The sequence below is a fragment of the Notolepis coatsorum genome (genome assembly GCF_963971535.1).
Source record: "Notolepis coatsorum genome assembly, chromosome: 16".
In the NCBI taxonomy this organism is placed as follows: Eukaryota; Metazoa; Chordata; class Actinopteri; order Aulopiformes; family Paralepididae; genus Notolepis; species Notolepis coatsorum.
The window spans coordinates 94,923,653-94,995,741 of NC_140180.1; positions in this window are offsets into that span (position 1 = coordinate 94,923,653).

Sequence of the window (72,089 nt, forward strand, 5' to 3'; positions counted from 1 at the left end):
GCCTATTACAAAAAAAATATATAGTAATAATAACTATAATTATCAATGAACAAGTCAGAGTCCTCATCTGCACCTTCCGAGTCCGAATGCAGTCAATGCCCGAGTCCAAGTCTGAGTCTGAGTCATCGGTGCTCAAGTACTACAACACTGGCCGAGGGAAGGAGAAGAAGAACAGGTTCATCATTTAACTTGTTCTCTAGGGTTTAATTTCCTCTTTAACATTTCCGACCCCCCGCTAGCAGGTCACCTCGCCCCCCAGCCGCTCCCACGACAGCACTGCACTAACGGGACGCTGTGCTGCGCGGAGCACCGCTGTGTCAGACATATGGTGCGCACAGTGTTTACTGTGAGCCGCGGCCCGCTCGGCACTTCCATTCCCCTAGGGATTAATACATTACATCTCGTTTAATCTAATCCAACAGTTTAATCAGAATATTTCACCATGCTGCTCTTTTCCTTGTAACATAATGAGGTGATTGGCTCCAGCTGTGAGAGGAACAGCCCCTTTTTTATGGAGAGTTAGAGGAGGGATACACATATACACACAGACACACACACACACACATACATACACACACGAACACACACACATACACATTTACACACACAAACTCACACACACACACACACACACACACACACACACACACACACACACACACACACACTCACTCACTCACTCACTCACTCACAAACACACACAAACACAAACACACAAAAGACATTCACACACACACGCATTGTGTTTTTGTATGACAAAGACTCACAAACAAACACACAAAATACATTCACACACATTGACACGTGTTTTTTTATGACGAACACACACACACTCACAAACACACACACACACACACTCACAAACACACACACACACACACACACACACTCACAAACACACACACCCACACTCTTCACAGCTCATTAGATGTAATGAGTGAGATATGACAGTTGAACGTTATTAGATTAGAGACAGAGAGAGAGAAAAAGAGTCAGGGGGGAGACATTTTGAGAGATGGAGAGCAAGAGATAGACACGAGGGGAATGAGAGAGAGAGACAGAGAGGAAAGAGAGAGAGAGAGTAGGGAAACGGGGAGGGAGAGCAGGGAGGAAAGAGTCTGTGTGGAAGAAATAAAAACGTGTTAGTGTGTATGTGGGAGAGAGAGAGTTGTGTATTGCTGTGGTGTCACACATGGCATTCATTCATCTGAAATAGATTCAGGGATTAGGAGAGAGAGAGAGAGAGAGAGAGAGAGAGAGAGAGAGAGAGAGAGAGAGAGAGAGAGAGACAGAGAGACAGAGAGACAGAGAGAGACAGAGAGACAGAGAGACAGAGAGAGAGAGAGAGAGAGAGAGGCAGTGAAGTGCTATGGTGTGAAGGGATAATGATTCAGACGACTGGTTCTGACAGCTGTCTGTCACTCACACACACACACACACACACATCCATAAATACACACACACACACACACACAAAAGCACCAACGTGCACGGGAGCACACACACACACACAACTCAAACAGATAACGCACACCCCAAGGACACACTTCAGTGTCTGTAAGCGGTCCAGCGCAGAAGCGTGATGACAGATCTGTCCTGCAGACGGACGGACGGCCAGCGAGGCTGACGGCACAGAGAGCTGAGACTGCCGGCCCCCTCTGTCTCCTGGCAGGCAGCGGGCCACGCCTCGGGCCAGCGCTCCTGATCCTGATCCGTTTAGACACCAGTCTCGGTGACGACTGTGGACGACTTGTCTCTATACTGTGTATATAAAACCTTTGTGCACTCTTAAAAAACGATGTGTTGAAATAACGCAGCTTGCGTCGCTCATGATTAATGACTCAACCACACCCTTAACAAGTCAGAGTCCTCGTCTCTTGCACCTTCCGAGTCCGAATGCAGTCAAGTCCAAGTCGAGTCACGAGTCCTGAAAATCAGTCCTGGACTGACAACACTGGTCCACACAGAACCGTTTAGACCACCAGAGCGGCGGGGCTAGACCAGGCAGAGTAGTTACTTCTATTACCCTCATTTTAGCTATTTAGCATTTAGGCAACCCTTCTCTCTGGACTACTTTTATCTTGTGCTCCGGCACCGTCACGCCCAGGTGAGTTATCGCCTGGTGCTGTATGAGGTTTGTGCGCCCTGGTAGATGTTGTAGCATGGCCACGTCTATTCTTTCTAAGACGGCAAGAGCTATCAAAAAGGAGCGAGGCGGGATTGATGTAATTTTACACCTCTGGCCCCAACTCATCTCTCTCTCTCTCTTGTATTACCATCACCAGAGAACCCCATTCTGCCTCTCTCCATGCTTTCAGGAGATTGAGGTGATAAACCTGTGTCACCGCTCCCCTCCTCAGAGCGCATCACCTCGTAAATCAACATCACTCACTGGTAACCAGAAAGAGACCTTGCCACAGAAGTAGGGAGCAATACAAGTACTTTAATCTAGCCCCTCTGTTCTACAAGCGCTGTTGATGTTCCTCAGCCTTGAGAAAATTCTCCTGTGACAACTGCCCCAGCGTGTGGATTTTGCTGTAAGGTCCGTACTGAAACAGCCGCTCAAAGGGAGAAGATTCCGTGGAGGACTGGGGAACCTCTCGCAATGCAAACCACAGAGGGTCTAGCCACCTGTCCCAATTCCATGCGTCGTCGTGAATTAATTTACAGATCACTCCACGGGCCATATGGGGTGACAGTGGCTCAGGAGGTAGAGCAGTCGTCTGGTAATCCACAGGTTCCCGGTTCGATTCCTGCTCCTCCCGGGCAGCGTGTTGAAGTGTCATTGAGCAAGACACCTAACCCCTAATTGCTCCTGATGAGCAGGTTGGCAACTTGCATGGGTGCCGTCGGTGTGTGAATGTGTGAGTGAATGGGTAAAATGTGAGGAACAAATTGTAAAGTGCTTTGGATAAAAGCGCTATATAAATGCACCATTTACAATTTCTTTACCATGGGTTTGTGGCTGGTGTACATAGTGTTATACATAGAGTTCAACACATAAAATCAGTGCCCTGGTCCATTAAAATTTATTTTGGGATTCCAACTCGGGAGCAGGGACGCGGCAGGTGGGGTGCGGCGGGGGCTGCAGCACCCCCTGCTGGCGGGGAGTGTAACTGCAACTGCAAGGTTGTTTTGGCTTTTATTCCATTGTAACCGAGGCTACTCAATGTCACAGAGCGGAGCGGCACTGCAGATTTACCCTACTCTTGGAATTCATTGCCAGATCCTCATAGGGGCAGGGGCGCTGTCTCGATAATGCAGTGTTATTAACAGCGTGTAGCCGACGCATGAGCCGGTTGGGATTCGAATAGACGCGGCCTGGAAGCGTCAACGCGGAACTGGAAATCCGTTGGTAAAGCGGGAACGAATTGCAGAGAGGGAGGACTGACTGAACTTCAGTGGAGAGTGTGTTTACTTGTGTCTCTCAGAAAAGAAATGTCTCAAAAACGAATATCTGATTTCTTTAATAATAATATCCTGGACTTGCTGCATATGCATCAGGATATTCTGGACATTCTGTCATGAAGGGACATGTTGTCATGAAGGAGTTTATTTCCACCACTCCTGAACGCAAGACCATTCGGTGTTCTACCGTCTTCGGAATAGGTAATGTGTGTTTATTATCGCTCCTGCAGGGATTGTTGTTGTGACAGTGACACACAGACACAGACACAGACACAGACACAGACACAGACACACACACACACACACACACACACACACACACACACACACACACACACACACACACACACACACACACACACACACACACACACACACACACACACACACACACACACACAGATCCTGTGCGGTGTGCGAAACAAAAGTCCAAACGCTATATTGTTGCCGCTAGCATCTAAATCGACAATAAATCGTCTTCTGATTAGAGAAAAAACTGCTGCTTTCGTGTGTGAACTGTCCACATGTTGGTGTTCAAGTTTGTCTTTTGTAGTGTAAAATATTGATCTTTCAAATGAATGGAAAATCACGAATGATGCGCTTCGCGCATGCATTTAATATGACGTTGTTATTATTATTATTTATCTCCCGCACCCCCAAGACTGACCCACTTCCCGCGTGCCTGCTCGGGAGATGAAATGGTACTTGAGCAACACTCTTTGTCGATAGAGGCACTGCCTTGGAATATCATGTCACATAATTCACCAAAATGATAACCATAAGGTTTTGGAGTGGCCGGTGGATTAACTAATTGGCATTACGAGCAAGGCCAATCAAATTGAGCCATTAACCATTCCAGTGTTTTTTCATACCCCATGTGACCAGCAATTGGGGTGTAATGAGCCACCTGGATAACTATTTCGACTGTGCATTGGTACAACCAGGTCTGCTAAGCCCATTGTGTGTTTGGCTCTAATGCTGTGGCTCGCCGAGGCAATCATGTCTTTGGTTCTGTGTTTTGGTCCATGGAGGCCGCCACATGTGTTTTGGAGTCGTCTCTGATTTAGTTTTTAAACACACGTAAACACACACATCTATCTCCCTGTCTCAATAACTCTTCTCTATCTCATAGCGTATTTGGTTTGGCTTCCTATTCTGGCCTGCTAACAGCCTCTCCCTGAACGTCAGCAAAACAAAGGAGATGATTGTGGACTTCAGAAGGTCGGGGGTCAAGGACTACAGCCCCCTCAGCATCGACGGGGCACCGGTTGAGAGAGTGAACAGCTTTAAGTACCTCGGAGCCCACATATCCGAGGACTTGACATGGACCACACACATTGACAGTGTTGTGAAGAAGGCACGACAACGCCTCTGCTTCCTCAAGGAAGTTCCAAGTCAGTCAGAAGATCCTTAAGAACTTCTACTCATGTACAATAGAGAGCATCCTGACTGGCAACATCACCTCCTGGTTTGGGAATAGCACTGCACAAGACCGAAGCAGACTACAAAGAGTGACGCGTTCAGCCGAATGCACAATTGGAGGGGGGCTCCCCACCCTCCAGAACATTTACAACAAGCGGTGCAGGGGCAAGGCTAAGAGAATCATTAAGGACTCCAGTCACCCGAACAACTGCCTCTTTGAACTGCTGCGGTCAGGCAAGCGATACCGGAGTCTCAAGGCGAGCACAGAAAGACTCAGAAGAAGCTTCTATCCCCAGGCCATCAGGCTGCTCAACGAACAATGAACACTACACAACAACCATCAAACGCACATAGCACACACATCCACACGCACACACTCACTTTAAACAAACACACTGTAGCACCCACTCCCCACACTTTATAGCACACACTCACTTTAAACAAACACACTGTAGCACCCACTCCCCACACTTTATATTTATTGATAAAGGATTGCACTACAACTCGTACACCTTACTGTAAATTGTACCTAAATTGTACCTCATCCCATTTCTGCTTTGCACTATAGTATTGTATATTAGTACACTGCATAGTATTGTATATTATATGGTAACTCAGTTACGTCTATTCTGCATCGAACATTGTACATATGTCTATACTGAACACTGTGACCTCATTTTCTACTTCTAATTTACATGCTATACTATGTTATTGATACTTATCTTGTCTAGCACAGTCTCTGGAGCGTAACAGTAAGAAGCATTTTGTATAAAAGTATTCTGTACTTCTGTATGACAACTATTAAAGAAACTTGAAACTTGAAACCTTCTGTGTTTTGGTTCATGACTGCCATGTTCATGTTCTGGTGCAAAAAGGGCCGTCTTGTTTGCTTGGATTTAGATATGTATATCTGTCCTGCTGTCTGCCACCATGTTTGTTTGTTTGTTTGTTTGTTTGTTTGTTTGTAGTGTGTGTGTGTGCATACAGTATCCTGTCTACAATACAAAGACTTCTCTCACCCCCCTTTCCTCTGTCTTCACTTCCTTCCTTCCTTTTCCTCTCTCTCCTCCTTCATTCAGAGCTCCCTCTCCTCTTCTCCTTCCTCTCCTAGTCTCTCATCTCTCTCTCTCTCTCTCTCTCTCTCTCTCTATCCCTATCTCTCTCTGTCTCTCTCTCTCTCTCTATCTCTCTCTCTCTCTCTCTCTCTCTCTCTCTCTCTCTCTCTCTCTCTCTCTCTCTCTCTCTCTCTCTCTGTCTTTACATTTATATTCCGTCCAACCTAAGGCTTTCTGCCTTTGGTTCTATGTTTCATGACAAAACCACCAGGTACCTCAGATAACACTCTGGTGGGCGGCAGAAATAAACAAAGGATCAAAGATGAACTTATTTAAATAATACAATATAAAACATCCAACATGGAACAGCAAAACAGTAGCTGTCTAACAGGAGACAATGGGACATAAGACAATGGTACAGAAGACAATGGGACAGCAAACAGTAGACATCTAACAGGAGACAATGGGACAGAAGACAATAGGACATAATACAATTGGACAGCAAACAGGAGACAATGGGACAGAAGACAATGGGACAGCAAACAGGAGACATGTAACAGGAGACAATGGGACAGACAACAATGGGACCGATTACAATGAGACAGGAGACAATGAGACATATAACAGGAGACAATGGGACAGAAGACAATGGGACAGAATACAATAAGACAGCAAACAGGAGACAATAGGACAGCAGACGACACAGGAGAGAGCAAACAGATACAAAGGGGTAAAAAAAAAACTGAGAAACACCGGGGCTGATTCCATACACACCTGGGAGGGAGACAGACTAACAAAGAACTACAGGAAGTAGCAGGGGACTACAACTAAGACAGGTAACATAATACAAAGAACCAGAGCTACACAATGAGACAAGATACAAGGACACAACTATAGACTAGGCAGGGGAACATGACCGGTGAAAGAAAGAGAGAGAGAGCAATGTGAGAGAGCAGACAGAGAAGGGACAACGAGAGAGAAGAGGGGGATGAATGTCCATGACCAGGGCAGGGGATACAAGGAGATGGGGTCACCCATGGCCCTGCAGGAGAGGAGGAATGTTCCATCCCGCAAAGCGCATGATCTGGTGCATTCTACCGCTTTTACTGGCAATAAACCTCAAATTGTTCTAAGGTACAGTAGTATACTTAAAATGGCTGCTAAACAGTTGATGGAATGAACTCACGCGCCCGGGCCAAAGTCTCCCCAGCCGAGGGGAGATTGATAGCGGCTATAAGCAGCTGTCAACTTAACGGGCCAATCAGCATTGAGCCCTGTCAGCTCCCGTCCACCGGTCCCAGCTGAGACAACCGGATGCAACCTGGCACCTTGTCAGACACTGTCCTCCTGCCGTCCAGGACCACCGGATGGTGATGGAGGAGGTGTGTGTGTGTGTGTGTGTGTGTGTGTGTGTGTGTGTGTGTGTGTGTGTGTGTGTGTGTGTGTGTGTGTGTGTGTGTGTGTGTGTGTGAGAGTGAGTGTTTCATTTCTGTGCATCCCTGTTTGGCCCCTGGCCTCCTTCTGTGTGTGTGTGCTTGGGTGAATAAGCATATGTGCTTGCTCATATGTGTGCGTGTGCGTGTACGTGTGTGTGTGTGTGTGTGTGCGTGTGCGTGTGTGTGTGTGTGTGTGTGTGGAGAGAGACCGTTGTGTGTATGTGTGCATGCATGTGCTTGCTGGCCCGTGTGTGTGTGTCACATGCGTGGCGGGCAGCAGACTGTGTGGGCACAGATGAATGGGAAATGGAGAGTGTGTTTTGCTCTGGTGCGTGTGTGTATGTGTGTGTGTGTGTGTGTGTGTGTGTGTGCGTGTGTGTATGTGTGTGTGTGTGTGTGTGTGTGTGTGTGTGTGTGTGTGTGTGTGTGTGTGTGTGTGTGTGTGTGTGTGTGTGTGTGTGTGTGTGTGTGTGTGTGTGTGTGTGTGTGTGTGTGTGTCTTGCTCTGGTGGGAATCTCTCTGCTTGGCATGACATCCCCGCTCTTCATCTCTCCCCCTCAGAAGCTGGTGAATGTGCAGTAGATTGCTTTGGAAAGAAACCAATATGTTTTTTTCACACACATGTCTCAGAGTGTCCCCTAGTGAGAGGACCGGTGGCCCACCAGGTTTGTATTTTTCATTAGTTTGTATTTTTTATTTAGTTTTAAAGTTTTAGAGTGGGTGTAGATTTAGTTTTGTTTTCATGGTTTGAAAATGTAACATTTTTAATTAGTCGTGCAGACATCCCAGTCTCAATAAATAATTGTGCAAAACAAGATTTGACCAAATTGAAAAAAACTAAAACTACAAACATTTTCTGTACATCTGTCTCTGTATGTATATACTTTAAATTTTGTTTTCATGTTAACTATAATAACCTTGGTGCTCTGGGGGTCTGAGTGGCGCAGTGGGCAAGGCGCTCGCCACTAACGCAGGAGATGCTGGTATCGAGCCCAGCTCTCGGCGTTGCTACCGGTTTGGCCGGTCGTTCATACTAACACAATTGGCAGTGTTAGGGGTGGGGATTGGACGTTGTGGACTCCTACAGGTCGGTTGGTGCGCCTGTACAGCAGAATCAGGAAGTATCGGGGGCAGCGTGAGCCTTCCACACGTTACTCCTCGCCACTGAGAGATCGCGCTGTGCAGGTGAAAAGATGCGACAGCTGCCTCTTCGTGTACCGGAGGGGACACGTGATGCAAGGCTTGGTCCTCACTGCAGCCGACCAGTGGGAGGCATAGTCTAGCAACGTTCGAGACAGGGGAGGGGAGAATTGAAGGGAGAATTGGCGAGGCGAAATTGGGATGGGAGAAAAATAGAAAATAAGGAGGCAGGGGAAAAAAGTGGATAAAAAAAATAACCTTGGTGCTCTCACCCTATTGGAGGTGAACCGTCTGTAGTGTGGTAGTGAAAGGGTTAACCGTCTGTATTGTCGCAGTGAAAGGGTTAACCCTTTGGTAGTGTGGTAGTGAAAGGGCTAAAGGGATAGTTCAGATTTGTGGAACTCTAGTCCTATTTCTTCCTTACCAATAGTGTTGTTGACGGGTAGTTATAATAATAACTTTATTTGTATAGCACTTTTCATACAGAGGTTGCAGTTCAAAGTGCTTCACAACAGTAAAAAATACAGGCATAAGCGAGCATAAAAAAGAAAGATAGACAGGTAGCAAGGTATGGTAAATCACAGTGTTTCACATTAGGATCTAGCATCCTAGCATCTAGCATCTCTGTTTACAGTTTCATTCAGTAATACAAATAATAAAAATAGTTTTAAATGATTCAGTTTAAAAATAGTCAAAAAATTATAAAATAGAACGGTATTTAACATACAACAGAGCAGTGCATCAGTAAGAAGTAAAAAGTGTGATAAAATAGTTCTCTTAAAATTACAGTGCATACAGTAGGAGGTAGTGAGATAAAATTAGCATAGAACCGACACATGAATTTGATATAGGCAGTGTATAAAAGTAGGCAGGGTAAGAATAGTGCAGGTAAGTACAATTTGTGTCAGGATATCCCTGATGTTTCATTGAAATGCCTGAGCAAAGAGATAGGTTTTAAGCTGTCTTTTGAAGATGTCTAGCGAGTTGGCTTCCCTGATGTTTTGGGGTAGTTTGTTCCACAGTTTTGGGGCATAGTTGATAAAGGCTGCATTACCGATCCTCTTTTGACTGTTTCTGGGAGCCTCTAGTAGTCCAGCAGCTGATGATCGCAGTGTTCTTGCTGGCGTGTAATTTATTAGAGTGATGGCGATGTAGCTAGGTCCCTGTCCATTTAGAGCTTTGTATGTAAGGAGAAGGACCTTAAAGTAAATTCTAAATGTTACAGGAAGCCAGTGTAAAGCAGCTAAGACTGGACTAATGTGCTCTCTCCTTTTGGTTCTAGGTAGCAGTCGGGCTGCAGAGTTTTGGATTAGCTGAAGCCTCTCTGTGGTTTTCTTAGGGAGACCTGTGAAAAAATCCATTTATTTATTGCCAGTAAGCAGTCTGTAATGGAGCTAATCGCTGTATCATTTGGTTCAGCAGATATGTACAGTTGTGTATCATCGGCATAGCTATGGAAATCTACATTATCTTCTCTGATGATATCACCCAGCGGTAACATTATTTCTCAATCCACGCTGTAGCTCTGGATCGTTAGCCACAAACTAATGCAAAGTCAATGGGGTCGATCTGTAGGAGCTTCTGTCTGAAGCTCACTGACATCTACTTTGTTTAGAAGCTTGTTGTAGTCTGTGCCGTTTAGGTGGGAGTCAGACACGCTCAGCTACTAGCAGTTCTCGAGTCTTTACAGGGGAGTAACACTGGGGCGTCCCTTCTTGGGCACCGGGACAATGCAGGAGGACAAGAACAGTTCCTCCGGTCCCTGCAGCAAGAGCGGGACGCGCCCCCAAAGAAGCGTCACCGGACGCCGACCCAGGGGAGACGTGCCCGCTGCCCCGCGTGGACTGCCCCGCCGGAGCGAGGATGGGAGACGGATCTGTTACTCCTGCCAGCAGCCGGGACATATCAGTAGGGAATGTCCACTCCAAGCCGGCGGACCACGCCCAGCACCTTCCCCCGTGCCCGAAGCTCCGGGCCCGTCGGGATACCGATCTGGAACGCGAGGGGCGATCGACGCCGTTGCGACAGGAGCCGTCGACTCAGTCGCTGAGGGCCCAGGGGCTCAAGATGTATACGGGGGCTGCTACACCCTAGACGTGCAGATAGACGGCGTCAAGACTTGCTGCCTCTTCGACACCAGATCCGAGGTTACCACCATGACCGAAACCCATTTCAAGCGGCACTTCCCGAAGACGAGGCTGTCCTCCGCCAACTGGATCACCCTCACGGCCGCCAACGGCTTAGAAATCCTAGTGGTGGGGTGCCTCTATGCGGAGGTGAAGTGCCTAGAGATGACGTTCCCCGGAAAATGCGCGTTCATAGTAAAACACAACCCCCTCCCCAGACCCGCGGGACATGCCGTCCCGGGCCTCCTAGGGATGAACATACTCGGCGGGGTCTACGACCTCTTCAAGGGCATCAAGGGGATACGCCCCTCAGGTCATCGTCGCTCCGACGCCGGGAGTGCCTCCCTGCTCCGAGTCTTTGCTGCCGTTGCTCACGAGGAACAGGGGTGCACCGCCCTGGGGAGAAGGGGGTGCGTGAAAGTGGCCGGCCGAGACCCGGTAGTCATCCCCCCACGCAGGGAAAGGATCGGTCAGGGCCGCTGCGAGATGTCGGCAAAGACACAACGCCCCGTACTGCTCGAGAGTACTCAGACTGCCAACATACCGCCCGGCCTACTGGTGGCCAATGTAGTGGCCCACGCCCTAAATGGGATGGTGCCCATGCGGCTATTAAACCCGACCGATGCGGCCATCGTGCTCCGGCCCCGGTCCCGACTGGCGGAACTTCACTGCCCCCGTCAAGTATTGCCCAAGGAGAGGGTGACCGTAGAAGAAGTTGCTGGGGGATTGAGAGTGACGGCGGTTGAAGCCGGAGACAACTCGACCCCTGCGGTCACCGGCGAGAAGACCCGACGACTAGCCGTGCCCGTACAAGCGAACCTCCAAGACCTTACCCGGGCACAGGTGGACCGACTGAACCAGGTATTTGAGAAACACAAGGCGGTGTTCTCGATCGACGACGGAGACTACGGATACACGACCACGATCACTCACTACATACCCACCGGAGACGCACATCCCATCAAACAACGGCACCGCCGGATACCGCCGCACATCTTTCAGGAAGTGAAACGACACGTGCAAGACCTGGTCGGCCAGGGCGTCCTAGTGGAGAGCTGTAGTCCATGGGCGTCGCCCACAGTGATAGTGATCAAGAAAGACGGCTCTGTGCAATTATGTTGCGACTACCGTCGACTAAACAATGTGACGCGCCGAGATGCGTATCCTCTACCCCTTATAGAGGAGTCTCTAGACGCCCTCGGGCAGGCCAAAATCTTCTCATACCTCGACCTCACGGCTGGCTACTTTCAGGTGGCGGTGAAGGAAGAGGATCAAGAAAAGACGGCCGTCACGACGCCCTTCGGCCTCTACCAGTGGACCTGTATGCCCTTCGGGCTGTGCAACGCGCCGGCAACGTTCCAGAGGTTGATGACCGCGGTGTTAGGAGATATGTCCTTCGACGTCCTGTTGGTCTACCTAGACGACGTGTTGGTGTTCGCCAGCGATTTCGAGAGTCACTGCCAGAAGCTGGACCTGGTGTTCGGACAGCTCGGTGAGCATGGCCTCAAACTCAAGCCCCGGAAGTGTTTCCTCCTCAAGACAGAGGTAAAATTCCTGGGACACATTGTATCTGCGGCCGGGGTCCAAGTCGACACCGACAAAGTAAAGGCCCTAGATGACTGGCCGGCACCAAGCTCGGCGAAAGAAGTGCAACAAGTGATCGGATTCATGTCGTACTACCGGCGATTCGTGCCCCACTTCGCCCAAGTGGCGCAACCTCTGCATGCCCTCATGGGAAAGGAGAAGAAAGGGTTCGTTAAAGGACGGACGAGGCCTTCCAATGGACTCCAAAGTGTCCGGAGGCCTTCGACCACCTGCGAGGGTGCCTAATGACGTGCTGAGTCAGAAGCAAGAGGGCGTAGAGCGCGTCATCGCCTTCGCGAGCAGGGGCCTACGAGGGTCTGAAAGAAACGACCGGAACTACAGTGCGTTCAAGCTGGAGCTCCTCGCCCTGAAGTGGGCGATCAACGAGAAGTTCCGAGACCTCCTGCTCTACTCCCAATTCACTGTGGTCACCGACCACAACCCCCTACGGTACCTGGATACGGCCAATTTGGGGGCGGTGGAGCAGCGCTGGGTCGTCCAGCTGGCCGAATACGACTTTGTGGTGCATTACAAGCCCGGCCGACTCAACCAAAATGCTGACGCCTTGTCACGCATCTCGATGAGGCAAGAACCCGAAGAACTGCGGAAGGCGTTCGTAATCGGCTAGGCCCTGAGGAACGGACTGAGCCGCCGGAAGTCCCAGCAATCGACCGGAGACAACCGGGCCAGGTGCCCCCGGCGGAAGGAGTCCGTGCTTGACTGAGCCCCGAGGCGCGGGCCCCCACTCTAGCCGCAAGGCCAGCCGGCGAAGGCTTCGTCGTGATCCCGGTGGAAGAAGTCCGGGCTCGCCTAGGCCCCGAGGACCGGACCGACCCGTCGGGGGTCCCGGCAGTCGTCGCAAAACAAATGGTGGCGCAGAAGGGGAACAGCGGGTACAGCTGGGACGAACTACGGCAATTGGGAATTGGGACTGGTATGGCAGGCGGTGACCCGTGGGACCCCACCCACTAAAGCCCTGTTGCAGGATGTGGACCCAGGTCTCCGCAAGTTATACGGGCAATGGGAGCGGTTCCGTCTACACAAGCAAGTACTGTTTTGACGCATCAGCGACCCCCGCGACGGGGAAGGGGTCCTGCAACTGGTGGTGCCGACGGCCCTGCTGCGACATATCTATGAGACCCAGCATGACGACGGGGGACACTTCGGTAGGCGGGGGACTATAGACCTGATGAGGCAAAGTTACTTCTGGATAGGAATGGCAGCGGAGGTGAATGGCTGGGTACAACAGTGCAAGCGGTGTGCACTGGCCCGGGACGTATTCCCTAAGTCCCAGGCCCCGATGACCTGCACCAACGTGACTGCGCCCATGGAAGTCCTAGCCATGGACTTTACCATGTTGGAGATGTCGACGGGCGGCTACGAGAACGTCCTGTTGTTGACCGATATGTTTACCCGATTCACCATCGCAATCCTGACCAAAGATCAGACCGCCAAGACCACCGCCGCCGCGCTCATCCGACATTGGTTTGTGTACTACGGCTGCCCCGCTCGACTCCATGCCGACCAAGGTCGAAATTTCGAATTTAGCATCATCAAAGAACTCTGTAGACTCTACGGGATCTCGAAAAGCCGTACTACGCCCTACCACCCCCAGGGGAATGGCCAATGTGAAAGGTTCAACCGGACCATGCATGATATGCTGCATAGCTTGCCCGCGGACAAGAAGCAAGACTGGAAAGAACACCTGCCAGAGCTGGTACTTACGTACAACTGCCACGTGCACTCTTCCACGGGGTACGCCCCCTTCTATTTGCTCTTCGGGAGGGACGCAAGGATGTCCAGGGACGTACTGGGTGGCAAAGATGCCGTGGACGGCGATGCGGAGAACTTGGACAAATGGGTCCAGGGGCACCACGAGCGATTGAAGGCTGCCGCGGAGGCCGCGGGAGCCACAGCGGAGCATGCGTCTCATAGATATATGACCGCAAGTCCAGAGGCGCGCTCGTGAGGGCCGGAGACCGGGTCCTGTTGCGAAATCACCAACCGAGGGGTCGTAATAAAATACAGGAAAATGGGAACCTACGCCCTATCTGGTGGTGGCACAGATCCACGAAGGGACGCCTGTGTTCACTGTGCGGCCTGAAGAAGGGGGCCCAGAGAGGACTGTCCATCGGGACCAGCTCAAGCCCTGTACCTTTCCAACGTCTGATCGGGAAGGGCGTGCGTGGGTCCCCCGGAGGGCTCCTACGCGCTCGCGGAGCTCGTCTGAGACAGACGTGGAACCCGCCATCTATTGTCCTCGGGAACCGCGTCCCAGGGCGTGTAACCCACCCAGGTCAGAAATGGGAAGAGTCGGACCAATCCGGCCACAGAGGAGCACCAGAGGTCGGCTACCCGCCCGGTATCGCCAAGACTACGTGCTAAAAAGTGTATTTGTTGAACAGTGTTTGCAAATCCTGAATGTTTGTGTGAAACTGTTGGTCTAAGGAACATTTACATGTGTGTGTTCCACTTGTGTAACTTGCAGAGGACTTTGCAAGTTGAAAGTAGGGGGAAATGTAGACACCCGAAAATGTATGACTATTATTCAAGGTGTCTAACTCTAATCTTTTGCATTCCCTGTGTTCATGAGGACGTTGTGTAACCGGCTGACCGCTCTTGATTATCCCTACCCCGACACTGACACTTAACTTGCTGTGCTCTTTGATTCTCCTTATCCTAACATTGACGCTTCATAGTGGGACAGGATACAGGGGCGCTGGTGGTCACGATGGGCAGGGAGGCACAGGTGAAGAAGTCCGGGCTCAGAGCGCGGTGTCGAGGGAGGGGCTTCCTCTTCAGCGTTTTCCACAGAGGGAGAAGGACACGGAATGGGAGCTCTGGAGATTCAGCAAGCGAGAGATCAACTCAGTTACAAAACAGGTTATCCTAGAAGCAGGGCCGCCTGGGAGAAATGCGAGGCCCTGTGCGAGATTGAAACGCGAGGCCCCCCCCCCCTCAACATATTCTTAAATAATAGCGCTGCCCGAGGCTGGGCATGATACAGTCAACATATAGCAAGAGAGAGAGAGAGAGAGAGAGAGCTCCCGTTCTACAGTCAATATACAGTGTTATCGCTTTGTAACACTGTACAAATTTCTCCACAACACACATGTACAAGTGGCAGTAATGCAGAAAATCCAGCAAGGGAAGAAGCAGTGTAGAAAACAGGTGGAGTGTTTGCCTAGCAATGGGAATGCTTTGGCTGTACTGTGTAGATAGAAGTACACACTCTAGTGTTGATGTCTTTGTTTACAAGGCTTCAGGTATGGTTGCTCTGCGACAAACACAGTAGAGCAGCTGTGTGCACATCCAACCTGTTTTAGGCCAGGTGCAGGATACAACTAAATGTGACTGAAGGAAAAATTGCAATGAACTGACCGACACAATTGACAACTATAAGCAATGCAATGCAATGCTCAGAGAGAGAGAGAGAGAGAGAGAGAGAGAGAGAGAGAGAGAGAGAGAGAGAGAGAGAGAGATATGTTATTGTTTGTATGTTGGACTTGCTTTGGCAATAAGTATGTTGATATTTCATGCCAATAAAGCCTATTTGAATTGAATTGAATTGAGAGAGAGAGAGAGAGAGAGAGAGAGAGAGAGAGATAGAGAGAGTCTGTGATGATCCAGACAGAGAGAGTCTGTGGTCCAGAGAGAGAGAGATGAGTCTGTGGTCCAGACAGAGAGAGAGAGAGATGAGTCTGTGGTCCAGACAGAGAGAGAGAGAGATGAGTCTGTGGTCCAGACAGAGAGAGAGAGAGAGATAAGCAAGACAGCTAAGATGAGCCGCTAAAGGATATTCAACTTTTAATGGAAGAACAAAACAGAAGGAAAAGATAACTTCAATGGCAACATGAATATACATAGATCCAAAAGGACAAAGATCAACACTTAAATCCAAAGAGAAGAGGATCTATACCAGAGAAAACAAAGTAGCAAGGAGCCAACGGCCGACATCAGCTAAGGAGGCTAACTGCAAATAGAGTAGCCAGGTACTGACACCAGGTACACACCGTTAGCTACGACAGCTAGCCGGCCCGTTTGGCTCAATATAACGTTAGCTACGTTAGCTAGCCGGCCCGCTTTGGCTCAATATAACGTTAGCTACGTTAGCTAGCCGGCCCGCTTTGGCTCAATATAACGTTAGCTACGTTAGCTAGCCGGCCCGCTTTGGCTCAATATAACATTAGCTACGACAGCTAGCCGGCCCGCTTGGCTCAATATAACGTTAGCTACGTTAGCTAGCCGGCCCGCTTGGCTCATTATAACGTTAGCTACGTTAGCTAGCCGGCCCGCTTGGCTCAACATAACTTCTACGACAGCTAGCCGGCCCGCTAGCTCAACATAACGCTGGCTACGATAGTTAGCCAGCCCGCTAGCTCAACATAACATTAGCTACGATAGCAAGCCGGCCCGCTAGCTCAACATAAGGTTAGCTACGATAGCTAGCCGGCCCGCTGGTCCAACAGAACGTCAGCTACGATAGCTAGCCGGCCCGCTGGCTCCACATAACGTTAGCCAACATAACGTAGCCACGATAGCTAGCCGGCCCGAGAGAGAGAAAGAGAGAGATATCTCCACGGCGGGAATAGAATAGAGTGCATTAAAAACTCACCAAACGTCCAAGAGGATGGAGACAACCGCGTGGAGTTGATGAAGTTCATCTGCCGAACGACCGTCCTCTTCATCTTGGCATAACAATGCTGCACGCGCTCTCTCTAGGTTAGCTGACGCTAGTTAGCCTTTAGCTAAGCTACTAGCCGACATGGCTATCCCGACTGAACCACACGTTAGCACTCGATATTATAACGTAGCTAAAGCTAACTAGCTGTGCCTGCCTTTAGCTAAGCCGACATGGCTAGCTTGACTGAACTTTCTAACATGCAACAACTTTCATCTTCAGTCCATCTGCCGAACGACCATCCTCTTCGTCTTGGCTGGCATAACCTCCAATGCTGCACGCGCGAAATAATCAGACGCAGCTGACGCATGCCGGCCGACTGTACACATGTAACCCCTACCTTCGTTGAAACCAATAGTATGTCTACTGCAGAGCCCCAGAGCTCCAATAGTGTATCTGCAGTCTGCAGAGCCGCAGAGCCAGTAACAAGTCAGACACATTCTACAAACGTGTCTAATGTGAAATATATAAGCATATAAGCAAAACTAGATTTTAGGTCTGTGATGAAAAAGGGCCTCAGGGGAAGGGGGACATCGCAAAAAAAAAAAAAAAAAAAAAATTAAAATTAAAAAACAATAAATAAAAAAAAAAAAATTTAAAAATTTTTTAATTTTCTTTTGTGCGAGGCCCCCCTTCCCGCGAGGCCCTGTGCGACCGCACTGCTCGCACACCCCCTGAGGCGGCCCTGCCTAGAAGTATGCGGTAGCTTAGCGTTTGGTTAATGCGCCAGATAAAACTCAGTTACACAACGGGTTATCCTAGAAGTATGCGGTAGCTTAGCGTTTGGTTAATGTGCCAGAGACACTGTGAATGAACCAACAGGCGAGCATCGCAGAAGACCAGGTGGTAGATATTGTCCACCTTGCGTTAGCTGTGTATAGGCGTCATAGCAGGGGGGTTCACCACGACCCACAGCTTAGCTTTGTTTAGGCTAGCACCACAGTTTAGCCCGCGTGTCGGCCCACCTCTTCAGCCCAGCAGAGGATGCCACTACACTGCACGCTCCTCCAGCCCCTCCAAGCCGTTGCCCCAGCAACTCACCTGCCCCAGCGTCTACCCCGCCCCGCTGCCTGTTATCGCGGGATCTCCCGACGGCCATCTTAACACCCGGACGAGTAGTGGTGAGAGTAGGCCCGCCATCTTGGATAAGTACAGCGGCACTCCGAGTGCTAAAACGTTATCGGTAGACAATTCACTGTGTGGTGCAGGCTCTCTAAGGGCGAAGATAAACGGTGCTTTGAACTAACGCTGGCAGCAGTGTCTAGGCGCGCCCCAACCATTTATTGTTTTGGCTTTAGCTAGGACTTTTATTTGCTAATGTGGGCCCACTGTTAATTTCTTTTGAGTGTAATAATAATGAGTGGTTCTTTATAAAAATCCCATTGAACTCCTTTACTCTTTACCTTGTACTCACCTACCGCGAAGCGGTACAGTAGATAACCCTTAAAGGGAAGAGGTTCTTACTGTGTCTGTAATATAGAGTGAGAGCACTAGGTGCCCAGTGTGGGAATAGCTTCCCTCCATGTGTATTGTAGAGCGAGAGCACTAGGTGCCCAGTGTGGGAATAGCTTCCCTCCATGTGTATTGTAGAGTGAGAGCACTAGGTGCCCAGTGTGGGAATAACTTCCCTATTTGAGTAAATCATTTGTATATTGAACTAGACTTCCAGTAAAGGAGACGTAAATGGGATCACTGTGTGCGTGTCTTTAATGTGCATTTCATCTAACCCTTTTCTCTCCGGTAATGCTCATTATTGTTTAACCCTTTCCCCACCCCCTGCCTATAGTTTAATGTGAAAGGTCTCCACTCATCATTAAGGAAGAGTACTGCTTTGGGGAGCGAATATATCATCCATCTTACTGCCATCAGGTGTGGGAGGGCTCAGGAAGTATTGGGGGAAGTGTGGGTCTGTGGGGAGCTACTGCTGATCGCCCTGGAAGCAAGAAGGACCAGAGTACCATCCCTAGGTCAGTGAATCCTAGGCCCCATCCACTCCTGCTGCTCGACCTCCACTTCAACATTCCTGGCCTACAGTCGGGGATCCAGCTGGACTCAGCTCTGCTGCATTCTCGCTACCAGGTGGCCGTGTACAACCACTCCCATAAAGCAGGGATAATTCACCCTGCTACATAAGGGATAATCAACATTAGGTAATCAACGAGTAGGTGTGCATACAAAAAACGGTTTTCAGGCACGACGTGGAGGCGGAGAACCACCTGACATGCAGCGGAGTGCATTAAAACCGCTTAACACACACCTACACATTGATTAATCCGCTCATACCACGGTCCTTTGCCAACAATATCAAATAAAAGCATTCACACATTTCTGGTGAACGTTTTGCACTCGCCCACTGGTCTGTTTTCCTTCCCGGTCGTTTATCAGGTTGATAAGTCAGCTGTGCTGCTTGCCACAGTTGATAAAGAGTAAAGCTTTGACAGCTGTGCTCTTTAATGTTGCTATGGTAGCGGATTAATTTAGAACAGTGATTAAACTTGAGCCGAACTACATGAGCATGAAACGGTTTTAACGTACACCTGCCAGCCAATCAAAAAAGAGTTTTCAAACAGACCGTGGAATGACAAAACCTATGACTTGAACGGCCACCACACTGTTTCAACATGCTTCCTAATTCCTTTCATTTCACTGTACTGCAAGAGGAACCTAAAGAATGCGTCTGGACTGAACAAGCGGAACACAACAGACAGAACAAGCAGAACACAACAGACAGAACAAGCAGAACACAACAGACAGAACAAGCAGAACACAACAGACAGAACAAGCAGAACACAACAGACAGAACAAGTAGAACACAACAGACAGAACAAACAGAACACAACAGACAGAACAGACAGAACACAACAGACAGAACAAACACAACACAACAGACAGAACAAGCAGAACACAACAGACAGAACAAGCCGAACACAACAGACAGAACAAGCAGAACACAACAGACATAACAAACAGAACAAACAGAACACAACAGACAGAACAAACAGAACACAACAGACAGAACAAGCAGGACACAACAGACAGAACAAACAGAACACAACAGACAGAACAAGCGGAACACAACAGACAGAACAAACACAACACAACAGACAGAACAAGCAGAACACAACAGACAGAGTGGGGAGGGCCATCACATGTGATAAACAAATATTATTTATAAATTAGGGCTCCAAAATGACTTTTTCCATCACCGTCCCAAAAAAGATTTGAATTGTCCCAAGGTATACATTGATTGTCCCAGAATATCCTTTTTTATATTGTCTAGACATCATCTATGATCATATTCTGATTCTCAATAAAGATAAGAAAAAGTTTAATTAAATTGAGAAAAATCTGACTGAAGGCCAATGCATTTGGCAATGGATTACTAATGAAGAAATATGGAGAGACTACAACTGATGTCTCCTGAAATAGCAAAGTTGAAATATCCAAATAGTTTGGACCAATGTACTAATCACCTAATCATCACTGGACACTATCTCTCTCTTTCTTTCACACCCTCTCCCTCTCCTTCTCCCACTCTCTCTCTCTCTCTCTCTCTCTCTCTCTCTCTCTCTCTCTCTCTCTCTCTCTCTCTCTCTCTCTCTCTCTCTCTCTATCTCTCTCTCTCTCTCTCTCTCTCTCTCACTTGCTCTCTCTCTTTCTATCTTACTTTCTCTCTTTCTCTCTCTCTCTTTTTCTCTATCTCTCTCACTCTCTCTCACTTGCTCTCTCTCTTCCACTCACGAGCTGTCTTGTGCCAATCAGAGCGTGAATGAGCATTCCCCCGCTCTCAAAAACTCTGCTACAAGGACTTTATGATTAAAAGTTTATAATACTAGTAAACCTACTTAGTTTCCAAGTGTCCTACATCAAAGGACAATGTAAATAAACTAGAGTTGTCAACCGATTCAAATATTTCATTGCATTAATCACAATAATATTCTGTGATTAATGTAATCACAACTTTAAATAGTATTTACTGTATTTTTGGGGTTACCTTGTTAGTAATCACCCACCCCTTTGGAACTGCCTTCCCTCTGTCTTCACCACGTCTAAAGCCAACAAGTTCAGTTGCCATTGTCACAGATTAGGTGCTGTTACACAGAGGTAGTTATGGTTGCTTACTGGTGTCCAGTAGTCATGAATGCTTGTGACAATAGTTGTAGCTTGTATGATACGTCTCCTGCGGTGGACCTGGATGATGCCGTGAAGCCCCTGGTCTGCAGTCAATGCTGGTGCTGTTGCTTAGCTGTTGTCTCTTTGTCGACAGACGTGCCCTGGTCCACGTATTTTTTTTTATTCATTATGAAACTTGCTCAAATGTGAATCACAATTGTTCTCCCTATGAATTGAGATCACGATTCTCTCATAGGATTCTTATTTTTTCAAAATAAATATGAATTGCAATCTTTCTTAAACAGACAACATAACATATATCAAAGTGCGTGACTTGAACTTAAACGTAACACCAAAGTGTTTGAAGTCCCTTAATAAAAAATATTTTTTGAGAACACACAGTGAGCGCTGTGAGGAAGAGAGACGAGAGAACACTGATGGAGTTATATGACGTGAATGTTGAATTAATAGCATGTTTTGCTTTACATTGTGTCAGTGTGATTGATAACACAACTGGGATTGTTCTGAAGCAAATAAGTCAACACGTGAATGCAGCAATATTTTTGGTGGGGGAGAAAAATAAATATCAAGAACCAAAACTATTCTACCTTTCATTGGCAGATTTAGGCTTTAGTCAGTAAATTGTGAACCATCAGCTATTACCTAAGGGAGGAGACAACTGTTGCCAAGGAATGTCTGAGAAACTGACCGCTGCTAGCCACCGACTGCTGCTAGCCACCGACCGCTGCTAGCCATTGACCGTTGTTAGCCACCGACCGCTGTTAGCCACTGACCGCTGTTAGCCACTGACCGCTGTTAGCCACCGACCGCTGCTAGCCACCGACCGCTGCTAGCCACCGACCGCTGCTAGCCACCGACCGCTGCTAGCCACCGACCGTTGTTAGCCACAGACTGCTGTTAGCCACCGACCGCTGTTAGCCACCGACCGCTGTTAGCCACCGGCCGATGTTAGCCACCAAACGCTGTTAGCCACCCAACGCTGTTAGCCACCCAACGCTGTTAGCCACCGACCGATGCTAGCCACCGACCGCTGTTAGCCACCGACCGCTGTTAGCCACCGGCCGATGTTAGCGACCAAACGCTGTTAGCCACCCAATGCTGTTAGCCACCCAATGCTGTTAGCCACCGACCGATGCTAGCCACCGACCGCTGTTAGCCATAGTCCAGCAAAAGTAAACAAGAGCCTCTGCTCGCGTGCTTTCCTGACGTAAGCATGTAACCAGTGAAATTACGTTGCTCATAGAAACAGGTCTTGGTAATTGAGTAGATTATATGCAGCAGGGGAAAAAGATCATTGAACTGTCAGCTTGTAGGATGTCATCTTTACTCACACATTATTCTTAAATTATTCTTCCAATTCGGACACATGTATTTTTTGTCGCAAATGCGAGTGAAATGCTTGCACTGTTGAGTCCTGGAATAGGATCACGTGTTTTAATACAACTGATCTCCATTTGACGTTCATAATTTAGAAATGGGATGGCATAGATCCAACCACAGACATTACGTCACTAATCGGTCATTTTACATTTGATGGTCAAGTCTGCTCAGACAATACCCCATGTCTGAGTACAGCAGCACAACAAATACAATTAAAAGCATAACTTTCCGACAAAAGTCATGCAGAGTTCGGCGGTCAAGTACAGCCGTTATTTTGTCAGCGATGGTCGTGGGGGTTCTATGTGCGTAGCGGGTTTGGACAGTTGGAACAACTAGGGGAGTGATCAGAGCTTGTTATAATTATCGCCTTGTCATCGTTTGTAATTATAATCCATGTCCTGGTGTTTGATACGGGGAGACAGTCAGGTGGGGAGGTATCTTCACTTCTTCTCCTCCTCCTCCTCCTCCTCCTCCTCCTCCTCCTCCATTTCTGCACACATGCTGAAGTGTCCGAGCCGATATTCTGGGCTATATCTCAAAATAAATGTTGTGGCATCTTGCAATCTACATATTATCCACAGACCTTATTTGCCGATCTCTCTTCCACACGCGGGCAAAGCTGTCTTCACACATCAGGGTAATATGCTAATGCACGGCCCAGAGGCAAGCGGGCCAATCATGGCTCCAGCTGAGCTCTGGAGACATTCTGACATTCAAGTCTGCGTCTGCCTTAAAGGGATATTTCACTTCAGTAGACTTGTCAAGTTTCAGCAGTCTACCTGTATGTAAATTAAACTAGCGACCACTGCTCTCCTCCCGGCATTCGCTGTCGACACTGCAATTCCTCCCAGGTGTCAGGCTCCTCATGCACTTCCGTTCATTTTGGGGACCATGTCTGAATATCATACCTCTGAAGTATAGAAGAAACTGCTGATGTGCATATATGTGACCCTGACCCTGCTCAATAGAACAGACACTTCTAAGTCAAATGCACATGTTTATTTTTCGGCATTCGATGTGTCATTACACATGTATTGCCCGGCATGGAACGTTTTGGGAGTGGCTACCCATGGTTAGACCTTACTTGTAGATGACTTTAGATAGATCGGATTGTTGACAAGTCTACTGACGTGAAATATCCCCTTAAGACCCTGGTCTACCCTGTTCTCTCTTGTCTTCTCCTCTGCCCTTCCTTTTTTCCTGCTATCCATTCTCTCCTGTGGGACAGATCACTGTCCATCCACCTCTGATCAGCACGAAGACAAAGAGAGAGGGAGTGAGAGAGAGAGAGAGAGAGAGAGAGAGAGAGAGAGAGAGAGAGAGAGAGAGAGAGAGAGAGAGAGAGAGGAGAGAGAGAGAGAGAGAGAGAGAGAGAGAGAGAGAGAGAGAGAGAGAGAGAGAGAGAGAGAGAGAGAGAGAGAGGGGGATAGAGAGAGGGATAGGGAGGGATAGAGAGAGGGAGAGAGAGAGGGAGAGAGAGAGGTTTAGAAAGTGGGGACTCAAATGTGACTGGCACTGGCAATATCACACAAGATGTTTTTTTTTCCTTTTTACATTTTCTGAAATAGTGAAATTATACCTACACAGTCATCAGATGAGCTCAATGGTTGAAGAAACATGGCTTGGTTTCAAAACCACATTTTCAACAATACTTTTTTTTATCCACTTTTTCTCCCATTTTCTATTTTTCTCCCATCCCAATTTTGTATCGTCCAATTCAACCCTCCCCTGTCTTTGAACGCTGTTTCATGCCTCCCACAAGCCGGCTGCAATGTGGACTAAGTCATACATAGCACGAGTCCCCTCCAATACTCGAGGTAACAGCAGTCGCATCTTTCCACCTGCGCGGCTCGATCTTTCAGCGTCGGGGTCTGGGCTTTGGAGGGGCCCCGCCCCTGTCGCTTCCTGATTCTACTGCGCAGGCGCACCAACCGACCTGTAGGAGTCGCTGTCCACAACGCCCGATCCCCACCCATCAGTTTCCCTCCCCCTAATACTGCCAATGTGTATTAGTGCGGACGACCAGCTAAACTGAAAGCAATGTGGAGCGCTGGGCTCGAACAGGGAGATGATCTGTTTGAGCCCAGCCTCCAGTATTCGTGGTGAGCGCCTTGCCCACTGCACCACGTAGCCGCCCAATTTTCAACAATACTAAACGACATGGCCCCCCTAAGAACCACCACAGTAGAAAATCGCGCTGAGCCATGGATGCACACTGAAATACTGACCGCTATGAAAACCAGAGACAAAAAATGCTCTGAGTTTCGTAAAAGTCAGTCAAAGCTTACCAAAAGCACGAGCAGTGAACTCCAAGCCCACGTGACCGAACTCAAACTGGGAAGAAACAGACTAAGAAATGACATAAACTCCATGATCAAAACTGCTAAAAAATTATTCATCAATGACAAAACTGAGGAAAACAAAAACAAACCACGTGAACTTTGGAAATTACTCAATAATCAACTAGGCTGCAGTAAAAAACTTAAAACCAGATTCTCAAACATAAACATAAAGACGGACAACACGCTCATCACAGACAAGCTGGATGTAGCCAATTACTTTTCTTCACAAACATAGCCACAACACTGGTAAACAAACTACCCTCCCACTCAGGGCATTATGGGGTAGAACACATAGTAGCATACTACAAAAACCTAGGGGTCCACAAAGACGACTTCAAACTGGAAATGGTAACAACAGATGAGGTACTCAAAAAACTGAGCGCCCTCCAACCGAACAAGGCCACTGGCCATGACAACATCCCCTCCAAATTCCTCAGAGACTCAGCAGCCGCCATCACCCCAGTCATCACACACATAATAAACCTCTCCATAAAACAGGGACACGTCCCCAAGGACTTCAAAATTGCGAGAGTAACACCCCTGCACAAAAAGGGCAGCAAATTAGACCCAGGCAACTACCGCCCTGTTTCTATCCTTACCTCCATCTCGAAAGTCATGGACATTTTTTTATACGAACAGGTCTCTATTTAAACGACCACATCAAACAAGAGGTGGACGCGGGCAAATACTGCAGCATGGTCATGCTGGACCTACAAAAGGCCTTCGCCACTGTCAATCACACCATTCTGATTGACAAGCTAAAAGCAATTGGTTTTGATAGTCTACCAGTGAGCTGGATGCAATCCTACCTGGAGGGGAGAGAACAGATGGTGGGGGTAAACGGTACCCAATCCCAGCCCCCCCTCCCAGTGAGCTGTGGTGTTCCACAAGGAAGCATACTAGGACCGCTACTGTTCCTAATTTATGCAAATGACATATCGTCAGCTTGTGACTGCAACTTGTTCCTGTTCGCGGACGACTCAGCCCTGCTGGTCTCTGACAAGAACAAGTTACAGGTTGAAAAAACCCTCAGCTCGGAACTAGGCAAAATCTGCATATGGCTCGCTGATAACAAACTATCATTACACATGGGCAAAACAGAGTCCATTCTCTTCTGTTCAAATAACAAACTCAGCAAGACCGACGGCTTCTCAGTTACAGTGGGTGACAATATTGTCACAAGGAAAGATGAAATTACATACCTAGGTTCCATCCTACCAAAGCACCTCAAAGGCGCTAAAAACAAAATTACAAACATCTCAAAACTAACTGGTCAGACTACTGCTTGACCTTACTCCTAGAACCCACCTCACCCCTGCCCACTTTGACAACCTAGGATGGCTTAGAGTAGATGACAGAGTACAGCTACTTGCAATGGGCCTGGTCTACAAGATACACTACACGACTAAGGTACCCATGTACATGTCAAAATACTTCCCAAAGGTCAGTGAATACCACGATCACAACACCAGAGGGAGCTCCACAAATCATGTTAAACCCAGATTCGGCTCAAACAAGGGACTAAGCATGTTTCGCAATTATGCCACATCAATGTGGAACGCCCTACCCAAAGCTGTAAAGGAATGTGAATCACTACCCACTTTCAAAACCACTCTTAAAGAACACCTACGGGAGACTCCAATTCGAAACTGGCCCCTGTAAATGTCCTAACCCAACCCCCTCCAATGTACAGTAAATGACCTAACCCAAGAATACACGAGACCCTCCTCTTGGAAGTGTGGTTTCGTCAATATTCTAATGTACAGTTTTGCTTGTACAGTTGTACAGTTTCCCCCCCCCCCCACCCCATCCTTCCTACCCAACCCCCCCACCCCACCCCACCCACCCAACAACCTCCAATGTACAGTCCTCCACCCAACCCCCCCCCCCACCCCACCTACCCAACCTCCTCCAATGTACAGTTTCTACATCAAATGTATATACTCTCTTTTCTAGACTCTTTTTGTATCACAAACAGTACTGTATTTGCAAATCTGGTATGTCATAAATGTATAGATGTAGCAGTACTGTCTATCTGTATGTTGTGTATGTAATATATGTTATGATGAATTGAAAATGGGGGACCCTGATGTAAACAAGACGAACGTCTTTCTCTGGTCTGCATCCCCTTAACAATTGTATGTATTGAGCTGTACTGTACTGTACCCCTTCTGCAATCTGTTAATAAAGTTTTCAATCAATCAATCAATCTAGGTCACTCTTTGATCACAGTAAAAAGTGAGACATTTGTGAAGAAAAAGAAATGCACCAACTAGTCACTAGTCCACCAAGGACAGCTGACAGACAGTAGCCTATAGTCACTAGTCCACCAAGGACAGCTGACAGACAGTAGCCTATAGTCACTTGTCCACCAAGGACAGTTGACAGACAGTAGCCTATAGTCACTTGTCCACCAAGGACAGCTGACAGACAGTAGCCTATATAGTCACTAGTCCACCAAGGACAGCTGACAGACAGTAGCCTAGTCACTATAGCCTAGTCACTAGTCCACCAAGGACAGCTGACAGACAGTAGTCTAGTCACTAGTCTACCAAGGACAGCTGACAGACAGTAGCTTAGTCACTAGTCTACTTAGGACAGCTGACAGACAGTAGCCTAGTGAGTCAGTAGCAAACTTGCAAATGTTTTGTTCCTCCACTTAGTTTACAATGGACAGCTATTGAATGTGTACCTCACCCTTCATGCTGCTTTTTGGCTTGTAGTTGATGTGACCTCGCTCTGACCTGTGTCAGTGTGTGAATGTGTGAATGTGTTTGTATGCGTGTAAGTTTGTCTGTTTTGACCTAAGGCTGTCAGTGTTTGGCTGAGCTGGCTAACTACATGAGAGGATGACAGCTATCATCCAGCTAGCAGCAATCGAACCTGAAGACTGTGTGCGTGTGTGTGTGTGTGTGTGTGTGTGTGTGTGTGTGTGTGTGTGTGTGTGTGTGTGTGTGTGTGTGTGTGTGTGTGTGTGTGTGTGTGTGTGTGTGTGTGTGTGTGTGTGTGTGTGTGTGTGTGTGTGTGTGTGTGTGTGTTGTGTGTGTGTGTGTGGTGTGCGTGTGTGCGTGCGTGTGTGTGTGTGTGTGTATTTCTTAGTCTTAGACAAACTTTGACACCACAGTAGACTAACTGTCCTGCCTGTTCACCTGTAATGAAACAACAGGTGATTGTAATGAAATGACAGGTGAAACAAGAAGTGATTGCAATGAAACAACAGCTGATTTTACTGAAACAACAGGTGGTTGTTATCATTGCACCATAATGATTGGTGTTATCATCATGGGAAGAATAAGAAAGCACTATGGGGTGCCATCTTGTCAAAGGGGCACAATACAGGCATAGGCTGAAGACAGCTGCTATGATACAATTTTATTATTAGATTATAAAAATAAATAAATGTTGAAATAAAAGGTGCATGAGGGAATGGACAACCAACAGACCAGTATTCAAAATGTCAAGGTATCAAATAATAGCCTATATATACACACTACATCCACTTATTATGAGGTGATATTCCTCTTGTCAATTACATTTAAAAATCAATTACAGTTATGAATGAAATGCTGTGAATCAATTACCAGATAAAATCCAAGACCTTTCACACTTTCCAGCAGTCAAGTCAGTCATTTTCTTTTATTTCATCATTTCACAGAACTTGAATATGAAAATAATTACTGGAGCGCATTAGTATTCCTGTCTCTTCACCTCCATGTGGAAAATTACATTTCAGTCAACGGACTCCCTTTGAGAGGTGAAGACATTACACACTTCCTTTACTTAAAGGGATAGATCAGATATTTTGGAAACCCTAGAACGATCTCCTGCTCACCAATGTTGTTGATGATGGATCGAGTCCTTTCTCAGCACGACCCAATGCCGCTCCTCACACTAGCTCCGGCTAGTTAGCCGCAAACCAATGCAAAGAAAGTCAATGTGGTTCTAGCTCATGTGTCTGTGCTCGCTGACGGAAGCCAACTGAAATTGATTGCGTGCAGTGCAGAGTAAATTCTGTGGGCACTACTGCTCTCTCTACACAAAAAAAACCCTGCAGTATGGAAAATGTTCATGAAAAACAAGCGCTTCGCTAGCAAGCTGCCACACAGAAATGAGCTGAGTTTGGCCGAACAAGAGAAACCCCCCTCCCCACCCCCCCAACAGCAATGCGCGAGACAGTAAAATTCCTCCTATGTTTCTTTCCTGGTCGGGTAAGACCGTGCTGCTAAATCTATAAAAGGCTGTGCTTTCATTTCTAGAGCATGAAATATGAATAGTGCTCAACGTTACTTTACTTAAATGCCTGCTTTGTTGTTGTTGTGTTCTCTTCATCCTCCATGTTTAATTATGGTGCATTACTCTTCAGGGTCAGAACATGCCAATATTCCACAATGTAGATTCAAAGGAAGGGAAGTCCACAGATGTTAAGACAGTATTGCCTTGTCTCCATGAGCTATGTTCAGCCTGTCTGGGGTGGTATGGTGGCATGGTCTAGCAAGGTATGGTATGGTTGGGTTGGTGTCTCCATTGCGTTTCTTGTAAACTCTCCGGTTGCTAGGCAACCTTTCCAAATCCACACCAGAAACTGTGGCACACAAGCTAAACCATGATGATACAACAGTCCCAGCCAGGTTGTGCAAGGTAGCTGTAGCCAGAGTCCAGACAGGTTTGGCCAGGTTCTTAAGACAATGGAGACGCTCACTGTGTGGCAGACAGGCCACTGCACGGCTAAACCTTGGCTAGTGGAGAAAGGCATAGGAATGCTGAGAGGGAGACAGAGCAGGGGAGACACAGGAGAGAATGTTCTTTATTGAGACAGCAGGAAGGCTGAGAGGGAGACAGAGCAGGGGAGACACAGGAGAGAATGTTCTTTATTGAGACAGTAGGAAGGCTGAGAGGGAGACAGAGTAGGGGAGACACGGGAGAGAATGTTCTTTATTGAGACAGTAGGACGGCTGAGAGGGTGACAGAAAAGGGGAGACATGGGAGAGAATGTTCTTTATTGAGACAGTAGGATGGCTGACAGGGTGACAGAAAAGGGGAGATACAGGAGAGAATGTTCTTTATTGAGACAGTAGGACGGCTGAGAGGAGACAGAGTAGGGAGACACAGGAGCGAAGTTCTTTATTGAGACAGTAGGAAGGCTGAGAGGGAGACAGAGTAGAGGAGACACGGGAGAGAATGTTCTTTATTGAGACAGTAGGAAGGCTGAGCAGGAGACAGAGTAGGGGAGACACGGGAGAGAATGTTCTTTATTGAGACAGTAGGACGGCTGAGAGGGTGACAGAAAAGGGGAGACACAGGAGAGAATGTTCTTTATTGAGACAGTAGGACGGCTGAGAGGAAGACAGAGTAGGGGAGACACGGGAGAGAATGTTCTTTATTGAGACAGTAGGACGGCTGAGAGGGAGACAGAGTAGGGGAGACACGGGAGAGAATGTTCTTTATTGAGACAGTAGGAAGGCTGAGAGGGTGACAGAAAAGGGGAGACACAGGAGAGAATGTTCTTTATTGAGACAGTAGGACGGCTGAGAGGGTGACAGAAAAGGGGAGACACAGGAGAGAATGTTCTTTATTGAGGCAGTACGAAGGCTGAGAGGGAGACAGAGTAGGGGAGACACAGGAGAGAAGGTTCTTTATTGAGGCAGTACGAAGGCTGAGAGGGAGACAGAGTAGGGGAGACACAGGAGAGAATGTTCTTTATTGAGATGGTAGGAAGGCTGAGAGTTCAAGTTTCAAGTTTCTTTATTAGTTGTCATACAGAAATACAGAATACTTTTGCATGAAATGCTTCTTTTTTTGTTTTGCTCCTGAGAGTGTGCTAGATAAAATAACAAGATAGTATAAAATAGTATAATATAAGTATAAAATAGAAAGTCAAGTACGTAAACGAGTGTAAACAAAACAAAAAAAGTCCAACATACATATATACAGTATATGTACAGTCTATACAATGCAGATACAGTACAGTGTAGAAATGGTGATGTATAGCTTAGCTTGCAATGAGGTGCATGAGATTGATGCCAATAAATATAAAGTGTGTTAGTGTCTAAAGTGGGTAAAGTGTGTGCTACAGTGTGAGAGGGAGATAGAGTAGGGCAGAGACAGGAGAGAATGTCCTTTATTGAGACAGTAGGAAAGCTGAGAGAGATACACAGGAGAGAATGTTCTTTATTGAGACAGTATGATGGCTGAGAGGGAGACAGAGTAGGGGAGACACAGGAGAGAAGGGTGCAGATGGGGTTTGATCCCAGACTAGCAGGGGTATCATTCCAGAGGTGGGGGTCTTAACTACTACACATACACCATAGTGCAGAGCTACCACTGCTCATGCATTTGTGGCTTATTCTTGTAAAGTTCCCGCTGGACAGCACAGCCCTTGAATTGATAGAATGGTCACATGGCTGGTACCACACACACACGGCCGTTTGGTGTTAAAGGAACTCCGCAACATTATGGGAAACTAGGCTAAATGTGTAACCTACTTCCAGTGAATGACACTAAGCTAGGCTAACGGTGCAGACGTTCCCGATGCCTAATGCACACACAGAGATGACAAAGGTATGTATCTTCTTATCTAACTCCAGGGAAGATGTTAAATAAGCTAATTTCCCAAAATGTTGCAGTGTTCCTTTAAGATACACCGAGTTTAACATGTCTATAGTTTCTAAAGACCCTAAACATGGAAAGTCTGCTGCTCGATCAAATAAGCCTCCTCTACTTTTAGCAAAGCAATTCTACGTCTCACCCCATTCATTGCCTAGTCTCTGGTGTCTCTGCTTGTTTCCCAGAGCTGGCGATGGAAGCAGCAGGAGAGTTTCTGGTGTGAGATCCAGAACATGTCTGCAGCGCGCCGCTGTCTGCCTCCTCGCTCTTTCATCTACAGTGGATTCATAATAACACAGGGCAGGGGGAGGTTGTTGCTTGTTTGCATGTATGAATGTGTGTGTGTGTGTGTGTGTATGTGTGTGTGTGTGTGTGTGTGTGTGTGTGTGTGTGTGTGTGTGTGTGTGTGTGTGTGTGTGTGTGTGTGTGTGTGTGTGTGTGTGTGCATCTGCTGCTTCTCTCTGAGTCTGTGTCTGTGTGTGTCCGTCTGTGTGTGTGTCTGCCTACTTGTGTGTGCGAGTCTGTGTGTGTGTGTGGTGTGTGCACAGGTGTGAATTAACCTTAACTGACACCCTCTGTGAAGGAAAAGGTTTTGGGCAAAAATATGTTTGTGAGCGTGTGTGTAGTGTGTGTGTGGTGTGTGTGTGTGTGTGTGTGTGTGTGTGTGTGTGTGTGTGTGTGTGTGTGTGTGTGTGTGTGTGTGTGTGTGTGTGTGTGTGTGTGTGTGTGTGTGTGTGTGTGTGTGTGTGTGTGTGTGTGTGTGTGTGTGTGTGTGTGTGTGTGTGTGTGTGTGTGTGTGTGTGTGTGTGTGTGCATCTGCCTGCTTCTCTCTGAGTCTGTGTCTGTGTGTGTCCGTCTGTGTGTGTGTCTGCCTACTTGTGTGTGCGAGTCTGTGTGTGTGTGTGTGTGTGTGTGCACAGGTGTGAATTAACCTTAACTGACACCCTCTGTGAAGGAAAAGGTTTTGGGCAAAAATATGTTTGTGAGCGTGTGTGTAGGTGTGTGTGTGTGTGTGTGTGTGTGTGTGTGTGTGTGTGTGTGTGTGTGTGTGTGTGTGTGTGTGTGTGTGTGTGTGTGTGTGTGTGTGTGTGTGTGTGTGTGTGTATGTATGTGGTGTAACTTGACCAGCCAGTGTGTGCTGTCCTTGTCAGGGAAATAGTGGAACTCAACAATTTTTCTGACATGTCATTAACTCTGGACAACAGAACGTTACCCTGTATGAACCCTACAGGAACAGAAAGTTACCCTTTATGAAACCAACAGAAAGTTACCCCGTATGAACCTCCAGCAACAGACAGTTACCCTGTATGAACCTGCAGCAACAGAAAGTTACTATTCAGTACAATTGGCTAATTATCCCAGTGATAAATGTGCATTTTCAACATTTTACAATTAATTATGAACGTTTCAACTCCATACGCTTGTTAAAATAACCAACCTAGCTATGTTCAAATCAGATCATCATATGAATTATGAATGTCTCAGCTCCATTAGCGCGTTAACATAACCAATATATCCATGGTCAGATCATGATGTATTAATAGAAGTTGATTCTACTTCCTGCTTCTGCTATGCAAGCTGCTTTTCACTGTCGCTCCGTGTTTTTCTACCTATCGCTACCTTAATGATATATTATAGCCCTTTCAACTCTAAATACTCTGTACGTTAACTCCCAGTTCCTATGGTACTTCTCCAGAACTGTGAATTTATTTATTTAGATTTATGACCGCAGTACTTCGCCGAAAGGACGAGTAGCGAGATCTCTCTGTGGGAGGACCAGCGAGATGAATAAGTCTCCGTCTTATCAGCTACACACAAAGGACTATGTCGGGCACTGCTGAAGGCGAGGATATCTATGAAAGGCGAGATAACTTCATAAAGACCCCGGCTGAAAGAAAACAAGACCCACCATCACCAGCTAAGTACCTAGCTTAGCTTCAGTTTAGCCTAACCTGAAAAGACAATAAATAAGGGAAGATGCCGGGACTCGGCTCTCCCACAGAATGCACTAGGTGCCTGAGGATGAGTAAGAGGATTGTAGAGCTTGAGGCACGAGTTTCTAACCTGCACCAAATCCAACAGGATGAGCGACTCATTGACTCTATTTTTGAAGCTACTACAAATATAGCCAACAATACCATGATTGAGACCTGGCCTAGGCTAGCTACAGAACAGCACCACCCAAAAGACGGTCCCTGGCACAAGCAAGGAGCTAGACCAAAGCAGTGGACCACCGTCAATGATAAAAGGAGAAATAAACGAACTAGGAACACGACTATTACCTCGCCCCCGGTACCGCCAGGAAATAGTTTCAACCTACTCTCGGAAACACGCATATCAACACCCAAAGCAAAGAGACTTAGAACCGTGGCGCTTAGAAACGACGCTAGCGAAGCAAACAGTGAGCGGAACGGAGGTCACGCTAACGAAGCTAATACCAGGAATACCGGAGCTCATGCTAACACTAGCGAAGCAAACAGCGGGCATGCCGGAGCTCACGCTAATGCTAGCGAAGCTAACAGCCGGCACATCGGAGCACACGCTAACGACGAGACGACGAGGAAAACAGAGCCACGAGCGACGCGGCTAGCAAACACGACCCAGACTGAGCAAACGGCTAACAGCAAAGAGACTACCATGCGCCGAGGAGAACGTCGCGGTAGCCGACGCCTAAGGTACGAGACCAGTGTTAACATGCCGGCTATTGAGAAGGCTAGTGGTACAGCTAGCGAGGCTTCACCAAGGCCACAGGACTGTGGTAAGAACCGGCAGACTAGGCCTAATCCAAAAACAAACGGCCCCAAAACTGTTGGAAAGAAAAATGCTAACCTCACACAGAAAACAGACTGCATACTGATTGGAGATTCCACAACAAGGTATGTGGAGATGGCAAACACAGAAAATATATGTCTAGACAACACATCTGTGAAAGAGCTGGCCGAAATACTTCCAACACTCATCAGACCGGGCATAACAAAAATTGTCATTCACTCTGGATCGTTTGACATCCTGCGAAAGAAGACGGGCACAGAGACTTTGAAAGAGGATTTCACACGTTTAATGAACACACTAGACAAACATCAGTCTGTGTACATAGACACTGATGTGTCCATCAGTGGACCAATTGCATGCTTTCGCAGAGGACAAGAAGCCTTTAGTCGACTCCTAAATTTTAATTCATGGTTAGTGTCTGCATGTCTTATACACGGACTGAAATTCATTGACAATTTCAATGTTTTCTGGAATAACCCAGAACGCTTTCAAAGAAATGGCTTCTTCCCAAATCGCTTAGGTTCAAGGCTTCTAGCAGCAAACATGCGTCATGCCTTAATGGCCTCCAAGGATATCAAACTCATACCAGCACGAGAGATAATCACAAAGGACACAATCTCGCCACGAGGTGCAGCAGCAGCACAAGGCGTCCCCCCCCCCATATCACACAAGGCCATCTCGTCTGATCAAATGTCCCCGAAAGCACTAGATTACAGTACAGTTTAGTACAACTGCCATGCCATCTCTCAAAACATACCGGTAATCATAACCAGCCAATGGCATGGTGAAAAATATACGCCATCAATGCGTTTACCTGCTATTAACCTCAGGGCCATCATGGTCAAGCCAAAGCAGACCTCCTCTAAAGAAGTCCAACAAATAAAATTAGCCCTCCTAAATGTCAGATCACTGAATAATAAAACATTTTTAGTAAATGATCTGATTAAAGAAAATAACTTAGATTGCATCTGCCTAGTAGAGACATGGCTAAATAATGACACAGCTACATCAATAATGATAGAAGCTTGTCCACCAGACTATAATTTTCTTCAAATACCCAGAAAAAATAGAAGGGGGGGAGGAGTTGCAGCAATCTTCTCCTCAAAACTCTTGTTTAGAATCACAGAACTGGGTGAGCTCATGTCAATGGAATATCTTGCCATTGAGCTTAAAACAGAATCAACGATTATCGTCACAATATACCGCCCGCCTAGACACTCACCAATATTTATACAGGAGCTCTCTGAACTGATCTCACTATGTGTTAAGGTGATCCTAAATGGAGACTTGAACATCCATTTTAATAAGAAAACAGACTCCAAAACTATAGAACTAAAAAATCTACTGGATAGCTTTGACCTAACACAGCATATAACAAATGCGACTCACAGGCTTGGGAATACATTAGACTTAGTTATAACAACAACTGGGCTAAGCATAACAAATATCTCAATAACTGAATTACCTCTCTCCGACCATCACTGTATATTTTTTGATACTCAAATAACCCTTACTAAAACAAAAAAATAAATCATAGTTCAAAAGAGGCTCCTAAACGACAAGGCTGAATCAAAGTTCATTGATCTTATCAGACTACATGAACCACACAATCATGACAGCTCTCTAAATGAAATGGTAGAAAATCTCAATGATGCACTGTCATCTATATTAAATTCTGTGGCCCCACTAAAAACGAAAAAAAAGAAAACCAGAGCCTCGCCCTGGTTGAACTATAATACGGTCAACAAAGAAAAAAGGAAATGTCGTGCAGCAGAGCGAAAATGGAGAAAAACAAAAACCACCATATGCTGTGATATATACAAAGATGCTTTAACTGCTTATAATAAAACCATCCGCTTAGCAAGGAAAGACTACTTCTCTAAAATCATTACAGAAAATGCTGGAAACTCCAGAATCCTTTTTTCCACTATTAATGTACTACTCAACACTGCCCCTACACCTCCTCAGTCATCAACGGTTAAGTGTGAAGAACTTGCACTATTCTTTAACAACAAAATAACCTTGATCAGGGCCAGCATTACTCATGATGGAAATAAAGCTGATTGCAGCAAACCGCGCAATGTAACCATGAGAAGATTCACATGCATCACATTAGATGTACTCTGCAAAACTGTCTCAGAATGTAACTCCTCCACCTCAGACATTGACCCTATACCTACAGCTTTCTTCAAACGGGTGTTTAATAGTGTTTCAAGCCCTGTGCTAGATATCATAAACACTTCCCTTAGAACTGGTATTTTCCCAGATGCCTTTAAAACAGCAGTTGTAAAGCCATTACTAAAAAAACCTAACTTGGATAGTAATGAAATGGCAAATTATCGTCCAATATCCAACCTGCCATTCATTAGTAAAGTACTTGAAAAGATAGTTTCAGTTCAAATAAATTCCTTTCTTGAAGAAAACAACATCTTAGAAGAATTTCAGTCAGGATTCAGAAAATATCATAGCACTGAAACTGCCCTCACCAAAATAATCAGTGACCTCAGGCTAAACTCTGATGAGAATAAGATCTCCATCCTTATCTTGCTAGATCTCAGTGCAGCATTTGATACAATCGATCACGATATTCTAATCGATCGTCTTGAAAACCATGTCGGTTTCTCAGAACATGTGCTAGGCTGGTTTAAAACATACATCAGAGGGAGGAAATTCTATGTTAAACTAGGAGATCACATGTCTGATATATACGACAACAACTATGGAGTTGCACAAGGGAGTTGCTTAGGTCCTTTACTCCATCGGCGTATTTAGACCACTATCAGTAGGGCACGTGATGATCATCTGTGCCCAACTGATTAAAAACATTTTTTTTTTTTTTTTTACAAATGTTTTTTATTTCCCCTTTTTTAACATGATCAAATGATCATTTAACATGATCAAATAATTATTATAATATTTTTTACTTCACTTTGAAATATTATAGTGAAATATTTTGCAATGTTGTCGCATTTATCTTGTTGAAATCCTCCAACAGGCTCTTTTTTGTAAGTTGACTGGTTTGCACACCAATAATACAGTGCAATAATAGAATAGTAGAATATATAGTAAAATTATGCAATAGAATGGCCAGAGTAAAATAGTGCTACAGTACAATCAACAGCAGGGTGTATTAGAAGGCTATGGTGAAGAGGTACGTTTTTAGCTTATTTCTGAAAATATTAAGAGATCTAGCTTCCCTAATGTCCATAGGTAGTGTGTTCCATAACTTTGGTGCATAGTTAACAAAGGCTGCATCCCCGATTTTCTTTAGACTGTGGCTTGGAACCTTGAATAGTAGATGATCGCAATGTTTATACTTTGTATATAAGGAGGAGGACCTTGAAATCAATTCTAAATGTTACCGGAAGCCAGTGTAGGGTATTTACTTGTAACTTTGGGTTTGATCCAAGGAGTAAGTTGCCCCATATTGCTCTGTAACATTTCTCTTTTTGTTATAGGACCGACTAGTAGGATTTCAGTTTTGCCCTCATTTAATTTTAGGAAGTTGTTCGTCGTCCATTTGTTTATTGCTAAGAGACAGGCGGAAATGGAGTTTATAGCTGTGTGATAATTTGGTTCAGCGGAGATGTACAATTGTGTGTAATCTGCGTAACTATGGAAACATACATTGTGCTTTCTAATGATGTCTCCTCAATGTTCAATGTTCAATGCAATGTTCAAAGCAAGTAAAGCACTTTAAACTTTAAGTATGACTAAATGCTTTCTTGACTATATATATAGTAACATTAACTCAACATCAACTCAAGGGACACCAACAAGCTCAACAAGCTGGTGAGGAAGGCTAGCTCCGTGGTGGGAGTCGAGCTACCTAGACTTGAGGTGATGGCAGAGAGGGGGATGATAAGGAAGCTGGCTGCCATCATGGAGAACCCCTACCACCCCCTCTACGACGAGCTAGTCAAGATGAGAAGCTCGTTCAGCCACAGACTCATTCCCCCACGACACTCAACTAACCGCCTCGGACAGTCCTTTATACCAGCGGCCATCAGGCTCCACAACAGTGGGCAGCGACTAGCAGCCTCCAGGCTCCACAACAGGGGGCAGCGACAGCGACTACTACCAGACATTGACCTGGGACTTATAGGAACCCAAGGAGGACAACCTACACTACCTTAGACTTACTGCACCTTATGTGGATACTGTGATACTGTGAATAATGTATATTTCAGTGGATACCGTGATACTGTGAATAATGTATACTCAGTAGATAGTAAATTATAACACTACCTTATGCATACTGCACCTTATGTGACACTGTGAATAATGTGAATATTTCTTCAGCTAGTCAGATAGTAAATTATATTGACCATATTGACCAAATTGTTTACACTGCCTGTGTTGTTTTTACTACCTGTACACTGTGTTGTTGTTTTACTACCTGTACCCCCCCCTCCCCCCCATGCTGCTATGATGCCTGAATTTCCCCAAGGGGATCAATAAAGGAATATCTTATCTTATCTTATCTTAACTGTTCCAAAATGCATAGATTTCTATGTATTTTAGGGGTTTGGGGGGCTAGCTCTTTTTAATATAAATGTCAGATTGTTTTATTTATTTCATAGATTTCTATGCATTTCAGGAGTTTGGGGGGCTGGCTCCCCCAAATAATTAAATAACATAACCCTAACCTAACCCTAAAACCGAAATAAAGTTTAAAAAAGATAGTTACAAAATCCACCCATTTTTGCCCACAAACCGGCCAAAACCGGGCATTTTTTTTTACTCTTCTCCCTTTACATGTTACCGCTGGGTGATATCATCAGAGAACATAATGTAGATTTCCATAGCTATGCGGATGATACACAACTGTACATATCTGCTGAACCAAATGATACAGCGATTAGCTCCATTAAAGACTGCTTACTGGCAATAAATAAATGGATGAGTAAGAACTTCCTGAAACTAAACGAGAACAAAACTGAAATTCAAATTATCGGCCCCAAAACTAAAAAAGAAACATTAATAAAGAACCTGGGAGGACTAACCCCTTGGATCAAATCTGAGGTCACTAGTCTCGGGGTTATCATAGATTCAGAACTGAACTTCAATTCTCATATTAGCAAAGTGACGAAAACATCGTTCTTCCATCTCAGAAATATAGCAAAAGTACGACCATTTATTAATCAGAACGATGCTGAGAAGCTAATTCATGCATTCATATCTAGCCGGTTAGACTACTGTAATGCACTTTTCACAGGTCTCCCTAAGAAAACCACAGAGAGGCTTCAGCTAATCCAAAACTCTGCAGCCCGACTGCTAACTAGAACCAAAAGGAGAGAGCACATTAGTCCAGTCTTAGCTGCTTTACACTGGCTTCCTGTAACATTTAGAATTTACTTTAAGGTCCTTCTCCTTACATACAAAGCTCTAAATGGACAGGGACCTAGCTACATCGCCAACACTCTAATAAATTACACACCAGCAAGAACACTGCGATCATCAGCTGCTGGACTACTAGAGGCTCCCAGAAACAGTCAAAAGAGGATCGGTAATGCAGCCTTTATCAACTATGCCCCAAAACTGTGGAACAAACTACCCCAAAACATCAGAGAAGCCAACTCGCTAGACATCTTTAAAAGACAGCTTAAAACCTATCTCTTTGCTCAGGCATTTCACTGTGGGGTAATGCAGGCAAATATCTGAAGATAGATGATAGATGATATTCTTACCCTACCTACTTTCATACACTTCCAATGAAATTCATATGTATGTTAGAGTGATGCTCTGTTGTGAGGAGAAGATGACTTTTGACCTAAATCTAGCAAAGTTGTTTACCATTCCAGTTAGGTACATCGTGCCAAGGTTGATTCTCCTAACTGGGCCATTTTCATCTGCTTGAACAATCTTATCACACTTTTTACTGTAACCTTGCTATTTGCATTTTTTATTTTTATGCTTGCTTATGCCTGTATTTTTTACTGTTGTTGTATGTCCGTTCTATTTTATAATTTTTAGAAAATTTTTAAACTTAATCATTTTAAACTATTTTATTATTTGTATTACTGAATAGAGAGCCTATTAGGATGTTAGATCCTAATGTGAAACACTGTGATTTACCATACCTTGCTATGCTCGCTCATGCCTGTATTTTTTACTGTTGTGAAGCACTTTGAACTGCAACCTCTGTATGAAAAGTGCTATACAAATAAAGTTGTTATTAAAGTTATTATTATTTGCAACATGGTAATCTATTGTGGCAAGTCAAGTCAAGAGTCAAGAGTCACTTTATTGTCCCATCAGCTGGGAAATGTGTCTTGGGCTTACACCCACTGCAGCCACAGACACATACATACAGACATGAGGCACTGACTCCAAACAAAGGAGATAAACAATATAAAGATACAAAAAAGTACCTGAACAGCAGGATGTCTGGCAACACCACACATATATATATATATATATATATAGTAATAGTATAACCAAATATCGATTATCGAATATCGATAATATAGCAACCAAATATTGATAATTGCCGGCCATTTATCTGGCACTATTTAAAAGTTTAACTGAGATCGGAATAAAGAAGCAGTAGTTGGTCAAATAGCATGTTAAAATGTTACATGTGCATGGTCGAATAAAAATACGTTTTAGCTTGTTTCAATCTGGCACATGATTTTACTAAAGTTATACAGCAATGTATATTACAGTGGAGTCTATTATGTGATCCTGATCCCACTCTATCTCTCTCTCTCCCTCCATCCCCCTCCCCCTTCTCTATTTCTCCTCCCCTCTCTCTCTCCATCCCCATCCCTCTCTATTTCTACATCCCGCTCTCTCTACATCCCCCTCCCCCTTCTCCTTCCCTCTCTCTCTCTTCATCCCCCTCACTCTCTCTCTTTCTCCCTCCCTCTCTCCCTCCATCCCCCTCCCTCTCCACCTGTTAGTAGGTGAATTATACACATCTGACAATATCATAATTACATGTTTTATATTATATATATATATCATTTATACATTGTGTGTCATGCCTTTTTCATGCCTTTCATATTCTACATATGATGCTTTGTCTGTGATTTGTCTGTTAAATAGAGAATAGTCTCTCTCACAAAGGTTAACGGTCTGTTAAGTCTCATTTAAGGTAATGGCCAGGCCGTGGCCAGGGAGGGGTTTGAGGCAGTAAAGGGCATCGCACCAACGATTGCTATCTTGGTAAACATCTGGCACCCTGCTTTCTTATCTTAAGAGCCAAAGAAAGTTAAACATCTTGGTGACTCATGCATTCCTAAATGTAATGACTTTGTTTCCCGCTCTTATAATCTATATGAGCTCTGCTGGGGTGTTGTCCTTCACTTCTCACTCTCACCTCACCACTAACACCCTTCCACATAACTCGCTCATTCTTCCTTTATTAAGCTGTAGGCCTAATTTATATAGAAGTAACAATCTTTTGACTATTTTATGTAATCCATGTATCGATCCATACTTGTAATAAACATAATAAAAATCATATTGATCTTTATAAATCGTCTCCTGATCATTATACTTTCAACAGGAATTAGATATTCCTATTTGAATATGAATGAATAATTCAGGTTAATCAGATATTCATCATTACCATGCCCCTCTGTATCACTGACTGCCCTCTCGCTCTCTCTCTCTCTCTCTTTCTCTCTCTCTCTCTCTCTCTCTCTCTCTCTCTCTCTCTCTCTCTCTCTCTCTCTCTCTCTCTGTGCGCATGCGTGTGGATGGTGGAGCGGGTGGTTTGAGTGTGGGTGCTGCCGAGAGTTTGCGGAACGCGTGAGTCTTTCTAAACTTTTCCTATCTTTATGTTGTTTGTCAAATTGTGAATTAGACTGGGTTTTAATTCGACTGGTTGTGTGTTAATGGTGGGCTGATAGCGTTGTCAGTGTTCGCTTTGGCAGCTGACTGCTGTCGCGGCGGCATGGATTTCGCGAAATTAACTAGGAAACATGGGTTCAAAGTCACGCCGGCTTTTCCGTGTTCGGTGGAAGACTGTAGTCTAGCTGTAGCGGGGAAAGTGGGAGCTGCGGCCGTTAAGTCAGCAGCCCGTATGAATGGGGGGATTGTAATATTCTTAAATGATTTGATTAAAGTTGATCAACTGATAACGGACGGTTTGATCTTACATGGTACTTTTGTATCTGTGTTGCCGCTCACGACTCCGGCAAAAAAGGTGTCATTGGCAAACGTTCCTCCGTTGGTGAGCGATGATCTGATATTGAGGGAACTCGCAAGGTTTGGAAAAGTGGTGGCTCCTTTGAAAAAAGTGTCTTCTGGTTTCAAGACACCGGAACTGAAGCATGTAGTTTCTCACTGAACAGACGTGATGATGAGTTAGATCTTAATTTTAAAGTAGTAATAGACGGGTTTGAGTACATTATCTTTGCAACAACACAAAATATGAGATGTTTTGCGTGTGGAAGGGAGGGGCATCAGAGACAAGCGTGCCCTGGGGAGGGGCCGAGCAGGGGGGAAAATGATGGGGAAGGTGCGAGGAAGACAGGAAGAACAGCTTGGGGTGGGAATCGAGGGGTTGAGGGGGGGGGGGGGGGGGGCAGGGGATGAGGGGTAGTGGGGAGGTTTTTGAGAAGGTTTTTGTACCAGATGGAAGTGATAATGGAATGGAAGGGGTGGTTTCGGCGGGGATTGTAGCACGGGGAAAGAATGGTGGAGATGGTAAGGTGGGGGGGGGGGTGGGGTGGTGGTAGGAGCTTGTGTAAACCAAGACGTGTTGGATAGCCAGGTGAAGAGTGGAATTGTTGACATAAGAGGGACGGATGGACCTGTTGAAGAAAAAAGGTCAGATGCTGGGGATGAAAATGAGGGGGGGGGGGTCGTGGCAGGAGGGATTGCAGAGGTGGCAAGGGGACCTGTTGTAACATATGGGGCAGATGGACCTGTTGATTTACTAAGGACAGTTACTGGGGATGAAGAGGGGGGGGGGGTCGTGGCAGGAAGGATTACAGAGGTGGAGGGTGGATCTGTTGAGACACAAGGGACAGGAAAAGCGGATGACAATGAGGGGGGGGGGGGTGGTGGCAGGGAGGTTTACGGATGAGGGGAGTGTGCCTGGGGTGGCTGTAGTTATTGAGGGAACAGGGTCAGAGGACTCAGTTGAGGGGGTCAGGGTGGAGGGAGTAGAGGATATTGATATGGAAGAGGGGGACGGCGGGTTGGAGGTTGTTAGGCAGAAGAGAAAGATTGGAGTAGGTGGGTTGTCAAGCTCACAAGCTAAGAAGACAGGTGTGACGGAAGAATTCGGCAGTACACAGAGTAAGGTAGTTGGGGTGTCGAGCTCTCAAGCTAAGAAGACAGGTGTGTCGGAAGAACTTAGCAGTACGCAGAGTACACAGGGGCGTTTATGGGCAGAGATGGTTGTGGATAGTGATGATGAATATGAGGAAGATGGTTATTCCTATTCACTAGATGCAATGAAACTGTTTTTAAAGTTGACAAAGAACAGGAAGAGTGTAGAGGTGAAAGATTTTTTTCCAGATAAAATTTTGTTTGTTGCAGCAGCAAAGGAACATATGAGGTTTAAAGGAGATGGTAGTTTTGTTGACAACGATATATACAGGATGAGAAAGATTGTGCAGAAGGTGATGCAGGGCCACAGTGTGGAGGAGGCTGGAGTGGAATCGGTGTAGTTTTTTGTTTTGTTTTTATTTGTTTTTTTTTTGTTTTACTTTTTTTTTATTTCTGAAATGAGAGTTTTTTTATTGAAGGGACTGGTGTGGTGTCACTTGGGGCTGGACTTTTCAAGGTGTCCCGATACCGGGGAAAGGAGGCTGAGACTTTTTTTGTTCATCTCATATACTCTTATACTTTTGTGGAATTTTATGAGGACTGGGACTATGGAGGATTCAGAGACAGGAGCGGGGCGTGTCGTTTTCATGCCCGATGGGGAGGCCACGCATTACTCCTTCGGCAGAATTTTCAGCAGAGTCGTCATGGGGGATGTTGTCTCTGCCGTCTTTGTATGTTACCAGCACCGGTACCTTGTTCAAGGGTTGGAAGGTATGACTGTGGGGCTCATCGCGGTCTACGCCGAAATAAACGGTTTCCTGATTCAGCCTTGGAGGGTGATGGTGAAGAGGACTTTGCTGGTTAATTTCTACCCGATGTTCGGAATGGGTTTCGTTAGGGCTTTGAGCTCTCGAATCGGAATGCTCGATGAGAAGTCACTGAGGGCTGCCAATCTCCGCACGGGGGAGTGGGAGGTGAGGTTGGAGCGGCATCTGAACCAGGGAGGAAAAGGCGGCCTCGGACGGGGAGGCAAGGGTGACATACTGTCTGATGGGGATGTCGGTCCAGAGTGCAGCTCGATCCATATGCTCTGTTTTCGGCCCCCGACATCATCGATGCCATGTGATATAAGACTGGTGGACGGTAGGAGCAAATGTGATGAGGCTGAAGGAGGATGGTCAGCTGTAAGGGCGGCCCTGTTTATCCACGGGATACTTTTTGACTGGAGTCTGTCGGACACGCACAAAGGCCTGATGTGTTGTACCACGCGGGGAAAGGTGAAGCTAGAGACGCTCTTCTCAGGACAACGGTTTCTACAGTGCCTCTCCGGTGTCTCTCTCTCTGATACGCCCAGAACTTTGGATCGTTTAGGTTTCTTTTTTCCCTGTGGGGGTAAATTTCAAGTGACAATTTGATTCAGGTTCGGCATCATTGTCCCTAATTGATTTTTTTGTTTTGTTCTTTTTTTGTGTGTTTTGTTTTGTTTTGTTTTGTTTTGTGTTTTTTTTTTGAGTTGTAGAGTATTTTATTTTTGAATGTTTTGTTGCATCTTGTGTAATTTTAGTAAAGAATAAAGTTTTTTATAAAAATCAAAATCTCTCTCTCTCTCTCTCTCTCTCTCTCTCTCTCTCTCTCTCTCTATCTCTCTCTCTGTCATTATGTTGACATAATGGTCAGCAGTAGATTGATAGAGATAGTGTAATCTCTCCTCCTTGTGTCTCTACATTATATTGTCTATCTATGACAAGATGACTGCAAACATACGCGCGCTCACACACACACACACACACACACGCACGCGCGCACACACACACACACACACACACACACACACACACACACACACACACACACACACATTTGTTGATGTGAAATATGGGGACATTACATAGACTTACATGCATTCTGTCACTAACCCTAACCTTATCCCTAACCATAACATAATCATAACCATGACCTAACCCTAACCATAACATAATCATAACCATGACCTAACCATAACCATAACCTAATCATAACCATAACAATAAAATTAACACTATACCCATAACCTAATTATACCATAACCTAACCCTAACCATAACCTAATCATAACCATAACCTAACCCTAACCATAACCTAATCATAACCATAACCATAACCTAACCCTAACCATAACCTAACCCTAAGCATAACCTAATTAGTCCCCATAATGATTTTGGTACCTATTACGTGAGTGTGTAAACAGGTCAGTGTCCCCTGTAGTATAGAAATACAAGCATGCACACACACACACGCACACGCACACACACACACACACACACACACACACACACACACACACACACACACACACACACACACACACACACACACACACACACACAGGCCGCCTCGCGGGAAGGGGGGCCTCGCTGCTCTGCAGATAGACACGTTTGTAGAATAGTGTTCTGGGCTCTGCGGCTCTGCTGCTCTGCAGATATACTATTGGTTTCATTCAATTACTTTTGCGCAAAGCATCGTTGGAGGACTAACACTAGGGGGAGCCGAGCTGGTTGGCGTCGGTCTGGTAGTCGGTAGAGAGATGTGAAGAAGACCGGATCCACGAGGCGAGGGGGTACAGCCAGGTATAGGGTCTATTCAGCGCTATCCAGAGGAGCGAGTGGATATCTTTTGAAAAGCAGCATGGAGCAGAAGAAATAACACTGTGTGCCATAAGCTTGTTATCAATACCAAGTATGATTAGGTTATGCCAAGACGAAGAGGACGTTCGGCAGATGGACTGAGGATGAAAGTTGTTGCGTGTTAGAACCTTCAGTCAGGCTATAGCTATGTCGGCTAGTAGCTTAAGGCAGGGACAGCTAACTAGCTAGCTAGCTACGTTATCGAGTGCTAACGTGTGGCAGATAAACTAGGACTCCCAAGTTCATCCCAACGGGGGGACAATATCATGGATGGGACTGGTACTTTTCATCTCCACGGTAGGAAAATGCGTCGACGTCGTCTCCTTCCAACTTTGCCATTGATTCTGCGTTAGGGTGAGTTTTTCATACAATCTATTCTGTTCCCGCCCCCGTGGTCTTTGTCTCTCTGTCTCTCTCTCTCTCTCTCTCTCTCCATCTCTATCTCTCTCTCTCTGTCTCTCTCTGTCTCTCTCTGTCTCTCTGTCTCTCTGTCTCTCTGTCTCTCTGTCTCTCTCTCCATCTCTGTCTCTCTGTCTGTCTCTCTCTCTCTCTCTCTCTCTCTCTCTCTCTCTCTCTCTCTCTCTCTCTCTCCTCTCTCTCTCTCTCTCTCTCTCTCTCTCTCTCTCTCTCTCTCTTGCTATATGTTGACAGTTGACTGTATCATGCCCAGTCTCGGGCAGCGCTATTATTTAAGAATATGTTGACTGTATATAAAAATGTTTTAAATTAAAATATATTAAATTTTTTATTTTACCTTTAGGGGGGGGGGGGGGGGGGGGGGGCTCGCGTTTAAAACTTTCACAGGGCCTCGCATTTCTCCCAGGCAGCCCTGCACACACACACACACACACACACACAAGACACACACACACACACTCTATCTCTCTCTCTTATAGACTGCATGGTCAAGGTGACGCTAGGTCATGTGTTTTGCTGACTCAGCAGTTTGAGCTCCAACATCAAACGACATTCATCACCAACAGGAGAAACACATTAATTTGGCTTCCAGCGCTGCGGTCAGTCAGCCTTCAGCTCCATCACTCCCAGAGGTGATCAGATAATGCAGTGTATTTGATGCTGCTAGGTTGGTCACGCCAGCTACTACCATTATGGAAATAAGGTCATTATCACACATTGTCATATGCATAGTGGTATCACAATATATTTGTCTCAGACACAAAGTGCCATGCCTGGCGATTGGCGCACCGCCACAAGAGGCAGTGTGGCTAAACCAAATTAAAATAATTTGGAAAAACAATTAATTTACATAGAAATGTGTTTACTGTAGGCGTTTTTACATATAATTCAATGTCATTTAACATTCAAGACAATTAAGCAATGGAAGAATCCTGTAAAAAAAATTATGATAATGTCTTATTAAATCTATTTACAGATTACAACCTTTATTTAATGGTTACTATTTTCATCAAAAGTAAGTTACTGTATTTGTATTGCATTCACACTTAAAACAGAAAAAACAAAAGTAATCTGTAAAATAATACAGCGACTTTCCCGTGAAAAAAAAAACGTTTATTTTTTACAGTGTATAGTTAGAGATAAAATGAGATGTTCCTTTGTTAGGGGGACGGGAGGCGCAGGTACAGGCAGGGTAATAGAAACGCCTATGGCTGAACGTGCTCCATATCTTGGCTATAGCTCCTCGTAGAGGGTGCAGGAGGGGTTCTCCCGGGTAGAGCTTCTCAGCTGCTTTCTCATCGTCCTCTCCGGGGGATTTCCCCACCACTGCTTTTCACATTCCTACTACTGGTCATATGTTTTTTGCACATTTGGCATCAGATATTGATGCCTTGTGAATTAGTTTGGCTATTGTGTCACAAAGTAAATAAACCATTGAAATGGTGACATTTATGTTTAATGTAGACCTTTTTTTTATTTGTATGTCAGCTCTTTGACTGTGGAGTGGACCCAACCTTGATGACTTGGACTCGGACTGGGAATAGGGTAATAATGGGGACTCGACTCTGGCTCTTCTTTGGTGACTCAGACTTGGACTCGGACTCGGAACACTGGGGACTCGAGACTCGACTCGGACTCGAGATTTAGTGACTCGACTACAACACTGCTCCATGCCATCATCTCCCTGCTTGCCAGTGTCTCATGGCCAGCTGTGACCAGCAGAGGTTTGTTTCACTGGCCTCCGCGCTACATCAGAAGATGTGCTCTGCTCTACATCAGAAGATGTGCTCTGCTCTACAGCAGAAGATGTGCTCTGCTCTACATCAGAAGATGTGCTCTGCTCTACATCAGAAGATGTGCTCTCCTCTACATCAGAAGATGTGCTCTGCTCTACATCAGAAGATGTGCTCTGCTCTACAGTAGAAGATGTGCTCTGCTCTACATCAGAAGATGTGCTCTGCTCTACATAAGAAGATGTGCTCTGCTCTACAGTAGAAGATGTGCTCTGCTCTACATCAGAAGATGTGCTCTCCTCTACATCAGAAGATGTGCTCTGCTCTACATCAGAAGATGTGCTCTGCTCTACATCAGAAGATGTGCTCTGCTCTACATCAGAAGATGTGCTCTGCTCTACATCAGAAGATGTGCTCTGCTCTACAGTAGAAGATGTGCTCTGCTCTACAGTAGAAGATGTGCTCTGCTCTACATCAGAAGATGTGCTCTGCTCTACAGTAGAAGATGTGCTCTGCTCTACATCAGAAGATGTGCTCTGCTCTACATCAGAAGATGTGCTCTGCTCTACAGTAGAAGATGTGCTCTGCTCTACATCAGAAGATGTGCTCTGCTCTACATCAGAAGATGTGCTCTGCTCTACATCAGAAGATGTGCTCTGCTCTACATCAGAAGATGTGCTCTCCTCTACATCAGAAGATGTGCTCTGCTCTACATCAGAAGATGTGCTCTGCTCTACATCAGAAGATGTGCTCTGCTCTACAGTAGAAGATGTGCTCTGCTCTACAGTAGAAGATGTGCTCTGCTCTACATCAGAAGATGTGCTCTGCTCTACAGTAGAAGATGTGCTCTGCTCTACATCAGAAGATGTGCTCTGCTCTACATCAGAAGATGTGCTCTGCTCTACATCAGAAGATGTGCTCTGCTCTACAGTAGAAGATGTGCTCTGCTCTACAGTAGAAGATGTACTCTGCTCTACATCAGAAGATGTGCTCTGCTCTACATCAGAAGATGTGCTCTCCTCTACATCAGAAGATGTGCTCTGCTCTACATCAGAAGATGTGCTCTGCTCTACATCAGAAGATGTGCTCTGCTCTACAGTAGAAGATGTGCTCTGCTCTACAGTAGAAGATGTGCTCTGCTCTACATCAGAAGATGTGCTCTGCTCTACATCAGAAGATGTGCTCTGCTCTACAGTAGAAGATGTGCTCTGCTCTACAGTAGAAGATGTGCTCTGCTCTACATCAGAAGATGTGCTCTGCTCTACAGTATAAGATGTGCTCTGCTCTACAGTAGAAGATGTGCTCTGCTCTACAGTATAAGATGTGCTCTGCTCTACAGTAGAAGATGTGCTCTGCTCTACAGTATAAGATGTGCTCTGCTCTACAGTAGAAGATGTGCTCTGCTCTACATCAGAAGATGTGCTCTGCTCTACAGTAGAAGATGTGCTCTGCTCTACAGTATAAGATGTGCTCTGCTCTACAGTAGAAGATGTGCTCTGCTCTACATCAGAAGATGTGCTCTGCTCTACATCAGAAGATGTGCTCTGCTCTACATCAGAAGATGTGCTCTGCTCTACATAAGAAGATGTGCTCTGCTCTACATCAGAATATGTGCTCTGCTCTACATCAGAAGATGTGCTCTGCTCTACAGCAGAAGATGTGCTCTGCTCTACATCAGAAGATGTGCTCTGCTCTACAGCAGAAGATGTGCTCTGCTCTACATCAGAAGATGTGCTCTGCTCTACATCAGAAGATGTGCTCTGCTCTACATCAGAAGATGTGCTCTGCTCTACAGCAGAAGATGTGCTCTGCTCTACATCAGAAGATGTGCTCTGCTCTACATCAGAAGATGTGCTCTGCTCTACAGTAGAAGATGTGCTCTGCTCTACATCAGAAGATGTGCTCTGCTCTACATCAGAAGATGTGCTCTGCTCTACATCAGAAGATGTGCTCTCCTCTACATCAGAAGATGTGCTCTGCTCTACAGTAGAAGATGTGCTCTGCTCTACAGTAGAAGATGTGCTCTGCTCTACATCAGAAGATGTGCTCTGCTCTACAGCAGAAGATGTGCTCTGCTCTACAGCAGAAGATGTGCTCTGCTCTACAGCAGAAGATGTGCTCTGCTCTACATCAGAAGATGTGCTCTGCTCTACAGTAGAAGATGTGCTCTGCTCTACATCAGAAGATGTGCTCTGCTCTACAGCAGAAGATGTGCTCTGCTCTACAGCAGAAGATGTGCTCTGCTCTACAGCAGAAGATGTGCTCTGCTCTACATCAGAAGATGTGCTCTGCTCTACAGCAGAAGATGTGCTCTGCTCTACAGCAGAATATGTGCTCTGCTCTACATCAGAAGATGTGCTCTGCTCTACAGCAGAATATGTGCTCTGCTCTACATCAGAAGATGTGCTCTGCTCTACATCAGAAGATGTGCTCTCCTCTACATCAGAAGATGTGCTCTGCTCTACATCAGAAGATGTGCTCTCCTCTACATCAGAAGATGTGCTCTCCTCTACAGCAGAAGATGTGCTCTGCTCTACAGTAGAAGATGTGCTCTGCTCTACAGCAGAAGATGTGCTCTGCTCTACAGTAGAAGATGTGCTCTGCTCTACATCAGAAGATGTGCTCTCCTCTACATCAGAAGATGTGCTCTGCTCTACAGTAGAAGATGTGCTCTGCTCTACATCAGAAGATGTGCTCTGCTCTACAGTAGAAGATGTGCTCTGCTCTACATCAGAAGATGTGCTCTCCTCTACATCAGAAGATGTGCTCTGCTCTACATCAGAAGATGTGCTCTCCTCTACATCAGAAGATGTGCTCTGCTCTACATCAGAAGATGTGCTCTGCTCTACATCAGAAGATGTGCTCTCCTCTACATCAGAAGATGTGCTCTGCTCTACATCAGAAGATGTGCTCTCCTCTACATCAGAAGATGTGCTCTGCTCTACATCAGAAGATGTGCTCTCCTCTACATCAGAAGATGTGCTCTGCTCTACATCAGAAGATGTGCTCTCCTCTACATCAGAAGATGTGCTCTGCTCTACATCAGAAGATGTGCTCTGCTCTACATCAGAAGATGTGCTCTCCTCTACATCAGAAGATGTGCTCTGCTCTACATCAGAAGATGTGCTCTGCTCTACAGTAGAAGATGTGCTCTGCTCTACAGTAGAAGATGTGCTCTGCTCTACATCAGAAGATGTGCTCTGCTCTACATCAGAAGATGTGCTCTGCTCTACAGTAGAAGATGTGCTCTGCTCTACAGTAGAAGATGTGCTCTGCTCTACATCAGAAGATGTGCTCTGCTCTACATCAGAAGATGTGCTCTGCTCTACATAAGAAGATGTGCTCTCCTCTACATCAGAAGATGTGCTCTGCTCTACATCAGAAGATGTGCTCTGCTCTACATCAGAAGATGTGCTCTGCTCTACAGTAGAAGATGTGCTCTGCTCTACATCAGAAGATGTGCTCTGCTCTACATCAGAAGATGTGCTCTGCTCTACAGTAGAAGATGTGCTCTGCTCTACATCAGAAGATGTGCTCTGCTCTACATCAGAAGATGTGCTCTGCTCTACATCAGAAGATGTGCTCTGCTCTACATCAGAAGATGTGCTCTGCTCTACATCAGAAGATGTGCTCTGCTCTACATCAGAAGATGTGCTCTGCTCTACATCAGAAGATGTGCTCTGCTCTACATCAGAAGATGTGCTCTGCTCTACAGTAGAAGATGTGCTCTGCTCTACATCAGAAGATGTGCTCTGCTCTACAGTAGAAGATGTGCTCTGCTCTACATCAGAAGATGTGCTCTGCTCTACAGTAGAAGATGTGCTCTGCTCTACATCAGAAGATGTGCTCTGCTCTACATCAGAAGATGTGCTCTGCTCTACATCAGAAGATGTGCTCTGCTCTACATCAGAAGATGTGCTCTGCTCTACATCAGAAGATGTGCTCTGCTCTACAGTAGAAGATGTGCTCTGCTCTACATCAGAAGATGTGCTCTGCTCTACATCAGAAGATGTGCTCTGCTCTACAGCAGAAGATGTGCTCTGCTCTACATCAGAAGATGTGCTCTGCTCTACATCAGAAGATGTGCTCTGCTCTACATCAGAAGATGTGCTCTGCTCTACAGTAGAAGATGTGCTCTGCTCTACATCAGAAGATGTGCTCTGCTCTACATCAGAAGATGTGCTCTGCTCTACAGTAGAAGATGTGCTCTGCTCTACATCAGAAGATGTGCTCTGCTCTACATCAGAAGATGTGCTCTGCTCTACATCAGAAGATGTGCTCTGCTCTACAGTAGAAGATGTGCTCTGCTCTACATCAGAAGATGTGCTCTGCTCTACATCAGAAGATGTGCTCTGCTCTACAGTAGAAGATGTGCTCTGCTCTACAGTAGAAGATGTGCTCTGCTCTACATCAGAAGATGTGCTCTGCTCTACATCAGAAGATGTGCTCTGCTCTACAGTAGAAGATGTGCTCTGCTCTACATCAGAAGATGTGCTCTGCTCTACAGTAGAAGATGTGCTCTGCTCTACATCAGAAGATGTGCTCTGCTCTACATCAGAAGATGTGCTCTGCTCTACATCAGAAGATGTGCTCTGCTCTACAGTAGAAGATGTGCTCTGCTCTACATCAGAAGATGTGCTCTGCTCTACATCAGAAGATGTGCTCTGCTCTACAGTAGAAGATGTGCTCTGCTCTACATCAGAAGATGTGCTCTGCTCTACATCAGAAGATGTGCTCTGCTCTACAGCAGAAGATGTGCTCTGCTCTACAGCAGAAGATGTGCTCTGCTCTACAGTAGAAGATGTGATCTGCTCTACATCAGAAGATGTGCTCTGCTCTACATCAGAAGATGTGCTCTGCTCTACAGTAGAAGATGTGCTCTGCTCTACAGCAGAAGATGTGCTCTGCTCTACAGTAGAAGATGTGATCTGCTCTACATCAGAAGATGTGCTCTGCTCTACATCAGAAGATGTGCTCTGCTCTACAGTAGAAGATGTGCTCTGCTCTACAGCAGAAGATGTGCTCTGCTCTACAGCAGAAGATGTGCTCTGCTCTACATCAGAAGATGTGCTCTGCTCTACATCAGAAGATGTGCTCTGCTCTACATCAGAAGATGTGCTCTGCTCTACATCAGAAGATGTGCTCTGCTCTACATCAGAAGATGTGCTCTGCTCTACATCAGAAGATGTGCTCTGCTCTACAGTATAAGATGTGCTCTCCTCTACATCAGAAGATGTGCTCTGCTCTACATCAGAAGATGTGCTCTGCTCTACATCAGAAGATGTGCTCTGCTCTACATCAGAAGATGTGCTCTGCTCTACATCAGAAGATGTGCTCTGCTCTACATCAGAAGATGTGCTCTGCTCTACAGTAGAAGATGTGCTCTGCTCTACAGCAGAAGATGTGCTCGCCTCTACATCAGAAGATTTTCTCTACAGCCGCTGTGCTCTCCCTCCTGACCGCTGTGTGAACCGACCAGAGACAACGTGGTTCAAGTCAAAGTGAATTTCTCTCTAACATGCCAAGAGTTTTTTTATAAACATCCTCTTTGTCCGAAGGCTGTAAGCAGCGTGGTCCAGCAAGTAATATAAATTCTTCAAAAGGCCTAAACGGCGCACTGCACTCTCCAGGGTGCTGTCATTTGTGTTTTGGGAGCGTTAAGCGCCCAGTAACAGCTATGAAGACATCATTTTTATGTTCTGTTCTTAGCGTTTCTGTGCTTAGCCATTTGGACTATTTGACCTCCTTAGCCTACTGTGCTTTAATTGGTTAATTCATCTAAAAGCTTATATTTAGATCACATGCTTTATACATTATGTAAACCTTATTCCTACACATTGTAGGCTATTTACATTTACATTTACACTATTCAGTATCACTTTACTGTCCTGCAAAACCAACATGCTGTCCAAGTTCAAGTTTGCTTTTATTTGTCACGTATAAAGTACATGTACATTACAGTGATATGCTTGGTTCTGCATGAGCCCCTGAGAATGTGCTTCATACAGAAAACAAAAAAGTAAGTAAAAGAGGAACAAGTCCCAACACTATACAAATATACATTATACAAACTAAAGTACAACCTAAGTACAGTGAAAGTACAATGAAGTAAAAATGCAGACAATGATGTACAAAATGCAGACAATGAGGTACAAAAACTTTAAAAGGGCAAGATGCTAGATGTATGGATGTAGTGCAAATCCCTTTAATACAAATATAAATATGATGTAGTGTTAAAGTGTTTAAAGTGAGTGTTAAGGTGAGTGTTTGTTTAAAGTGAGTGTGCAGCATGTGGATGTGTGTGCAATGAGTGTAGATGTATGGGTCCTGCAATGTATGTGTGGTAGTGTGTGTGTATGGGTACATGTAGTGTGTTGTGTGCAGTGATGCCACAGATTACTTGTAAAAGTAATCTGATTACTGATTACTCCTTTAAAAAGTAATCTAGTTACTTTACTGATTACTTGATTATCAGAGTAACTTAGTTACTTTGAAAGTAACTAGGTTACGAAGTCGTCGTCCCCTGCTGCTGCCACAACATAAGAATGACAAAAAAAAATTGAGTAAAATGTACTCAGTTTGAGTAAAATGTACTAATAGGGCAGGTAGGCCCATCTATAGATCTATAGATTTCACAAAAGATAAATGGTCAATAACACCACATGTAGGCTGATATGTACCCTACCTTTGAGGCCTGCCCTATTCAGATATGGTTCTAATGTTCCTAGTGAAACAGGGGAGAGGGGTGAGTAAACCAGTGATTATATCTCAGTAACAGAATCTTCTCAAACCTCTTGTCAGAAAGTCTGTTCCTTCTAGGCGTGAGCACCAACCCTCCCAGACTAAAAAGCCGTTCCACAGGAGCACTTGATGGGTTGGAGTGTTATACTTCAAGAAAATGTTCTTTATGTTTGAAGGTCTATCCAGTATCTGAAACTCATGCTCTTAAAAAACAGTCTATTAATCGGTACTGCTCCTCCTATGCTATTATTATTATTTATTATTATTATTATTGCTACTGACAACCTACATACTGCAGTATGGTGTTCCATGTTCATGAATAGTGCAATGCAAAAGATTTTTAACTCAAAGGTGGAACATACCTGCACTATGGCATCTGGAAGGCCTGCAGTCGTGTCCTGCAGAGTGTCCTTCAGAGCGAGGGTCTCCTGCATCAGCACTTGTGTGGGTAGTAAAGTTTAAATCCAGTAAAGAAATTCAGCTTTTGCTGTTTGGCTGGTGCACCTCCGAGTCCTGTAGAAGTCGATGCTTCGGCTTCGGGTTTTTTTCTATCCGTTTGGTCGTGCTGTGATGTGATTCCAGATGCGGTAGACAGTATTTTGTTTCCTCCGCATAGTGAATGTTTTTTTCACCGGGCTTAGCTGATACAAACGTGAAGTAGACTAGTGACTGAACTTCCAGTGCAAGCGTTACCAGCGTGAGCGTCTCCCTGCTAGCTCGCTATGTTTTGCAGCCTGATAATAACAATAACAGCCGCGCCCACCAGCATGGTACAACACGTGAGGTTGCGTGCTGTGACGTCACTCTCAATACAAGGAAAACCATAGGAAAACAGCTCCAAACGTATTTTTGACTGTCGAAAACGAAAGAAAATACTGCATTCCGCCTGCATTATGATGAGATAGTAACAAAATAGTAACGCACAGCCACTTGGACAAGTAACTGCAATCAGATTACTGGCTTGTAAAGATTAACGCGTTAGATTACTATTTTCGGGGAAAAGTAATCAGATTACAGTAACGCGTTACTTAGTAACGCGTTAGTGGCATCACTGGTTGTGTGGTAGTGTGTGTATGTGTGGTAGTTTGTGTGTATGGGTACATGGAATGTGTTGTGTGGTAGTGTGTGTAATATGGTAGTGTGTGTGTATGGGTACATGTAGTGTGTTGTGTGGTAGTGTGTGTATGTAGGTATAGTTTTTTTTAGGTACTGCATAAACAAATTGCGATGTATACTGTGTTGTGACTATGACAATAAAGCTTTCTACGTCTACTTCTACTTCTTCTGCATTTGATCACCCAGCAAACCGTTGCATTATAATTGGGGAGAAACCCAGAGCCGTAAAACATTGAGAATCTGTTTATTTAATATCTTTGTAAGTGCTTGAGGGCAGATGAGAAAGCAACAAACAAACAAACCAAACAGCGAACGACTTCCTGTTGCATCGTTTTATGAGATGTGTGAATTTTATATGGATTTGACTATATGTATTTCTTATAGCCTACGTTATAGAAATTACAAATCATACCCTGGTAATAACGTGAATAGTATGGTCATACGTGAAACATGAAGTTTAGCAAAGGTTAAATCAGGAAGATTACCTTGCATCGCACCTGCACTATTCAATCAGAGAGCATCGTCACTAGCTAGCATCTTTGCTACACAAATATAATACGATTACATCATTTAGACTTCATGTTTAAACACGTGTTAAAAAGAAAAGAAAAAACATGTTCTTATGCTCTGAAAAGGAATAATGCACAAAGCGTAGCAGAGCCTCAATGAAAGAAAAACCATCTAGTTTTTCATTAAATAATCTGTAGCACTTTATAATAACACCCTGTTATAATACATTTATAAGGTATTTGTAGATAATGAACCAATCATGAACAAACCATTTATATACATTCATAAATTATTATTAAATCATTTATAACTATATTTGTATAACATTTCCAAAGTATTTATAACGCATTAGTTGATAATGGACTAATCATGATCAAACCATTTATATACATTCATAAATGATTATTAAACCATTTATAACTATATTTGTATAACATTTACAGATTAGTTCTACATTATTTATAACTCATTATCAACATTGTTTGTACTTAATTTGTTCATCATTAAATAATGTTGTTTAATGTGTATACTAGTAACACATTTGTAGATGCTTTAAAAAATGGATATGAAAAAACTACTATACTGTATCTCCATTTATTTTTCATGTTCAACAAATGATTTGTTAAGACATTCATAAAACAAGTTTCTTCAAGTTCAAGTTTCTTTAATAGTTGTCATACAGAAGTACAGAATACTTTTATACAAAATGCTTCTTACTGTTACGCTCCAGAGACTGTGCTAGACAAGATAAGTATGAAATAAAATAGTATAGCATGTAAAATAGAAGTAAAAATAGAGGTCACAGTGTTCAGTATAGACATATGTACAATGTTCGATGCAGAATAGAAGTAACTGAGTTACCATACAATATACAATATACTATGCAATGTACTAATATTCAATACTATATAGTGCAGAGCAGAAATGGGATGAGGTACAATTTAGGTACAATTTACAGTAAGGTGTACAAGTTGTAGTGCAAATCCTTTACCAATAAATATAAAGTGTAAAGTGTGTTTAGGTGATCTAAAGTGTGGAGAGTGGGTGCTGCAGTGTGTTGTTTGTTTAAGTGAGTGTGTGCGTGTGGGTGTGTGTGCTGTGTGCATTTGATGGTTGTTGCATAGTGTTTATTGTTCGTTGAGCAGCCTGATGGCCTGGGGATAGAAGCTTCTTCTGAGTCTTTCTGTGCTCGCCTTAAGACTCCGGTATCGCTTGCCTGACCCCAGCAGTTCAAAGAGGCAGTTGTTCGGGTGGCTGGAGTCCTTGATGATTCTCTTAGCCTTACCCCTGCACCGCTTGTTGTAAATGTTCTGGAGGGTGGGAAGCCCCCCTCCAATTGTGCGTTCGGCTGAACGTGTCACTCTTTGTAGTCTGCTACGGTCTTGTGCAGTGCTATTCACAAACCAGGAGGTGATGTTGCCAGTCAGGATGCTCTCTATTGTACATGAGTAGAAGTTCTTAAGGATCTTCTGACTGACTTGGAACTTCCTTAGGCGCCTGAGGAAGTAGAGGCGTTGTCGTGCTTTCTTCACAACACTGTCAATGTGTGTGATCCATGTCAAGTCCTTGGATATGTGGGCTCCGAGGTACTTGAAACTGTTCACTCTCTCAACCGGTGCCCCGTCGATGCTGAGGGGGCTGTAGTCCTTGACCCCCGACCTCCTGAAGTCCACAATCATCTCTTTTGTTTTGCTGACGTTCAGGGAGAGGCAGTTCTCCTGACACCACTGTGACAGATTCTCTACCTCTTCCAGGTAGGGCCTCTCGTCGTTGGCAGAGATCAGGCCCACCACTACTGTGTCTTCAGCAAATTTGATGATTGTGTTGTTGTTCCGCTGTGCCACGCAGTCATGTGTGTACAGGGAGTAGAGGAGGGGGCTCAGAACACAGCCCTGGGGGGCCCCTATGTTGAGGGTGATGGATGAGGAGGTGCAGTTGCCTGCTCTTACCACCTGGGGTCTGCCCGTCAGGAAGTCCAAGACCCACTGGCAGAGGTCATAGTTCAAGCCCAGGTCCCTGAGCTTGGCTATGAGTTTGGAGGGGACTATGGTATTGAATGCTGAGCTGTAGTCGATGAACAGCATTCTCACATAGTTCCCCTGCCTCTTGTCCAGGTGTGATGCTGCTGTGTGCAGCACATGGGCTATGGCGTCCTCCGTGGACCTGTTTGGGCGGGAATGCAAATTGCAGGGGGTCCAGGTTGATGGGGAGGGAGGAACAGATGTAGCCCTTCACTAGCTTCTCAAAGCACTTCATGGCTATGGAGGTGAGAGCTACAGGGCGGTAGTCGTTGAGGCAAGCGGGCATAGATGTTTTGGGTACAGGGATGATGGTGGACTTCTTCAGACAGGTGGGGATGACAGCCTGTTCTAAGGACAGGTTAAAGATGTCAGTGAATACCGGGGCCAGTTGGTCGGCACAGACTTTTAGGACGCGGCCGGGGATGCCGTCCGGTCCTGCTGCCTTCCTGATATTCACTTTTTTAAAGGTCTATAAAGGTCTTTTAAAACATCTATAAATCATTTGCAGATGCTATTGTGCCTGTATAGTCGTTTTTTCATATCCATTTTTCAAAACATCTACAAATGTGTTACTACACATTAAACAACATTATTTAATGATAAACAAATCAAGTACAAACAATGTTGATAATGAGTTATAAATAATGTAGAACTAATCTGTAAATGTTATACAAATATAGTTATATATGACTTAATAATCATTTATGAATGTATATAAATGGTTTGTTCATGATTAGTTCATTATCTACAAATACCTTATAAATGTATTATAACAGGGTGTTATTATAAAGTGCTACCAAATAATCTATTCACAAATCAGACAACTTACACCATCAGAGAGTTATTTCCATTAGCTGAAAATGTATTCTCTCTCTCTCTGTTAGGATAGGGGTTTTTGCGGAACCCAATTGCAGAACACAGGAGGAGAGAGAATGGAGCGGTTTAGGTGGGTTTTAATTATGATTCCCCAAGCAGACAGTTTCACAAATAGGAATGTGCGACAGGTACAAGAATGTTCTCGGGATGAGGAATGGTGCGTTCCATGTGCCGCACGGGGCGTCCAGGTGAGCGGAGTACCGGGCGGTGGTCCTGGGGCACAGAGAGAACAGGATTAGCGACAAGGCAATGCAACAAGGTTTGAGTAGCAAGGCTAGAGCTAGTCGTCGTACCTAGGAAGTAAGGTTAACACTCCGACGAGGGTAGAACAGGATCTGCGGGCTGAAGTATCCTCACGCTGATGAGGGAATCCGTCACAGCCGTGTCAATTAGTGTGCTGGCAGCGTGGGAAACCGGGGAACGGATGCTGCCCATATAAGGGTGTGAGAGGATAAGGGGTGAGGGAGGCTTCCGCCGTGATGGTGATGGTGAGGAAGGAGGAGGGGTGAGGAAGGCTCTCACTGTGATTACAACACTCAGTCTTCTCTCTCCCACTGTCATCCTCTACCCCTCTCTCTCTCTCTCTCTCTTTCTTTCTCTCTCTCTCTCTCTCTCTCTCTCTCTCTCTCTCTCTCTCTCTCTCTCTCTCTCTCTCTCTCTCTCTCTGTCTCTCTCTCTCTCTCTCTCTCTCTCTCTCTCTCTCTCTCTCTCTAGCCCTCTCCAGCTGTCTCTCTGGAGTTATTTTCCAGTCGATGGAACACTTGAGACATTTATTTTTCATAATCACAATTCCTCCGCGCCATTTTTAAAACCATGTGTTTTATGAGATGTGTGAATGCATTATATTAGCTACTATCCTGAAGAGAAAGTGTGTAGAAGAGCGATAAGCGTGGAGCTCATCTCTTTGTGTGAGTGAAGGTGCTTGAGGATCAGTGGTGTGCTGTTCAAGAAGAATCATTGTAGGATGAAACTGGCACAGTGCTGAGTGGTGATTTAGCCCAGAGGGTGTCTATGCGTGTGTGTGTGTGTGTGTGCGTGTGTGTGTGTGTGTGTGTGTGTGTGTGTGTGTGTGTGTGTGTGTGTGTGTGTGTGTGTGTGTGTGTGTGTGTGTGTGTGTGTGTGTGTGTGTGTGTGCGTGCGTACGTGCGTGTGTGTGTGTGCGTGCGTGTATCTGTGTGCATGCACGTGTGTGTGTGTGTGTGTGTATGTATGCCTGTGTGTGTGTGTGTGTGTGTGTGTGTGTGTGTGTGTGTGTGTGTGTGTGTGTGTGTGTGTGTGTGTGTGTGTGTGTGTGTGTGTGTGTGTGTGTGTGTGTGTGTGTGTGTGTGCGTGTGCATGCATATCACTGCACTATGTAGCCTTGGAAAATCCAAAGCATCTCCAGTCTCCTCATAGAAAAGATGAAAGGGAAACGTTCCTGTTTCAAATGTAGCAGCAGACCGTCTGAGAGAGAGAGAGAGAGAGAGAGAGAGAGAGAGAGGAGAGAGAGAGAGAGAGAGAGAGAGAGAGAGAGAGAGAGAGAGAGAGAGAGAGAGAGATAGAGAGAGATAGAGAGAGAGAGGGGGGGTACAGAGAGAGGGGGTACAGAGAGAAAAAGAAAGTGGGGGTGAGAAAGAAGAGAGAGAACTGAGTGTGAGATATATATATATATATATATAGATATATATATCGCCCGATTCTATTAACGCCACTATTTTTTTTAACTCACGATTCACTTTTAAGAAGAATATTATTATTATTATAATTTTTTTTTACTAGACTTCACTCAGGTGTATTATTGATGCTCTCATTGATACTATGTTTTATATGAAAATTATTATTTTCTTTTAAGTTATTTTGTGCATCACCCTGTTTTGAATTTGATGCAAATTTGCAATGCATGAGGGTCATCCTTTTGTGTTAAATGGCTGCATAAAGCAAGCATTTGTTGACTCTCATGTTGATAAGAGTATTAAAACTTGGAACTTGAAAAAGATCCGTTTAAGGTAGTTTTTTTTTTTTTTTTTAATGCGATTAATTTGCGATTAATCGCGAGTTAACTATGGACAATAATGCGATCGCGATTGAATATTTTAATCGATTGACAACACTAATATATATATATATATATATATAGAGAGAGAGAGAGAGAGAGAGAGAGAGAGAGAGAGAGAGAGAGAGAGAGAGAGAGAGAGATGGGTGGAAGAAGAAGAATACATTTGTCCTCTGCATTTAACCCCATCCTAACCATTTAGCAGCAGCTGCTTTGTGAAGAATATTACAGGACAGTTGTGAAAAAAGTATTTCTCTCTGGAGATGCTTTTGATGATTACTTCAAGTAAAACATATCGGTGAGAGAATGTTGTCATACATGTTAATAGTTTTTTCTCTCTAACAAACACTGTGTTCCAACGTTTGAAGTAGAGAAAGCCATCACATCGCTCCACGACCGCAGCAGATCACATCTGTCACGGTTCAGGTAGAGGACGTCAAGGACGTAAATTTGTCTCTCTTCTCCGTCTGTCGATGTTTTGTGGCATTTATGCTTCATTATAACGTAGAGCGTGTCAGGAAGCAGGGCGAGACAGAGTGAATGAAATTAAACAACCGTTTTGGTCTGGATTCATGACACATGTGCCTTTATCTTCACCCCACATCAACCCTTAACCCTTGTTCAGGTCTATGGGACCCGTTTGCATAGTGTTCTGGACCACGGGACCCGAAAGTGTGGAAATTGTAGGTGAAAACAAGTAAATATGGTAAAAATTCAACAAGAAGGTTCACTGTGTACCACCACTGTCTGCCTCCACCTTTTTTCATTCATATTTTTCAAGATAAACATAATTAATTCCATTCATGTCTTGATTATAATGGATTATTTATTATTTTATTGATACATTTGACATATTTATCACAGAGTATATGGAGTTTGGAAAATATGAACCATATACTGTCTATATTTCTTGTAATTAGAACACCACACAAGTGCCTCAGTCCGAAAATTCCTGAACTTGAACTTCATGGGTTTGTGATGGATTATTTATTAGTGGGTATTTCAAAGTACCTTATATATAGTGCCATTTTGAAGATAACAACTAAGGCTTTCAAATGATGTAAAATATGTGAATAATAATCATTATTATTATTATGTCACAGCAAATATTTTTGTTGAACTTGAACAAACAAATGCATTTTCAACCACTTTACTTACTTGGGATTAGAACATTTTGAGTGTATGGAATTTAGACAATTTTGTGGGCAATGTAGAACAGATTAGAAATATCATCTATTGTTCAAAAGTTATGAATGAATGAATGAATGAATGAATGAATGAATGAATGAATGAATGAATGAATGAATGAATGAATGAATGAATGGATGAATGAATGAATGAATGGATGAATGAATGAATGAATGGATGGATGGATGGATGAATGAATGAATCCTTTGCAACACAAAGCAACAGGGTATATGAGGTATCATGATAATTAGGCTTTCAATTGTTTCCACGATTGTCTCATTTGTTTACTGTAATTATACCAAGGTATAATATTATTGTTGAAAATTCTCCTTGTGGTGGCTCGTGAAAACATTCTAGTGTTCTTGTCACGCAGTAACACAAAACTGGAAACGAGGCTGGCAGTCTGTTTCGACGACCTACAACCTTTTAAAATCCTGCAGCACGTTCAAATGTGAACCTTCCATTTACACAGATTTGTAAATGACATGTTAATCTTTCAGTGTGTACAGAAAGTGCTATTAACGTGCCGTAACCGGTGGGTGTTTGTCGCTGATTCTGACCTGTTTCAAGCAGCCTGGCAGATAATCCACATTAATCAGTGTGTAAATGATATGCAAATCATTTGAATGTTTGAATCTGTTGCAACCGGTGGAGGCCCACTTCTCCTACTGAGGCAGAATACAGTGTTCCAAGTAGCCTACATGGAGACACAAAGCATTATTAATCATACGTCACAACACGATCCAAAGTGGATTTAAATGTCACTTTCGCACACCGACGCTCTCTCTCTCTCCACAACCTGCGTAAATGAAATGTAAATCTCCCAGTACCTAAATGCTATTTCTGCCTTTTTCTCTTTTTAATCTACTTGAGTATGAAATAAAAAGAAACCCTCCGAGCGTTGCACCTGGAGTGAATTAGAACACGGGACACCAAGTCGAGGGAAGCAATTATCTGAAACGGCGTGAACTCAATAAGAAACTGACAAGGCCTGCTACTTGATCTCTCTCTCTCTCTCTCTCTCTCTCTCTCTCTCAACTCTCTCTCTCTCTCTCAACTCTCTCTCTCTCTTTCTCTCTCTCTCTCTCTCTCTCTCTCTCTCTCTCTCTCTCTCTCTCTCTCTCTCTCTCTCATGCATATGGAAAGGGGTAAACATAACACGGGTGGCACATATTAAACTCAGCATGCTTATTATTGTAATGCAGGAAGATGATGGAAGCTTGCCTGCCGCAGGCGAGCGGTGTGCTGGTCCCCGGCCCACCGGTATTATGTGATGAAAGGCTCAGCGTCTCCAGAAGGTCATTCTGTCAGGAATCAACAAAAACAACGTCGTACGGATCAGATTGATGACAAATACAAGTTTTGAAATTGTACAATGGGTCTTGATTAGTTTTACGGGCCCTCAGGTCGTAAAACACACACGGCAATTAAACGTCCGTATAAATATTCATGTATTCATTCATTTAGGTGTCGCTTTTAATGAAGTAAGAACATGATGACATTGGCTGCCAACCCTATTGTTATTTTTAAGGAATCTCTCTTAAAGTTACACTTAACACGGGCGGCGCCAGACACAGCTGGGGAGCGCCCTGCAGCACTGGGTCTGCCCACTAGTTCCTTTAAAGGGGAACTATCTTATAACTGGCCTTTTTCAGTGTTTAGCATTGTTTCCTAGCTATGTGGACTTATATTAATAGGATATATGTCTCTAATTCTCATATTGGCGCATTCTTCCAATTCTCCTCTCACAATATTCACCCTCACTGAACTGAGTCATCTGAAAATGTGCTGATTTGTGATGTCAGAGATTTCTCAGCTGCATAATAATGTGGCAGTTGATGTGGCAGTTGGCACCAGGCCACACCGTGGTTGGAGCCCAGCCTCAAAACGGCTTAAGATCTTGAGGTAGAAAAATGCAGTTTTTGAGTACTTGATTAGAAATACAAAACAATCCATTAAAAAAAAAAAAAGAAAAAACTTACAGAGGTGTTCCATAGACTAACAGGAATTGTGTAAAAGTGCCCAAATAGTGAAATAAATTGTAAAATAGTTCCCCTTTAAATCCGTCCCACGGCACACCCAAACTAGTAACTAGGAAACTGTTACGTCATCTATGCTGCATACTATATTATGTCCTTTAATAAAACAAACGACACAATCAAATCAATCGGGTTGATGGTGGAACTCGGTTCACCGATCTGTTTGCGGAAGGCATGCCACATGCATTTACGCAGGTAAATGGTAGATAATAATAATAATAATAATGGATTGGATTTATATAGCGCTCTTCTCTGACTGACTGTTGCTCTGACTCAGAGCGCTTACAGAGTCCATTATTCGTTCATACACAGTCATACCGGTGGTGGTAAGCTACAATTGCAGCCAGAGCTGCCCTGAGGCAGACTCACGGAAGCGTGGCGAATAATCAACGCCTACGGCCCCTCCGACCAGCAACATTCATTCACATGCATTCACATTCATACGAGGCAAGTAGGTTAAGTGTCTTGCCCAAGGACACAACAGCAATGGGATGGACATGGGCTTGAGCGGGATTCGAACCACCAACCCTTCGATCATTGGACGCCCCACTCTACCCCTGAGCCACGCCGCCCCACAATAGATGGCTGTGTTTATATATAGCAGCTTTTATCCAAAGCACTTTACAATTTGTTCCTCACATTTTACCCATCCATCCAGGGGTTAAGTGTTTCGCTCAAGAACACTTAGACATGCTGCCCGGGAGGGGCGGGAATCGAACCGGGAACCTCCGGATTACCAGGCGACTGCTCTTCCTCCTGAGCCACTGTCGCCCCGATATGGCAGCGGTTGTTATCGTGTCTGACAGATGTGCTTTTTGCCCTTATGTGATCGATGGGAATAATGTTCATATGCCATTATGCTTTGCACCGGCTTGCCTCTCCATCAGTCTCTCTGTCAGTCTCTCTGTCAGTCTCTCTATCAGCCTCTCTATCAGTCTCTCTATCAGCCTCTCCATCAGTCTCTCTGTCAGTCTCTCTGTCAGTCTCTCTATCAAGCCTCTCTGTCAGTCTCTCTGTCAGTCTCTCTCGTCAGTCTCTCTATCAAGTCTCTCTGTCAGTCTCTCTATCAGCCTCTCTGTCAGTCTCTCTGTCAGTCTCTCTGTCAGTCTCTCTGTCAGTCTCTCTGTCAGTCTCTCTGTCAGCCTCTCTGTCAGTCTCTCTGTCAGCCTCTCTGTCAGTCTCTCTGTCAGTCTCTCTGTCAGTCTCTCTGTCAGCCTCTCTGGAAGTCTCTCTGTCAGTCTCTCTGTCAGTCTCTCTGTCAGTCTCTCTATCAGTCTCTCTGTCAGTCTCTCTGTCAGTCTCTCTATCAGTCTCTCTGTCAGTCTCTCTATCAGTCTCTCTGTCAGTCTCTCTATCAGCCTCTCTGTCAGTCTCTCTGTCAGTCTCTCCATCAGTCTCTCTGTCAGTCTCTCTGTCAGCCTCTCTGTCAGTCTCTCTGTCAGCCTCTCAGTCAGTCTCTCTGTCAGTCTCTCCATCAGTCTCTCTGTCAGTCTCTCTGTCAGTCTCTCTGTCAGTCTCTCCATCAGTCTCTCTGTCAGTCTCTCTGTCAGCCTCTCTGTCAGTCTCTCTGTCAGCCTCTCAGTCAGTCTCTCTGTCAGTCTCTCCATCAGTCTCTCTGTCAGTCTCTCTGTCAGTCTCTCTGTCAGTCTCTCTGTCAGTCTCTCTGTCAGTCTCTCTGTCAGCCTCTCAGTCAGTCTCTCTGTCAGTCTCTCCATCAGTCTCTCTGTCAGCCTCTCTGTCAGTCTCTCTGTCAGTCTCTCGTCAGTCTCTCTGTCAGTCTCTCTGTCAGTCTCTCAGTCAGTCTCTCTGTCAGTCTCTCCATCAGTCTCTCTGTCAGTCTCTCTGTCAGCCTCTCTGTCAGTCTCTCTGTCAGTCTCTCAGTCAGTCTCTCTGTCAGTCTCTCAGTCAGTCTCTCTGTCAGTCTCTCTGTCAGTCTCTCTGTCAGTCTCTCTGTCAGTCTCTCTGTCAGTCTCTCTGTCAGCCTCTCTGTCAGTCTCTCTGTCAGTCTCTCAGTCAGTCACTCTGTCAGTCTCTCAGTCAGTCTCTCTGTCAGTCTCTCTGTCAGTCTCTCTGTCAGTCTCTCTGTCAGTCTCTCTGTCAGCCTCTCTGTCAGTCTCTCTGTCAGTCTCTCAGTCAGTCTCTCTGTCAGCCTCTCTGTCAGTCTCTCTGTCAGCCTCTCTGTCAGTCTCTCTATCAGTCTCTCAGTCAGTCTCTCTATCAGTCTCTCTGTCAGTCTCTCTGTCAGTCTCTCTGTCAGTCTCTCTGTCAGTCTCTCTATCAGCCTCTCAGTCAGTCTCTCTGTCAGTCTCTCCATCAGTCTCTCTGTCAGCCTCTCAGTCAGTCTCTCTGTCAGTCTCTCCATCAGTCTCTCTGTCAGTCTCTCTGTCAGTCTCTCTGTCAGTCTCTCTGTCAGTCTCTCTGTCAGCCTCTCAGTCAGTCTCTCTGTCAGTCTCTCCATCAGTCTCTCTGTCAGCCTCTCTGTCAGTCTCTCTGTCAGTCTCTCGTCAGTCTCTCTGTCAGTCTCTCTGTCAGTCTCTCAGTCAGTCTCTCTGTCAGTCTCTCCATCAGTCTCTCTGTCAGTCTCTCTGTCAGCCTCTCTGTCAGTCTCTCTGTCAGTCTCTCAGTCAGTCTCTCTGTCAGTCTCTCAGTCAGTCTCTCTGTCAGTCTCTCTGTCAGTCTCTCTGTCAGTCTCTCTGTCAGTCTCTCTGTCAGTCTCTCTGTCAGCCTCTCTGTCAGTCTCTCTGTCAGTCTCTCAGTCAGTCACTCTGTCAGTCTCTCAGTCAGTCTCTCTGTCAGTCTCTCTGTCAGTCTCTCTGTCAGTCTCTCTGTCAGTCTCTCTGTCAGCCTCTCTGTCAGTCTCTCTGTCAGTCTCTCAGTCAGTCTCTCTGTCAGCCTCTCTGTCAGTCTCTCTGTCAGCCTCTCTGTCAGTCTCTCTATCAGTCTCTCAGTCAGTCTCTCTATCAGTCTCTCTGTCAGTCTCTCTGTCAGTCTCTCTGTCAGTCTCTCTGTCAGTCTCTCTATCAGTCTCTCTGTCAGCCTCTCTGTCAGTCTCTCTGTCAGCCTCTCTGTCAGTCTCTCTGTCTCTGTCAGTCTCTCTGTCAGCCTCTCTGTCAGTCTCTCTGTCAGTCTCTCTATCAGTCTCTTGTCAGTCTCTCTGTCGTCTCTCAGTCAGTCTTCTCTATCAGTCTCTCTATCAGTCTCCTATCTTCGCTCTGTCAGTCTCTCTATCAGTCTCTCTGTCAGTCTCTCTGTCAGTCTCTGTCAGTCTCTCTGTCAGTCTCTCTGTCAGTCTCTCTGTCAGTCTCTCTGTCAGTCTCTCTGTCAGTCTCTCTGTCAGTCTCTCTGTCAGTCTCTCTGTCAGCCTCTCTGTCAGTCTCTCTGTCAGCCTCTTATCAAGTCTCTCTGTCAGTCTCTCTGTCCGTCTCTCTGTCAGCCTCTCTGTCATGGTCAGTCTCTCTGTCAGTCTCTCTGTCAGTCTCTCTGTCAGCCTCTCTGTCAGTCTCTCTGTCAGTCTCTCTGTCAGTCTCTCTGTCAGTCTCTCTGTCAGTCTCTCTGTCAGTCTCTCTGTCAGTCTCTCTGTCAGCCTCTCAGTCAGTCTCTCTGTCAGTCTCTCTATCAGCCTCTCTGTCAGCCTCTCTGTCAGTCTCTCCATCAGTCTCTCTGTCAGCCTCTCAGTCAGCCTCTCTGTCAGTCTCTCTGTCAGCCTCTCTGTCAGCTCTCTGTCGTCTCTCTGTCAGTCTCTCTGTCAGCCTCTCTGTCAGTCTCTCTGTCAGCCTCTCTTGTCAGCCTCTCTGTCAGTCCTCTCTGTCAGTCTCTCTGTCAGTCTCTCTCAGTCTCTCTGTCAGTCTCTCTGTCAGTTCTTGTCAGTCTCTCTTTCAGTCTCTCTGTCAGTCTCTCTGTCAGTCTCTCTGTCAGTCTCTCTGTCAGGTCAGTCTCTCTGTCAGTCTCTCTGTCAGTCTCTCTGTCAGTCTCTCTGTCAGTCTCTCAGTCAGCCTCTCTGTCAGTCTCTCTGTCAGTCTCTCTGTCAGTCTCTCTGTCAGTCTCTCTGTCAGTCTCTCTGTCAGTCTCTCTGTCAGTCTCTCAGTCAGTCTCTCTGTCAGCTCTCGTCAGTCTCTCTGTCAGTCTTCTATCAGCCTCTCATCAGTCCTCTTTCAGTCTCTCTGTCAGCTCTCTGTCAGCCTCTCTGTCAGTCTCTCTGTTAGTCTCTCTGTCAGTCTTCTATCAGCTCTCTGTCAGCCTTTGTCAGTCTCTCTGTTCAGTCTCTGTCGCTCTCTGTCAGTCTCTCTGTCAGCCTCTCTCTGTCAGCCTCTCTGTCAGTCTCTCTGTTAGTCTCTCTGTCAGTCTCTCTGTCAGTCTCTCTGTAGGGTCAGTCTCTCTGTCAGTCTCTCTGTCAGTCTCTCTGTCAGTCTCTCTGGTCAGTCTCTCTGTCAGTCTCTCTGTCAGTCTTCTGTCAGCCTTTCTGTCAGTCTCTCTGTTAGTCTCTCTGTCAGTCTCTCTGTCAGTCCTCTCTATCAGTCTCTCTGTCAGTCTCTGTCAGCCTCTCTGTCAGCTCTCTGTCAGTCTCTCTGTCAGTCTCTCTATCAGTCTCTCTAGTCAGTCTCTCTGTCAGCCTCTCTGTCAGCCTCTCTGTCAGTCCTCTGTCAGTCTCTCTGTCAGCTCTCTGTCAGTCTCCTGTCAGTCTCTCAGTCAGTCTCTCTGTCAGTCTCTCTGTCAGTCTCTCTGTCAGTCTCTCTGTCAGTCTCTCTGTCAGTCTATCTGTCAGGGTCAGTCTCTCTGTCAGTCTCTCTGTCAGTCTCTCTGTCAGCCTCTCTGTCATGGTCAGTCTCTCTGTCAGTCTCTCTGTCAGCCTCTCTGTCAGTCTCTCTGTCAGTCTCTCGGTCAGTCTCTCTGTCAGTCTCTCTGTCAGTCTCTCTGTCAGCTCTCTGTCAGTCTCTCTGTCAGTCTCTCTGTCAGCCTCTCTGTCAGTCTCTCGTCAGTCTCTCTGTCAGTCTCTCGGTCAGTCTCTCGGTCAGTCTCTCGGTCAGGGTCGCACCATTCATCTCTCTACACCAAAAGATGTGTTTGGAACCGGAGACTACTGTACACTAGAAGAGCGTTGGTTCCCAGACATGTCGATGGTCCATGTGCTCTGCTGTGTATTGCACTAGAAAAAATCTGCAGAAGTTTCCTTAACACGCCGTTTATGTTTTGGTGTCTCAGATTGTCAAACGGGCTGTTCTCAAAATGTCTCAAACGTCTCCATCCTGTAGTTTCTATTTCTTCAAGACGGACTCCGTTCTCTGCCTCGGAGAAAACAAGAATAAAAACAGCACGGCCCTCCAGTTGCCAGGGATAGTGTGTATCACACTCTCCTTTCATCCCCCAGAATTCATCTTTAAGTACTTTTAGATTTTAACACTCTCCGTTCCTCCCCTTGGAAATGGTAAAAATGGACTTCATTTATAGGGCGCTTTTATCCAAAGCACTTTGACAACTTCTCACCTCCCGTTCACACGTTCACTCACACGTTCACTCACACATTCACACACACACACACACACACACACACACACACACACACACACACACACACACACACACACCACACACACACACACACACACACAACACACACACACACACACACATACAGGAGTTTACCGCAGTCATCATGACCGCCGTATATATCCCTCCACAGGCGAATACTGGCAAAGCACTGGTGGAACTACATGACCACCTCAATAAACACCAGATCAAACACCCAGACGCGGCGACGATCGTGGCTGGCGATTTCAACCAGGCGAATCTGAAGAAAGTGATGCCGTCCTTTTTCAGCACATCGCCTGCCTCCACAAGAGGGAGGAACACGCTAGACCACTGTTATACCCCGTTCAGAGCCGGCTACAAAGCGGTAGCGGCTCCGCCATTGACGGGGTCTACAAGCTCGAGCGATCACGACTCCATCTTGTTATTCCCTGCCTACAAACAAAAATCACGTGACGCCGTCGTGTCACGTGAGACAAAAAAATTGACTGACGAATCAGAGGCCACGCTCCAGGACGTGCTCGCAGACACGGATTGGAATATGTTCCAAGGTAGCGCCAGTGACGTCAGCGAGCTCGCAGACACCGTGGTGACTATATAACAACAATAGCTGATAGTATTGTCCCCACGAAAAAGGTGCAGGTTTTCCCAAACCAGAAACCGTGGGTGGACAGTACTATTAGAGCAGCTCTGAACTCGCGCACCACTGCTTACAACCTGGGCAGAGAGTCAGGAAACATGGAGGAGTATAAGGCTTCAGTCTATACTCTGCGCAAGTCTGTTAAACTTGCTAAGAGGACATATGCTGATAAACTGGAGACACAAATGGCACAAAACGACACAAGAGGCTTATGGCGGGACTGAAGACAATAACTGACTACAAAGTCAGCGCCCCCTCAATGGGGAGCGACGACGCCTCTCTCGCGGACAAGCTCAACTCTTTCTACGCTCGGTTTGGTGTAGACAGTGGCGCTGCTAGCTCTCCGGCTAGTGACGTCACTGGGCGCCAGCTGTTGTGGAGGGGGGGGCAACGCGGGGGGCGGGGGGCTCTCTCGTTGTCGGAACACAGTGTGACAAGAGCATTTATGCAGGGAACACCAGTAAAGCGGCAGGCCCAGATGGTATAACAGGACGCATACTTAAGTCCTGTGCCAACCAGCTAGCCCTGTTTTCACCGCCATATTAATCAATCCCTGGCGGAGTCAGTGGTCCCTGCCTGCTTCAAGATGTCTACCATCATCCCTGTACCGAAGAAACCCTCCCAACATGTCTCAATGACTACAGACCGGTGGCACTCACCTCTGTGGTCATGAAATGTTTCGAGAGGCTGGTCAAGGACCACATTTGTGCCTCCCTCCCCAGTGATATGGACCCTATGCAATTTGCATACAGGACAAACAGGTCCACTGACGACGCGGTCTCCCAGGTACTGCACAGCACCCTCTCTCACCTTGACCGTCAGAAGGGGGGCTATGTGAGACTGTTGTTCATTGACTACAGCTCAGCGTTCAACACCATAGTCCCCACCAGACTGGTGGACAAGCTGATCGAGCTGGGTCTGAGCTCCGCCCTGAGCGCCTGGGTACTGGACTTTCTGAGTGAAAGACCCCAGGCGGTCAGGGTGGGGGGTCAGACCTCCAACACCATCACCCTGAGCATCGGGTCCCCCTGCTGTACTCACTCTACACACACGATTGTGTGGCCAAGTTCAGCTCCAACTCCATAGTGAAGTTTGCAGACGACACAGTGGTGGTGGGGCTGATCTCGGACAACGACGAGAAGGCCTACTGGGAGGAGGTTGAGGTACTGGAACGCTGGTGCCAGGACAACAGCCTGCTCCTGAACATTGGTAAAACCAAGGAGCTGATCGTGGATTATAGGAGAGGACAGCAGGAGACACACACACCACTGATGATAAA